Source organism: Castanea sativa, chromosome 5 (assembly GCF_040712315.1).
Source record: "Castanea sativa cultivar Marrone di Chiusa Pesio chromosome 5, ASM4071231v1".
Classification (NCBI taxonomy): domain Eukaryota; kingdom Viridiplantae; phylum Streptophyta; class Magnoliopsida; order Fagales; family Fagaceae; genus Castanea; species Castanea sativa.
Genome location: NC_134017.1, coordinates 51,744,141 through 51,805,088, shown reverse-complemented (window position 1 = coordinate 51,805,088; position 60,948 = coordinate 51,744,141). Strand labels below are relative to the sequence as shown.

Sequence of the window (60,948 nt, the reverse complement as noted above, 5' to 3'; positions counted from 1 at the left end):
ATTCCAATGGCGAAAAGAATATTTTTGCTTATGTATATAAAGAATATTCCAAAGAATAAGCCACCTTTCATTTGCAAATTGTCCTTAGACGCTTATTGTGAGGTACAAGAACTCCAATAAGGTAATTGTGCTACGTTTCATACCCATGGCCGAGAAGGGCCATCGTAAGGCCGAGGAGGCCACACACTCAGATAGTAAGGTTACGTCAGCAGCACGTCATAAAGGGAGAGTGTACTATAGAGAAAGAGTTTCGGGGAGGGGGCTAGCACTGACATGACTAAAGGGATGGTGGTTGCCACCACATTTAATGCAACCCACCAACCTCTAGGCTACATTTAAGTGGAGAAAACCCCTGAATAGTGTTGTCTTGGCTGCCACGACTCACAAGGAGTTTGGGAAGGTGCTGATGGGATAGGCACTCAAGTAGTGGCCTGGATGATCAACAAATGGAAGGCCAAGATCATCTAGGGGTAGATATGTAATGTAAGGGACCCTTCGGGGGCAAGGGGAAATCGGAGAAGAAAATACTATAGCAGCAAGACTATGATAGGATCTGAGTCTAAAAGAAATATAAGCCAGGATCAGTCTCCTTGGACGTTGCCGAGGAGAATTTCTTTCGTTTAGGAGCTTGTTCATCTTACTTTCCTGCTATTTTTTATTCATTGTGTGTATTCATGGATCTACTGAAGCCTAGTTTTTAAGTCCACTTTCTACAAATTCACTGTGTTGGGCTCTTTGGGCCTTAATCCACCCATCCTTTGGCTTGAGAACCAAAATGTGCCCTTACACTTATCCATCATATTTTGAGATTTTTTTTTACAGAAGAATTTTGAGATTTCTGTAACAAAAATTTCATTTAAGTGTAGTGAAAATTTAAACATTTCTATAGTGCCACCTAAGAGCATTCACATCCGCAAATCCTATCCTATTCTATTTTACCATCTCAAAAACCTACTTTATCAATTATACAATACCATTTTACAATACACCCAGCATCCCAACTTTTATTTTCCTATTCTACTCATTAAAATAATATATCTGTGGGGAGTAAAAGGACCCAAATGGGCATATGGGCCTGTGGACTGTAGCATGGAGGGCCGACCTGCTCCAGAATTAAACTCTACGAATTGGCCCATACGCCGAGGATCCAAGGGTACAGCCGAGGACGAGCTTCTCCTCAGACAGATCCAAGAGAACTCAAGACTTCATTATGAAGGTCAAGGCACAACTCTGGAAAGACTAATGGTTAAAAGGGGACACCCTGAACCTTCTAGATGCACCAGTATTAAAGAAAATATCAAGGGCAAAGGCTGCCACCTCCGCATTAAAGGCTCTGCACCTACCTCCCTAGCCACATTGATGGGAAAGTGACCCTTGAACAGTAGGGCTGAAACTTCTAGTCACTGTCCAAAAAGTATCGGGGGAGGAAGTATTTAAGGGGGGTGGAGGCCAGAGAGAAGGGGGATCGGCAACAAAGAAAGAAACTAAGAATTGTAACTTTTAAGTAAGAAATAGAAATAATACAGAAGTAGTCCACGGCTTACGTCCGAGGAGACCTATTTACAATTATCTTTTGTTATTTACATGTGTTTGTAACTCTTAACCCGTTATCAAGTTCTCTGCACTTCTAATCTAGATTTCAAGCCCACGCTTTACAAATTTTATTGTCTAAGGCTCATTGGGCCTGAGCCCGTAGTTGTCTTTGGGTCCAGGTGCAATTGTGCACTTACAATTGGCGCCGTCTGTGGGAATCTAGTCTAGAAGGAGTTGGGATACTATGGCGGGCACAGGTTCTCACCATGCGAGTCACGGGGATCACAACCGGAGGATCTTTTCGAGCGTCTTGAGCGTCGAAGGGATCGTGAGGGAAGTGTCCATACGCGAATACTCCTCGGGGCTAGCCATACTCATGGTGGGGGTAGCACCACCCATGAGGATGGTGCTAAAGCCATGCAGAAGGAGATTAATCGTTTGAAGAGAAAGTTACGCCGCGCCAGACGCAGGTCTTCACCGTCCTCATCTAATCCTTCCTCAGAGGAGGTATGGGGAGGTAGCTACAGCTCAAGGTCATGCTCACCCCCCAGTGCAATGTCCTCTGGTGAGGAGGACGACCAGCCAGCTCGCAGACGCAAGAAGCTTCCTTCTAGGGGCTTAAGGAACGATGTTATGAGTCGGGCGTTGCACCAACTCTCCAAATCTCCGTTTTCACGGAAAATTGAGAAGGAGAGGCTTCCCAGGAGGTTTACTCAACCCACCTTTACCATCTACAATGGCCAGACTGATCCGGTGGAGCATGTGAGTCACTTTAACCAGAGGATGGCGGTGCACTCTCACAACGAGACCCTGATGTGTAAAGTTTTCCCCTCTAGCTTGGGACCTGTTGCTATGAGGTGGTTCAACGGCCTTAAATCGGGGTCTATAGGTTTGTTTGGGGAGCTTACTAGAGCATTCGCTTCGCGATTCATTACGTGTAGCAGAGTACCTCGGCCATTGGACTCGCTGTTATCCATGACCATGAGGGAAGGGGAGACGTTGAAAGCATACTCCGATCGTTACTGGGAGATGTTTAATGAAATAGATGGCGACTTTGATGAGGTGGCGCTCAATACCTTTAAGGTAGGTCTTCCTACTGATCACGACTTGAGAAAGTCTTTGACTAAAAAGCCCGTCCGCAATGTACGTCACCTCATGGACCGTATTGACGAGTACAAGAGAGTGGAGGAAGACCAATAGCAAGGAAAGGATAAGGAGAAGGTTATCCCGCAGGAGAGAAGGGATTTTAGGTCGGACAGGTACCACAATAACAAGCCGAGGAGAGATTACGTTGGGCAGTCCGGCTCGGCAGCACCTCAGGCCGTGAACACTGTGTTCCGAGAAATAGTACATCAGTTGCTGGAGAAAGTTCGTAAGGAGCCCTTCTTCAGGTGGCCTAGCAAGATGGCAGGAGATCCCACAAAGAGGAATCAGAACCTCTTCTGCCAATACCATCAGGATGTGGGCCATACTACCGAGAATTGTCAGACCCTTTGGAACCACTTGGAGCAGCTTGTCAGTGAAGGAAAACTGAATCAGTACTTGTGCTAACCTAGCGGACAGGGCAGTCAATCTGGCTCAAACAATCAGAGGAATAATTCATCTCGGCCGGCGTTAGGAACAATTAATGTTATTTTTGCTGCACCTGGCAGGACCGGCTCAGGTCCCACCAGGGTGATGACAGTTTCACATCCTCAGGCCGAGGAGTCGGGCTGCAGGCCGAAGAGGTTGAAGCTAAATTTTCTCGTCTTGGGATTTTCCAAGGAGGATAAGGTAGGGACTATCCAACCCCATGACGATGCTCTTTTAGTTACGCTTAGGATAGGGAACTATGATGTGAGGAGGGTGATGATAGATCAGGGCAGCGGTGCAGATATCATGTACCCTGATCTATTTAAGGGGTTAAGATTGAAGCTGGAAGATCTTACTCCTTATGACTCACCATTTATAAGCTTCGAAGGGAGAGCCGTTGTGCCAAAGGGACAGATCCGTTTGCCCGTTCAATCCGGCTCAGAAACGGTTGAGGTGGATTTCATTGTGGTTGACGCGTACTCCCCATATACAACCATCCTTGCCAGGCCATGGCTGCACGCTCTTGGAGCTGTCTCCTCTACCTTGCATGTTAAGGTTAAGTTCCCCTCGGGGGAATGTGTTGAAGAGGTCCTCGGCAGCCAATCGGTGGCCAGGCAATGCATATCGGCTGCAGCCGCGCGCACCAAATGGAAGCCGAGTCTTTGGCTCGATCACCAAAGACTTATAGCAGCGTTAACGGCTCGATGCACTGGAATGGTGACAGGAGAGGAGGCTCATTGTGAGGAGTTAGAGAAGTTTCTGGTAGCCGATGATCCAAAGAGGTTCTTCTAAGTCGGCATACGTTTGCCACACCAGGAGAAGATGGAGTTGTTGGAATTTTTCAAGGACAATATTGATGTTTTTGCGTGAGACCCTTATGAGGCACCAGTCGTAGATCCGAACTTCATTTGTCATCGTTTGAATGTCAACCCTGCCATTGTGCCGAGAAGGCAGCCACCTCGGCGTTCTTCCAAAGAGCATGCCGAGGCTGTAAAGGAAGAGGTGCTCAAACTCAAGAGGGCTGGGGCTATTAAAGAAGTTTTCTACCCCGAATGGTTGGCGCATACGGTTGTGGTTAAAAAGAAGAATGGAACGTGGAGAGTATGTGTGGACTTCACAGATTTGAACAAGGCCTGCCCTAAGGATTCGTTCCCAATGTCGCGTATTGATCAACTGGTGGATGCCACTGTCGGACATCCTCGAATGAGTTTTTTGGACGCCTTCCAGAGTTACCATCAGATTCCACTGGCATTGGAGGATCAGGAGAAAACTTCTTTCATTACTCCAACAGGGAACTACCACTATAAGGTCATGCCATTCGGTTTGAAGAATACTGGGGCTATCTACCAAAGAATGATGACTAGAATGTTTGAACAGCAACTAGGGAAGACCATTAAGGTGTATGTAGATGATATGGTGGTGAAGAGAAAAACAATACCTTCACACGTCAAAGATCTAACCGACACCTTCCAGGTGCTAAGAAAGTACAAGCTGCGCCTTAACACCTCAAAGTGCTCTTTTGGCGTGGGGTCCGAAAAGTTTTTGGGATACATGATTACTCACAGAGGCATAGAGGTGAACCCAGTGCAGGTCAAGGCTATTCAGGATTTGCAGCCGCCTCGGAACCCAAAAGAGATCCAGAAATTGACCGGAATGATTGCAGCATTAAATATGTTTATCTCTCGGTCAGCTGACCGATGCCGTCCTTTCTTCCAATTGTTGAATAAATGGAAAGGGTTTCAATGGACCGAGGACTGCGTGTTAGCTTTCCAGCAGCTTAAGCAATATCTTTCTCGGCCACCCATCTTGTCTCGCCCCGAGGCGGACGAGGTCTTGTTTGCTTATCTGGCAATGGCCGTCCACGCAGTCAGCCTGGTCCTTATAAGGAATGAAAGCGGGGTGCAAAGACCGGTCTACTACGTTAGTAAGTCTTTGAATGAGGCCGAGGTGCGCTATCTGCTCTTGGAGAAAGCGGTTCTGGCCATAGTTCACGCCACGCGCAAGCTTCCTCATTATTTCCAGTCTCACCTTGTAGAGTGGTTCGACCCCGATTGCCTCTCAAGGCGGTGTTACGCAGCGCCGATTACTCTGGTAGGGTGGCAAAGTGGGGAACCATTTTAGAAGCTTTTGACGTTAAATACAAGCCTCGCACCTTGGTGAAGGGCCAGGTCCTTGCTGACTTGGTGGCAGAGTTTACTGAACCATTGCTAGAAGAAACTCTAAAAGAAGCCCACATGGATGGAAAATCAGTTGGTGTGATCACAGCCGCAGTGCCTTCGACTTGGAAAATGTATGTGGATGGGGCAGCTAATCATAGAGGGTCTGGTGTCGGACTTGTTCTGATATCCCCTGAGGGAATTATCTTCGAAAAGTCTCTAGGCTGTCATTCTCGGCTACTAATAATGAAGCCGAGTATGAAGCAGTCTTGGTGGGCATGAACATGTTACATAAGATGGGTGGAAAGGAAGTCCATGCGTTCTCGGACTCTCAGTTAGTGGTCGGCCAGGTCACGGGGACCATAGAGGCTAGGGACCCAAGAATGCAGGAATACTTGGCCCAGCGTCGGCGTCAAGCAGAATTTGACTCCTTCGTCTTAGCTCACATCTCTAGAAGTGGAAACACCCATGCCGATTTTTTGGCTACGTTAGCAACGTCCTCGGCTCAGGGTTTGCCCAGGATTATCCTTGTGGAGGATTTGCTGGAGCCAACTCTTACCCCCGCCAAGGCGGCCCGCATCCATCTAATAAGGCCTAGACCTAGTTGGATTGACCCGATCATATCTTTTCTTAGGAATGATATCCTTCCTGAAGACAAGTCTGAAGCAGATAAGATACGTCGAAAGGCGCCACGTTTTTGGTTGTTCGAGGACCAGAAACTGTACAAACGATCCTTCTCGGGGACCGTACTTGTTGTGTGTGCACCACGAATCAACGGAAGCACTTCTGGAGGAACCGCATGAAGGGATTTATGGAAGCCACACTCGGGGGAAGGTCCTTAGCCCATGTGGCCCCGACTCGGGGGTTATTGGTGGCCCAATATGCAGAGAAAGGCTCAGGACTATGCTAGAAAATGTGATCAATGCCAGAGGTTCGCCCCTAATATTCATCAACCTGGAGGGGTTCTCAACCCTCTCTCCAGTCCTTGGCCTTTTACGCAGTGGGGATTGGACATAGTGGGGCCATTTCCGAGAGCTGCAGGAAACAAAAGATGGCTTCTCGTAGGGACAGACTATTTCACTAAATGGGCTGAGGCCGAACCCTTAGCAAATATCAGAGACGTTGACTCCAAGAAGTTTGTCTGGAAAAATATCGTCACTAGATTCGGTATACCACACACACTCGTCTCAGAAAATGGCGTTCAGTTCGATAGTAAGGCTTTTAGGAAGTATTGTGGTGATATGGGCATCATAAATAGATACTCCACCCCAGCTTATCCTCAGGGAAATGGGCAAGCCGAGGCCGTTAACAAGGTCATAGTCAGTGGGCTCAAGAAAAGGTTGGACGATGCGAAAGGCAGATGGGTAGAAGAGCTCCCACATGTTCTGTGGACGTATCGGACCACACCGCGCAGGTCCACGGGAGAAACGCCATTCTCTATGACTTATGGAGCCGAGGCAGTGATACCTCTAGAATCTGGTTTTCCCACTCTCAAGACGAGTTCTTTTAGCCCGGAGAATAACGATGGACTCCTGGAGAAAGGTCTTGATTTAATTGAGGAACAACACGAGGCAGCTATGGTCCAAATGGCTTATTACCAACAGAAGCTAAAACGGGGATATGATGCTTACGTGAAGCTAAGGCCGCTTACGCCTGGTGATCTTGTACTAAGAAAAGTTGTGGGCACTTCTAAGAACCCAGCTTGGGGTAAGCTAGGACCAAACTGGGAAGGCCCCTATCGCATTGTTTCAGTAGCAGGCATAGGGTCGTATCAATTAGCAGACCTAGATGAAAGAATTGTACCACGCCCATGGAATGTAAATAACCTTAGAAGGTATTATTATTAATAAAACGTGCTTTTGTTGGTTAACATTTCAAAGTTATAAGTACCTCTGGTGTTTGCAGTTACCATCCTTAAGAATCAAACAGAAACTTGGTTAAGTGTAGTCCTCGGACCACAAACCTTGTGGAAATTGATATCTTATCATTTGTTAAACAGAACCTTAGTTATGCCGGGTCCTCGGACCTCCTACTTTGGGGAAATTAACATTTGAAGTTACTATTCTTAAGAATCAAACAGAAACTTGGTTAAGTGTAGTCCTCGGACCACAAACCTTGTGGAAATTGATATCTTATCATTTGTTAAACAGAACCTTAGTTATGCCGGGTCCTCGGACCTCCTACTTTGGAGAAATTAACATTTGAAGTTAATATTCTTAAGAATCAAACAGAAACTTGGTTAAGTGTAGTCCTCGGACCACAAACCTTGTGGAAATTGATATCTTATCATTTGTTAAACAGAACCTTAGTTATGCCGGGTCCTCGGACCTCCTACTTTGGGAAATTAACATTTGAAGTTACTATTCTTAAGAATCAAACGAAACTTGGTTAAGTGTAGTCCTCGGACCACAAACCTTGTGGAAATTGATATCTTATCATTTGTTAAACGAACCTTAGTTATGCGGGTCCCTCGGACCTCTACTTTGGGGAAATGAACATTTGACGTTACTATTCTTAAGAATCAAACAGAAACTTGGTTAAGTGTAGTCCTCGGACCACAAACCTTGTGGAAATTGATATCTTATCATTTGTTAAATAGAACCTTAGTCATGCTGGGTCCTCGGACCTCCTACTTTGGGGAAATTAACATTTGAAGTTACTATTCTTAAGAATCAAACAGAAACCTGGTTAAGTGTAGTCCTCGGACCACAAACCTTGTGAAAATTGATATCTTATCATTTGTTAAACAGAACCTTAGTTATGCCCGGTCCTCGGACCTCCTACTTTGGGAAAATTAACATTTGAAGTTACTATTCTTAAGAATCAAACAGAAACTTGGTTAAGTATAGTCCTCGGACCACAAACCTTGTCACTGTTCTTAATATCTTGTCACTGTTCCTATTCTTATCACACGTTTTATGGAAATCATTATCTCACCATTCATTAATTTGGATCTCAAGTTCCTCATTTTTAAATGTTAAACAAATTTTTGTAAGAAATGGTCTTCGGACCTTACATCCTACTAAAAGCAATATGTCAGATTACAAAGGTTTAACCATTATGTGAGTTGTCTAATTGTGACATTATTTAATATCTAAATTAAGTTATGTGGCTGTTTTGAAGTCATAGTGGTTTGCATGGTGGAGTTATACTTATTTATTCTGTTTTCCCTTTAACTATTTGTTATAGAAAACTTTCATGGCAAGCACAAAAAGAATAAAGTAAAACAAAGACAACATGAACGAAAGTTGAATAAAAATTTTCTTCATTAATTATATACAAAAAAGGGGGAGGAGTACAAAAGGTTCTATCCTAGGCCTTAAGCTTCTGTAGGGGGGTCTTGGAGGGAGCTGCTGCCAGCCTCAGTACTCTTCAACTCCAGTTCAATGGTGGACAAAACTTGCTTCCCTTTGTCTGTTGAAGGAACGAGGGGCTCCATGTCTTGAACTTGCTCCTTCTCGGCACCATCACACTTGTCCTTCTCTTTATAGGAACCTTCAGGTTCTGTAGGATCAGGTACAAGTTCTTGCACCACAGGAGGAAGGGCAGGAGAAGTAGCAACAGGAGGGTCCTCAATTTCCTGTATGTCTAGGGGAAGCCAAATGTTCTCGGGCTTCCTCAGCTCGGAAGCTTGAGGAACCCCAGCTGCATTCATGGCCTCTCCCCAAACCTGCTGACAGTACTCTCGGCATAAGGCCGCAAAAGCCTCTGTCAGCTGTTCTTGCGTTCTGGTCACCCCCTCCTGATAGCTGGCCTTCTTCGCGGCCTCCAGTGCGTGTTTGTGGGCGCGAGCCTCCTCCTTTGCCCGCGTAAGCTCCTTTTCCAAGTCAGAGCGTGCCTGGTGGACTTGGGCGAGTTCGTCATCCTTTTGACGCAGAAGCTTACGCTGCCCCTCCACTTGGGTTTCCATCATCTTCAAGCTGGCCTTGTCACCATCTCTTTCTCTTTTCAAGTCGACCAGCTGTGACGTGATTTTCCCATTCTCTGCTAAGGCCTAGCTTAAGGACCTTTCTGCCTCTTGCCTTAGCTCTTGCTCCATCCCAGCGCGCTTCTGAGAATCATCCACGAACTTCTCGGCCGTGAAAACTTCTTGGATGGACTGCAAAAATGTTAGGAGGTTAAATACGGTAAAGTGTTTACAAATTAAGTATAAAGTACAATTGCAAGGTGGAACTTACTAGAGCTAAACCCCTTTTTAACAAAAGGAACAGCTGCGGCTGGCCCATTTTCTCCAAGGATTCCATATCCTTGAGCAGCAGAAGAGGACGCTCCAACACCTCGACTAAGTGGTGGGCGTGGCCTTGTTGGACTGCCCTGATGCTGGAGTGGCAGGGAATTGGTGCGCCGTCTAATCGCAAGTCAAGGGACCAGGTAGCTGATGCTCGGCGCACCTCGGTGACGTCCCTGATCTCCCCGCTTTCAACTGAGCGGGCACACCCTTTACCCTTGTCTAGCTTCTGCTGCTGGGCTGGCGGTGGCTGCTGTTTCAGCTTTTTTGGCTTCTCGCCACCAGCCCCCTCGGCATCCACCTTTCTTTTCTTCTTAGAATCATCGGTGGGAGGTTTGGGCTCGGTTGGAGGAGGAGGTGGTGGCAAGGCAAGAGGAACTTGGGACCCCCTCGTCCCCTTTTTCGCCACTCTTGCGCCTCTCGCTGTCATAAGGCCCTTCAGCTCGTCCATCTCTTCTTCAAGGGAGCTGTTGTTTGGACGCGCTATCACAAGACCTTCGATCCCAGAGGCCTCAGCTGCTTCTTCTTCCTCGTCGGAAAGGATAACAAACGGGTTTCCGCGAGGTCGTGGGGAGTCCTCGAGCCGAAACTGGTCTATCTCCTCGTCCAACGTGTTCGAAGAAGACACTCGCTCCTCTGGGACAGCAATTGCCTGAGATGGCTACGATGGGCTGTGTGTACAATACAGTGTGAGGGGCGTCAGGGATGTCATGATCGGCCAAAAAGTGAGGTCTAGCTACATTGATTCTCCTACGCCTTCGGTCACCCGCGATTATTGCGTTCTCGATCTCCTGGAAGTCCGAGGAGACGGGATCGTACCCCAAAATCAAGTGGGCTGCCCTAAGTTGTAAGTCTCTGCTGACGAACACCTCGGAGCGTAGCACTCTATTCAAATCTGCAACGTTGCAATGGCTCAAGCATGGGCGTACGTTTTGCTTATCTACAAAGAAAAACATCCAGATAAACAAACACGGTCAGATGCGTAGAACATATAATGAATTAAAGGTAAACGCTCAAGTAAATGTGAATGCACATTCCTAGATGATTTAGGGAGTTATGGGATGGGAAGTTAAATCCTAAAGGTGTCGCACCTGGATCTCCCCACTCAACTAGGCAGTGGGGGCCGTCGTGCCAGTTGCCAGAGACGATGAGGTAGTCATCCTTCATGCCTTTATTGGATTTGGGCAAACAGGAGATCAACCTAACTACGCTGGAGCGGGATTTGATGTAGTAACCTACTCCAGTGAGTTTGTGGCATTTGTACATAAAGACGACATCATGCCAAGTGAGGTTCAGACCCATTTACTCGTTTAAAGCGTCGACGCTACCCAAAACTCTAAAAACGTTTGGGGCGCACTGATCAGGACACAACTGGTGGTTGCGGAGGTACTCCCTAGTTACAGGCTTCATTGGGAGGGTCATCCCACCTTCTACGAAGGCTACCATTGGGATGATAACCTCTCCAGTCTTCCTAGAACCGGCCACGGCTTCTGCCGGGCAGTATTCTAAACCTACGTCGCTGAAAATACGATACTTGGCTCTAAAGCCTTCCATCCCAGCGGCGGTATCAACTAGACATTTAAACTTTCCCATCAGAAAGGAACGAAAAACTAAGTTCTAAGAGGGAGAACTGTTATAAGGGGAGCCGAGGACAGGGTCCGAGGAGAAAGGGTTAAGAGAAAAGAAATAAGAACTTACAAATTTCAAGTTGTGCAAATTTCCACGGATTTCTGCAGACAAAAGGTGATTGCTGATGTTTTGATGGGATTAGCCTCTGGAGAAATAAATGAAGGCGCAGGTTCCCGAAGCGTCACGACGTGCGTGAAGCGGCCTTGAAATTGTATTTGTCCCGCCCAAATTTTCATGGAGTAACAAGGACCGTTGTATGCTCATCTCACCGTTGAACGTGGGGGACAAAGTATAACTTACAGTAATAAATGCGCGCGTTTTTGAAAATAAAACCTCCAAGTGGCATCCTCCGGAACGCGAAACGGTCTTCACACGTGTAGTTATTTACAGAACGTGTGGGGAAAGTTTTCGTGGGATCAAAACCCTATTTTTCTCCTCGGATGATGAAAAATAGAGTTTTGAGGGGCTATTGTGGGGAGTAAAAGGACCCAAATGGGCATATGGGCCTGTGGACTGTAGCATGGAGGGCCGACCTGCTCCAGAATTAAACTCTACGAATTGGCCCATACGCCGAGGATCCGAGGGTACAGCCGAGGACGAGCTTCTCCTCGGACAGATCCAAGAGAACTCAAGACTTCATTATGAAGGTCAAGGCACAACTCTGGAAAGACTAATGGTTAAAGGGGGACACCCTGAACCTTCTAGATGCACCAGTGTTAAAGAAAATATCAAGGGCAAAGGCTGCCACCTCCGCATTAAAGGCTCTGCACCTACCTCCCTGGCCGCATTGATGGGGAAGTGACCCTTGAACAGTAGGGCTGAAACTTCTAGTCACTGTCCAAAAAGTATCGGGGGAGGAAGTATTTAAAGGGGGTGGAGGCCAGAGAGAAGGGGGATCAGCAACAAAGAAAGAAACTAAGAATTGTAACTTTTAAGTAAGAAATAGAAATAATACAGAAGTAGTCCACGGCTTACGTCCGAGGAGGCCTATTTACAATTATCTTTTGTTATTTACATGTGTTTGTAACTCTTAGCCCGTTATCAAGTTCTCCGCACTTCTAATCTAGATTTCAAGCCCACGCTCTACAAATTTTATTGTCTAAGGCTCATTAGGCCTGAGCCCGTAGTTGTCTTTGGGTCCAGGTGCAATTGTGCACTTACAATATCTACACAATTAAATATATTTTTTCCTTTTTTGTTTTTTCCCAATTTTCTTCTCCATATGCGTATGTACCTTCCAGACTCCTTCATACCTTTACTTTTCACCTTCTTCCAGACTCCTCCATTCATTTATCTTCCATCTTAATTTTTTTTTCTTTCTTCTTGTTTTCCCTTTCCTTTATCTTAAATCTTCATTTGTTTCGTCTAACCATACCATTTTTCTTTCTTTCTTTGTGCATCTCTCTAGTTCTCACTCACTGTCAGATCAACCCATCATTTAACGTTTTGTCTAACATCTTCTTTCTTTCATCTAACGTTTCATCTTCATTTCTTTCTTATTTCGTCTAATGTTTCCTCCATCGTTGATCAGCCCAGATTAGCCCATCATCCATATCAACCCAGATCGGCGAGAATCATAGCGTCACAACAGAGGAAAAAAAAATCCAGAAGAACCAAAACTCCAAACCCACCATCCATATCAAACCCATACCCAATTTAGCCATACCCACCTTTTCCCTTAGGCATCAATCACAATAAAAAAAAAAAAAAAAGAGAGAACCCAGAACTCCAAAACCCAGAACACAAAACACGACCCAAATCGCAACCCACCAGAAAAAATGAACCACTGTGATGTGGTTTTGCCTTTGAATCAAGTTTTGCTATTTCAAAACTAGGTTGGGTTGCTATCTAGTATTTTGTCTCTAATGTGGTTTTGTTTAGGTTTGATCATTGATGTGTGATGTTGGATTTGGGAGGAGGATGGTGTTTGGGTCTAAAGAGAGGAGAGAGCAGATGAGAAAGAGAGAAGAGAAGAGAAATAATGAGAGAGGAGAGAGAAATTTCAGGGAATTAAAAAGGAGGAGAGAGAATGTATTAAAAAATTATTACCGTACATACCATTCAGCTACAATACCATCATACATTTATGATGGAACTGTAGCACTATGCCAAAAAGATTTACACTTTTCTATGTTTACACTTCCGGATGGTGAGAGTTATTGGGCCTGAATGCTAAATTTTGGTTACATTTGGCATATAGCTGGCCCAATGTGAATGCTTTATGAATATACAACAATGTCACTTGAGTATTGAAGAATATCAAGTCTTGGAGGTGTTGTTATTGAGATAGGAAGTCATCCTTACTCCAAAATATTTACGAAGAAAAAGTTTTCAAAAATTTTGAAAGAAAATAAGAAATAAAATGTTGGCGGAAACATTATTTTGGTCCCTACATTTTGGTGTCATAGTCAATTTGGTTCCTACATTTTGAGAGCGATCAATTTGGTTTATGCTATTTTCAAGTCATAATCAATTTAGTCCCTGTTGTTAGATAACTAACCAAATTTGCTTAGGTGGCAGACAGAATGGGAGTTAATGATCATCATGAATTAGGGATTTGGAATTTTAATTTGGGTATTTTGAATTCAATCGCGTTTGACAATGAGTGAGACTATGAGGGTGTTGATGATAAGTGAGTCATGTGAGAGTAACGTGGGATTGATAGTAGTAGAAGTTGATGTGTAAGGGCTAATGTAGAATAACTATTTATATTTTAATTTAATTTATGCCATGTGTGTATTTTGTCTTTCATTTAAGTAGATTCCGTTAATCATCTAACAACATAGACTAAATTGACTGTGACTAAAATAGCAAGGACCAAATTGACCGCTTCTAAAATGTAGGGATCCAATTGACTGTGACACTAAAATGTAAGAACCAAAATGATGTTTCCGCCTAAAATGTTTAGTGGGAATATGAATTTAAAATTTCAATGTTTGAACTAACTTTAGGGGCAATGCCTATGTGATGAAAGGAATTAAATTTAAAAATTTGTCTAGTATGGGAATTTCTTTTTTAATACTAAATTAAACACTTTTTATTTGTATGGGAATATATTTACTCCAATTTTAAAAGAAAATGGATCAAATTTAGAATAAGTTGATCAGTTCTGAATTTTTTTTTTATCAAACTAAAAACAATAAAGTGAGATTTACGGACCCTATTTTATGAAATCTGGAGTCTAAAAACATTCCAAAAATTGAAAGTTTACGTCCATTGACGAGTAAAATAATTTTCTCTTGGATTGGACCTATTTTACGTGCTTATTTATGCCTTATAGGCCCATGGAGCACCACAGTATCACTGCCACTGCCAATCTGTAACAAAATACTGTTTTGTGAGACTTTGTAACATGTGGAAATGGGCTCTTTTTCTAGGTGAGTGTGTGTTGGACCATATGGGCATATTTCCTCCAACATTTATCTATTAAACATATAATTGGCCAAATCGGCCCAATACCACCTTTTCACAAAATTTTTAGGCAAAAAATACTGTTTCGAAAATAATTGGAGATAAACCACTTTTTCCAGTACTCGAGCTCACGAAACTTGAGTACAAGATTTTATAGTTTCACCGTAGCATGCCAGCATGGAATCTCGGATTAAAAAAATGCCACTTAGTACTCAAGTTTGGTGGACTCGAGTACTGTATAATGTGGTACCCGAGTACACTAAACTCGAGTACCAATCTGGGTTGGCCGCCATGTAGTGAGGGCATAATGTCATTTGATACTCGAGTTTCACGGACTCGGGTACTGTGTTAACAGTACCCGAGTTCTTGAAACTCGTGTACCAATTTGGGTTGGCCACCATATCTTCGGTGTGTCATGCCCATTATACTTGAGTTTCCTGGACTCGGGTACTGTTAACACAGTACCCGAGTCCATGAAACTCGAGTATTGGTCACTAAAACCACAGAAAGTTCAAATTTTATCTCTCATTTCTCACTCACCACTCACATACCTGAACACACTCTCACTCTTCACACCCAAACGTACAAACCCCAAACCCTTACTCCACAGGACAAGCCCATTTCATCGGCGGTAGAAATCTCTCCTCTCGCCGGCGACCTCACAATCACTCCACCGGAGACAAGCGCATCTCATCAGCGGCGGAAAACAAGAACTCTCCTCTTGTCGGCGTTCTCGCACTCAAAGATTAACATTTTGGTAATTTTTTTTTTCTTTCCATGAGTTTTTAAATTACACTTCTGTTTAAGATTACAAAATTTCCCAAAAGGTTTAAGTTAGGAAATTGTGAATTTAATCATGTAATCTAACATCCTTGATGATGGCTGGTGTTTTACAAATGTAAATTTCACAAACCGTGATTTAAATTGAATATCTTGCAAATGACATGCATAGGTTTTTAGCTTTTGTGGTTGGACTTGCAATGACTAGAAGAATTTTTCAATATTTGATAGGAAAAGTTGTGTTTGAATAACTAAAAAAATCTTGATTAGTATTTGCTTTGCATTGCATATGATATTTTTTTGAGCCTTGCATTGCATCTGATATTATTTTAAAAAATTTCTTGTAATTTTGATGCGGGAGACCACTGGATTGATTTCTTTTTTAAATAAAAACAAATAAATAAAGAAAGAAAAGCTAAAAGAACCTGGTTGTGTAGGTAAGGTCTAGCTGTTTAATGTGAGAAGCTTTAATCCCTTTTCTAATTGATTACTTATCTTTTACATTTTTTTTGTGATATGTTTTAGGATTAGAAATTGCTTGGTTGGTTTATATTATAATAATATGTTTTAAAAAATTGCTTGATGTTTCTTTCTGGTTTACACTTCCATGAGTTTTTAAATTACACTTCTGTTTAAGATTACAAAATTTTAAGTTGCAGACTTTATGTGGGTTTTAAAAATTACGTTTTTATTAGGTGGGTTTTTATGTTTTTGAGTATAGTCTTAGATTTTTACGTTTTCTTAAGTTTGACCATGAAAGATGTGGCTGGATTACTTGGTAGGTCATAAGTGATTGTTGTGTGGTTGAAGAAAAATTGTAAGAGGTTGCTCTAACGCATCTCAGATTCTCTACTATTTTTTCCTATTTATGGTTTTGTAATGCTTTTGGCTTTGTAATGCTAGTTTGGCTTTGTAATGCTTTGTTTGGTTTGGTTGCTTTAGAGATTTGGGAAAACAAAATACTTTGAACAGTTTCCTTATTAGAGTTTTGGGATAAGTGTGGTTGATGGGATCCTTGTTGAACCAAACTGGTAGGGCTGATTTTAATGGTGGTGGTGGGATTTTGAAGGGGGTGTTGAATTATGTTTCTTTATTTGTTAAATTTGTAGTTGTGTGTAGACTTGTTGAACTTGAGAAAAGAAAATATATTTGTATTCGTTCATTTTAATATCTAATGCAAGTGGCTTAAGAATGAGGCCATAAAATGTATCTCCTTTCTTTGTGTGTGTATATATATGTGCGTATGTATTAAACTGAATGCTTATGGGTATTTGATGAATATGCTAATGGGCCATTAATCACCTTTAATTTATGCCAGATATGGACCCACATCGAGCAGGACCCTCTATAGGGACTGTCTTGACGAGGCAACCTATGCATTGTTCAAGTTTGCTTTGGGATGCTCCTTTGGCAGGCGAGGTATGCACTTGTGTCCAAAATCGTAGTCAATATATGTAGTAGAAAGATTTTGGGCATTTATGTTTGAAGTGTAATTATTATGTGGTTAGTGAATGCTATTATTAATACTAAGCTGCTTTGTTTGCAGGACATGCCAGGTGTACTAACTTGTCGTCACCGAGATAAATGTCTGTTTGATGGTGGGTTAGATCCACGAATTGCCACTTATATCACAGATGCGGGGTTAGATGGGCTACTTCGAGTCCCACATATGGACCTTGACCATGCACTGATCACGGCCTAAGTGGAGAGATGGCGGCCAGAGACGCACTCATTCCACTTGCCCCACGGTGAGATGACCATCACGCTACAAGACATAGAGGTCATAATGGGGGTACTTGTACATGGCTTGCCGGTGGTGGGATTTACCCATATGGACAACTGGCGTGACTTTTGCATCAAATTGCTAGGTACCCCCCTCCACCAAACAGACCAGTTGGTACGAAAAAGAACACTGCAGTGTTGGAAGGGTCGAGGATAAAAGCCAAATGGCTGGAGGAGTAGTTTTGCAACCCTCTTCCTGTTGATGCCACTGAGGTGCGTGTGCAGCAGTATGCTCAGTTTTATATACTCCAAATGTTGGGTAGTATACTGTTTATGGACAAGTCTGGCGAACAGCTCTCAATCATGTATCTACAATTTTTCAATCCAATCAGCAATGGAAAGAATTATAGTTGGGGTAGTGCAACACTAAGTTGGCTATATAGACACCTTTGTAAGGCATTAGAGAAGACAGCCAAGCAAATTGGCAGTGCACTGCTATTAGTGCAGTTGTGGGCGTGGACGAGGTTTCCACAAATATGTCCTGTGATGAGGCATCCACACCAGGCACTGCCCCCAAGTCCACTTGCTATCAGGTATGTAGGATCTTCATCTTAGTTATCATTTTACATTTCCACATTAATTCTTTTCGCATAGGAATTATGTAAGTAACTAATATGAAGGTTATGTTTGTGTTGTTTGGTAGATGGAAAGGGGCTAAGATAACAACTGACCGTCCAATGCACGTCCTACGCGCCTATCGTGTGTCGCTTGCTTCGCTCCGGCCAAATCAGGTATCGTGCCTTACAAGTGGGAACCACTTTGGCATGTATTGGTGACATTCGTTACACATTTTTTTCTAATTATATTGTTAATATGGTTGCTTGCATTTGTTGGATCATTGTAGATTGTCTAGGAGCCATATAGAGATTATTTGGGTTCTCAGCCCGCATATTGTACGGCAGGCCAACACATATGGAGGTCCATCGTGCCGCTCACACATTTTTGGGATGAAGCAAGGCGTACCGGACAATGTTAATACTTCAATTGAACTTCACAAGATAACACTCTAGGGCAAGCACGAAAAAAACTGGATTCAAGAACATGCCACTCATATTGCTAGATAGGCTGCGCACGCCACAATTGCCGAAGCACCGCCCTTTCATGGGGTAATGAGCTACAATGACGAGTATATGGTGTGGTATCGTCCCATCACTGTTCGGCATATTACAAAAGAGACCTCGTACTGGGACACTTTGGTAAGTTTACAAAGACCGTTCTGTTATAAATGTACCTCGCTTCGCATAGTTTAGTTCCAAATCCTAACACTACTCTTGTATACTTGTGACAGGTTGAATCACAGTTGAGGATTATGGCGAAGTTCAAACTAGGGTCTGAGATCTACACCGACTGTATTAATGCCTTGCAATCTGTTGAAGAGATCAGTCGATTGACCTTGGACGATGCACGCACTGTGGGCAACGCAAGTGAACCGGCTGTAAGGCGTGGTCGGCAAGCAGGTGGACGTTAAGGGCATGGAGGTCGTCAATCTAGTCAGCATCATACATCTAGTCGGCGTCCCACAATTGGTCGCCGTCACACATCGAGTGGGCGTCACACACCCGTGCATGACCACACCATGGAGGAGGCAAGTCAGACATCAGATGAGATGTGTTTGGACACTGGTTATGACATGGGCTCCATGGCACATGATGATGCGGGTCCATCCCATACGTTTGCCCAGACATGTCGGTCCCCATCCATGGTTCGCGATGATACTTGCCCACCCACATCCTCTCCCCCATCGACTACCGGCACTATCCCCGCAAATGTATGTGGTAAAGATGAGATGAGATTCATGCCCACCCTTGGTGCCATCCAGACAGAGATACCCACCCCCCCACCAGAGGCTTCACACAGTGAGGATCGGCCGCAAAGGCCGCAACGGACACGGACACATCCTCCTTACTGTGTGACTGGACATGGTACTCCCCCTCTTATACCGATTACATATGCATCTCTTTATGGTTAAATGATTTGAATATTAGTATTTGCTTGTGTTCTTTTCAGGCAAGGTGAGACCAGTCAAGAAATCGATGAGAAGAAGAAAATGGGAATGATTTTCGATGGTCAATTCGCATTGGTGGAACCAAAAGGTGAGACCAGTCAAAGGTCTTAGACTGGATGTAATTACTTAGGCACATGTGTATGTTGATAAGGACAGTATTATGCTAACTTAGTAGTGTAGAAGATATTAAAATTAGAGCATGTGCTCAATTGTTGGGGCATGTGCTCAATTGTTGGGGCATGTGACTAATTGATAGGTTGTTAGAGGTACTTATGGCTGATTATAAGTTTGAATTGTTGTTTGATGACAAATGACATATTTGGTTGAGTGATTTGAGCTAAACTAGCTCTGTGCATTTATTTTTAGGACTGAAGAGGGGAAATGGGGGTAATCTGGGAAATGAGGTTGCGGAGAAAACAGTTAATAAGAAGGGGGAGCTGTCTATTTCGAACATTGATTTTATCGGACTTGAATTTGCGGATAAGAAGAGGAGCAGGGGGATTCCCACCTGGGCTGGCTCCTGTTGTAGACCCTTTCCCAGAAGGGGACTTGCCTGAGGTGGAGATTATTGTTGGGGATACCAGAAATTTTGAAGACACAACCTCATTTAAGCCTGAGCTGACTCAGGAAGATGATTCTAATCTTTACAAGCCAAAGGTTTCTTCATGGGGAGTCTTTCCTAGACCCAACAATATCTCGAAAACGGTAGGGTAATTGCTATGAGAACTGATGATAGAGTAGTGATTTGATATGTTTTTGTCAATTGTTTTGGTTTACATGCTTTTCGTTGATGTTCTGAATTTACATGCTCGGAGGATGTTAGTCTCTTATGTTTAGTAATTTGTTAAAGTGATGATATTATGTTGGAAAACGTGTTATATACTCTGAAGGTTTGCTATAGACAGTAAATTATCTTAGTTTAGAATCTCTCATTCAAGTTTCTGACATGTATAATCAAGATGGAAATTATAGAAAGCAAGTGAAAAAAAGAAAGAAAGAAAATGACAACATCGAGAACCAGCTAGGGCTCTGAACTATTTTGAAGCTTCAAACTTGTCAATGTTGATCAAATATTTGATTTTTGAATCTAACACATGTTATAATTACTCATTAATCTCAATGTTGGCTTCTGAGTTCTGATACCAGCTAGGGCTCTGAAGTTATAAATTACATTCTTTATGTTAACTCCTTGTGCTACATAGATGATGTGCATTCATTCTTCAAGCATTGAAGAAATCAATTAACTGAGTCAGTGCCTGCACAAATCCTTGATTGATATAGATGAAAATATTTATCAGAATGCCTGTACAAATCCTTGTGTCTATATTCATGTCAAATTGTCCATGGACAGACTACACCCATAAAAAGCAATCAGATGGGTTGCTGTAAATGATTTTATAACTATTGAAATGCCCACAAAATATTTGACCTTGTTAAAGAACTTGTCTTCCCCTGATGCTGTGTATGTGTATGTGTGTCTATATACATATCAAGGAATCCAGGAACAAGGTAAACACACAAATGAGTGAAAGATGGATTCTCCTGCATGCATATATATCAATCAAATTCCTGGCATAAATTTGAAGGGGTTGGAGCTCTTTGTTTCCACCTTTTTTAATTAAAATATTGAAACAATTGAAGAAGTGCGAGCTTCAGTTCAACCTTTAAGCATCATTTTATGACACTAGTCATATGCTTATATCTTACAATGGAGGATAGAATGGTCTCTTGGTTATTTATAGAAAAGGTGTATCATATATATTTGTTGCTTCATGTTCTCTATTTTCTTTTAAAATTCCTTCCTAAGTAACTTTCAAAGTTTTACAAGCACATAAAATTGAAGACCCCATCTCTTATATCTTATTTGACCATGGCATTGAATAGCAGAGTACAGAAACATTCGGAAGATGTTTTTCTACATTGTCATCAAATGAGTCACTCCATCTTGTACCTATTTTGTTGGTTTGTTAGCACAATTATAAATATATTTGTTAAGTAATCATCAATTATCTTTTCCCCTAAAGTAATGTGTATTTTCATTGTAGAGGATTGTTATTTGTTTCATAGTGGATGCCGCTTTTTAGTGTAAGTCACAAAAGCACCAAAAGGTGTTTTTCTTAGAGATTTCTTTCTGTTCTTGGTCAGTTTGGTGGTGGAAGAGTTATACGCCCTGGGGAGGTGCTTGAAACAGCGGAAGAGAAAACTGCTAAAGAAACACGTACAAGACAGTTACTTGCTGCCTACAGGAGTGAAATGGGCTTAGACATTGATCCAAAGTTAAAATCTGAATGTGAAGAGGTATGTTTATATCAAAATATCATCTTCTTAACTTGTTTTTAATTTTTATGAGCTTGTACATATGTTCTTGAATAAATGCTATACGTGCATTTGTATCAAGCAATTCAAATTTGGTCTTAGACTTTATCATGTTTTTGTCATGATTTAAGATCTTAGTCCAAGAAAATCATTCCATTTATAGTTTTTCACAGTATTTGAATTGAATTTAAAATTATGTTTGTTGTTTAAACTAAAATTTTAGTGATGGCCTTGGTGGTTTGGATGGGGTGTTGAGACTTGAGAGCAATGACTTGTTAGTGTCAATGGTTTTTGTGGTTGTTACAACTTGCTAAAGCTGGTTAGTGGTGGTTTTCGTGAGATGAGTTAACAACTTGGTGTTGATATTTAACAGTGGCAATGCCGCTGCCAAGTAGTAAGTTCTGTAGTTTAGCTGGTGCAAAAACGTTATTGGCTATGAAGGGCTATCAAAGGGTATCCGTGGGTGGTGGTCTCAGTGGTAGTGGAGACAGCATTTATAGTAGTTTTGTAGTCTTAGTCTTGGTTCTTGAATTTGTAACCCAAATAATTCTTACCAAATGCTCTGTTCATTTCTTATTTGGGTGTAATTTCCAATGATCTGAATGGGCTCCAAAATCCTCCCCCCCCCCCCCCCTCTCTTTTTTTTCTTTGGGGGTAGGTTGAGGAGTTGAAGATTTAAAGTTTAAGCTTGAATTTCAGCCAAACAATCAAAAGTCAAGTCCTAATATTTTATATGGAAAAGGTTTAACTAATAAGGAGAGAATTTGGATAGGATAATCTACAATTTTCAATAAAGTTTGGCTTTATGATATGGTTGGAAAATAGCAACTTTCAGTTAGAGAGAAGTTGCTGTCACTGGGTCTGGAAACTAGTTTTTCAGTTTGACCCTTGTGCTTTTGTTATTATTTTTCTTTAACAGCCAGTAAATTCATATTCTATTGCATTTTTCATTTTTGAGAGTCATAATGCATTATCATGTTTATAGGCATTGAAGGATGGGGACTCATTAATGAATATTGGAAAGCTTAAGGAAGCATTGCCCTATTATGAAAAGGTTATGGATAACTTAACATTCAAGGTAATTTATTGTTTGAACTGTTTGAGCTGCTTGTGTACTTGAAAAGAGATCTCACTTTATATATCTTTGTCCATCTCTCTCTCTTTCCCCTCCCCATCCCAAATGGAAACTCATAAATATGAAGGGGCATTTTTATAGATTTTCTATTTGAGTGATATTGTGATTATGTGTTTATTTATTTATAAAAAGGATGTATTATCTGATATTAAGTTGTTAACTTTGATATTTACTGTGAAATTAGGATAGTTGAGGCATTTATGGGTAGGATGAGTTAGGATTTGTTGTGCATATGGTCGTTGAAGATTAATGAAAATTATACACTACCTGGCTTCATGATTTAGAGTGGAGAACAGGATTGGCGTATACATACCCAATTTTGCAATTTTGAAGATATTATAGATAGGGAAATGCTTTTTGTAAAAAAAAAATCATACTGAATTTTCGTGCTAAATAATTTGGGAGCTCTATCTTCAAGATATATGTATGTGTAACACATGATCCACCTCCTGCGCTTTTGGTGAGTGAAGCATGCTGTCACATCATTTTGCATGAACTTTTTGTATGATTGGTTAGTATATAAACCATCAATCTAGAAAAATATACTATCCATAATTGAACATGCTTAAAATATGAATTGAGATAGGATATCAGGAAATTGATTCTCATAATTAAATTTGAATCTATTTCATTTGTAAAATAGGTGATGTGATTGGCAGACATCCTTGTTGTGGGAAAATTAGAGGAAACTCAAAGTTAGGTGGTTTCACAGGATCTTTGTAAAAGGATTTTTGTAATGTGTTGTTTTAGGGAAGTTGAGCAGAAAGCCAATGGCTTCACATGAAAATAGTCTGACATTATTAGGGGACATGAATGATTTCTCTTGAGAAAGGATTATATGCTTCACTGATGAGTTTAATAGTGATAATGAAGAGGTGGACTTAGGAGTCGTGTTGGTGATAGAACGTTGAAAATGTCTGTGGCTAAGTTCTATATTTGTAGCTATTGCTTTTGTTTGCTCTTCCTTTTGTGTCTTTTTTCTTCGCTAGTTCCTAGCAAGGTAGTCAAAGGCGAAAGGCGACCTTGAGGGGCCAAGGCCTTGTATTGCCCGAGGCGTGAGGCGACAAAAAGGCGCTAGCCCGAGTAAAGCAACTTCTATTGACATGGAATATGGAATGAGTCTGTTGTTCCTTTGATGCATAATAAAGATATGTTTGTCATCATTTTGTCTTTAAGGCAACTTCTATTGAACTTATAAGCTTGTTTCCATCTTTGGGATAACTGTGGTGTCTTCATCCCACACTGTGATGTGCATTTAATGCCATCTTACACATGTCATGCACTGATTAAAATTTCTTTGTTATGTGTACATCACAAAATTTTGTAGGTTTATTTATAAATGATTTTTAAAAAATAATTAGGTTGATCTTTGACGGGGCAAACATCATCACATGTTAATTTTTGAATACATAAGTATTGTCATTTGTCACATATAAGTTGTGGTTCAGGTTTCAGCTAGTGTGTTATACTCCATTGTCATTGAATCATTTGCAAGCTTACAAACATTGTAATAAATTCTGAGTTATTGAGATATATAAAAATATTTAAACTATATTTGCTTGGTGTGAAGGTTGTAATGGTGCATCCAAAAATAAAAAATAAAAGTTGTAATGGACAAGGCTTTGCTCTAGTCGTTGTAAACCTTTTTTGTGAATAAGGTATTTGAAATTGCAATGTTGAATAGGATGGTTTGGTGCTTATTTTTGTATCTTTGTTAAAAAGGAATTGCTAGTTTTGAAAATCAGCTGCTGCACTTTTGGAGGTTCAGTTATGACAGTAGAAAAGGTAGCATCATATGGTGATTTATATTAATTAGTTCTGTGAATATTTTTTACTAAGATTGCATAGCGAAGAAAGAAAAAAAAAAAAAAGACAACAAAACTTTTAAAAGCAAATATAGACGAGAGAAGTGTAGTAGATGGGAGGACTTAATTTATATGGCCTAATATAAAAGGATAAGATGAATTGTTAAGAGTTCTAGTCAAACTTTGATCACTTTGGTCCTTCCCAAGTCAGGGTAGATGGGATTATACTTCTTGAGTTCATATGGAGTTAAATTACAATGACAGAAACAGTATTGAGAATTGTGGAAGTTAAATTTAATTTGCAAGCCTGACAACTATCACTACAACATAGTTTTTCCTGAAAGCTACATACCATTGATTGCAATACCTGAATGGATATATCAAAGTTTTCTGTGCATGAGTTGAAAAAATTTCAGGTAATGATGTATGTTAGATTGTATTTGTAGCCTCTTGACTAGCGAAGGAAAGTGCCATATTGTTAACAGTTGTAATAATTGTTGACAGGTCAAATGAGGCCTGATTAATGTATGAAAAGCTTCAGTCCCACCCAAATGCTCAAGTAAACAAGAAAGCAACACAATTCGTGTTCAGCTTTCAGGTAATCACCAATTCGTTGTGTGAATAATATAGTGTCTATGTTTATGGGTGAAAGCTAACAGGGAAGCCTCAATAACTATTTGCTAAGTGGGTATAATCTTTTCCTAATCATGACAAATTAATGGTTTTCAAAATTTATTTTCCCAGCACCAGTTCCTCGTGTTACGGGTTCTTTAGAATTGATCTTTCACATTACAAAACAAAATCACATTTTTTTCCTCCTTTTCTTGTGTACCTTTTTTTTTTTCAACTGAAAATTACAACTCTAACAGGCGATGTGGTGCGGACACGAGATATAGGCCCCCAATTATACACACATATGGGAGGAAGAACAAAAAGAAGACGGCCCAACCTGTGGCCTTATGGATGGAGCCTATTAGTTATTGGGCTTGAGATTAAGCAAGCCCGAACATTTAATAATTAGGGTTTTGTGTTGTTAGGGTTTTGTGTTGTAGCTATTTAAACACTTTTTTTTATTATTGTAAGGGAGCTTTTGAGAAATATAAAAAAACGTTTGCTTTCTTTTTACACTGGTGCCGACTCCAGTCCCTTAGGTGCTGACTCCTAGGGTTTGTTCTATCATTTTTCTGCCCTATTATTATATTGTGGTTGTCCTACGTCAGTTTTGGTATCAGAGCAGACTTCCGGTCCATTCAACACAACCGTAGACAACCACACACAGCCATCAAAAACAAAGGAGTAAGCCAACAATGACAGTACCTTTCAAGTTTTTGCCCCATGAGATTCTAAACAAGCCCAAGCCAGTCCCTGCAATCCGTGTATTCCCCCAAGCCCCACATGAGTTTCTCACCCCCAAACCAACAGAGAAGCCAGCGGCGCCTCCCAAGCCGGTGACCACCGTCCGTGCCCGCCTCTAATCTCAGAACCCACAGCCCATAAAAAAAAAAAAAAAAAAAAGGGAGAAAAGAAGAAGCAGAGACCCACGGACCCAGTCACCGCAGCCACCAACCGCCGCGAAGCCCAACCGTCACCAGCCGCCAGCCGCCGCGAAACCCAGCGCTTCACCAACCGCCGCGAAGCCCAACCGTCGCCGCTGCTGAGGACTTCGACCACCGCCGATGCCAAGGCCGCGACGAACAGCTCCCTGCTCCGCCGATGACTCTGGCGACTGCAGCTGCTGCCTCCGTCGACGCTCCAGCCGATGACTCCATCGTTTCTTTCTTCCTCTTTTAGTTTCTTTTGTTTCTACTAGCTTCGTTAGTTCAATGTTATGTTCTGGGAGTTGGGTTAGTAGATTTTGTTTTAAGCTGTAGTATTTTACTGTATTTCACCCATTAAAAAAAAAAAAAAAAAGGACATTGTTGCTGTGACAGCCCATTGCTTGTATTGGGCTTTAATTGTTTTCACAGGTTCCTCAGTCCAAGTCAATTCACTACTTGAAGAGCAGACCATGGCTGCCTAATGCAATATGTGGAGCCACTGACTAGGGTACAATTCTGACTCTATATTTTTGGTGGATTCAATTTTATCTCATTAAAAAAATATTATCTTTATGTTTTTTATGTGCATATCCCACCATACTCCATTATCCTATCCAATTTGTGCTCAGATTAATCGTTTTACTGTTTGTGCCCTCTTTTAGTACCCACTCTAAAATTCCAAAAAAAAAAAAAAAACCAATTTCTGTGAAATCCCTGATTCTTATTATTAATTGTGGAGCTTCTTGGAATTTGACGTTTATTTGGGCTATCTTTTAATATTGTGAACACTGTCACTATTTGTCTGCAATTCCTTCATTTGATTCATCGATCTAATCTCTAAATGCACTCTTGTTTGACCTTTAATTTTACATTGAGAATTGATTACTTGAATTTTTGGAAATCTCAACTGCATTCATAATTATTGTGTTGCATGCATCTACGTAGTGGTCGCGTCATGTCAAACCCTGAGCATCAATCCACTTCCGAATCTAGGCCCTCTTTAGAGCAAACCATAGGAGACCTAGCTAAGAGTGTCCGTGATTTGCTGGATAGGGTAGAGCGAATTGAAACATCTCAAAGAGAGACCACTAACCATGAAGGAGATAACATGCATGGGCAAAATAATAATGGTCACTTTAATAGAGCTCCACACTTTGAACATGATCACTATAATCACTATGGTCCTAGGGATTATGATGATAGGATGCCTAAGGAAAGGATAGAAGCACCCACCTTTGATGGCTGCCTAGACCCATGGGTTTTTACTGACTGGTTACGTCAAATGGAGAAATTCTTTGACTATTACCATTGGGCTGAGAATAGGAAGGTGAGGTATGCTAGAATGAAGTTAATTGGGAGAGCTGATCTTTTCTGGGAGGACCTTGAGGAATCCCTTAGGCGACGACGTGAGCCCCCCATTATTGATTGGATGGAGATGAAGGACGCCCTCTCGAGGAATTATCTTCCTCCAACTTATAGGAGCTCCCTCCTTGAGGAATGGGATCGCCTAAGACAAGGCACTGCTCCTGTGACCGAATACATAGAGAAATTCAAGGAATTCCAGAGGCGAATTCGAATCGTTGAGGAAGAGGTTGTCACACTCAATAGGTTCAAGAAAGGTTTAAATGCTAACCTACTAGGCGAGATTATCACCCGAGGAGTCACCACCTTAAGAGAAGCCTATGACCTTGCTAGGAATTGTGAGTTAGCATCCAAATCTATCTTTTGGCGACGTTCTGAGCTTCGAAGCATTCCTCCCAGCCCTCAACTTTTTGGTAGCAAACCTAAACTTACCTTACCCCCTAAGGTCAACCCCAATAGCACCCCGATACAAAAGGAGGACAAGGGAAAATGTGTGATCAATGAGCCCTCAAGATTAGGCTCTCGCCTCCAATGCTTCAAATGCAATGGGATTGGGCATGTTGCAGCTAGATGTCCCTCTAGAACCCTTGTCATTCAAGAGGATGATGAAAAGGTAGAAGATGTTGAAGAACTAGTGTATGACCCAAATGCTGAAGAAGGCCAAGATGTTGAGGCCGAATGGGAAGATGATCCCAGTTACCTCACGTGCATTAGAGCCATCTCTCCTCAGGTTGATGATCCCAAGGCTGTTTTTGGTGTCCCTAGAGTGAATGTGGTGAGGTGTGCTTTGACAGAACAAAGGGAAACTGATGATTGGCGAAGAAGTGCCATCTTCCAGACTTACACCAAGTGTGGAGATAAAACGTGCAAGGTTATTATAGATAGTGGGAGTTGTATTAATGCGGTGTCCTCTAACGTTGTTTCCCACCTAGGCTTGAAATTGATCCCACACCCTAACCCATATAAAGTTTCTTGGGTGGATACTTCCTCCATAGCCATAAAAGAAAGATGTGTTGTCCCACTTCAATTCCTCACCTACAAGGCGGAAATATGGTGTGACGTAATTCCCATGGATGTAGGGCACATTATCTTAGGTAGACCTTGGCTTTATGATTTGGATGTCACCCTTCATGGGCGATCCAATTCTTGCTCGTTTATGTTTGGAGGTAAGAAGATTGTGCTTAATCCTTTGAAACCCAAGCCAATCGACATGAGCAAGAAGCCAGAAGTACCGAAGGCGAAAGGTCTGAACATCATAAGCCCAAAGGCATTTGAGAGGGTAGCAGTTCAAGAATCCATTGTGTTTGTCTTGGTTGCTAGGGAACTTCATGGAGAGACTTGTGAGGAGCAACCTGGAGAAGTAAGGTCCGTGCTCCAAGAATTTAAGGATGTTTTCCCTAAGGAACTCCCCGATCAATTACCGCCCATGCGTGATATCCAACACGCCATAGATTTTGTGCCCGGAGCGACCCTGCCTAACTTGCCCTATTATAGGATGAGCCCTGCAGAACATGCCGAGTTGCAAAGACAAGTAGAAGAACTACTTAGGAAGGGTTTTGTTCGTGAGAGCATGAGCCCTTGTGCAGTCCCTGCACTCTTAACTCCAAAGAAAGATGGGACTTGGAGGATGTGTGTTGATAGTCGTGCCATCAACAAGATCACTGTGAAGTATCGTTTTCCTATCCCTCGGTTGGATGACATGTTGGATATGATGGCTGGAGCAACGATCTTCTCCAAGATAGACTTGAAAAGTGGCTATCATCAAATTAGGGTTCGTCCTGGTGATGAGTGAAAAACTGCCTTCAAGACAAAAGATGGTTTATATGAGTGGATGGTTATGCCTTTTGGATTGTCCAATGCTCCTAGTACCTTTATGAGAGTGATGACTCAAGTGCTCAAGCCTTTTATGGGAAAATTCCTGGTTGTGTACTTTGATGATATCCTCATTTATAGTAAGTCTAGGGAGCAACACTTAGACCACCTAACTCAAGTTTGCACAACCCTTAGGAAGGAGAGTTTATATGGTAACCTCAAGAAGTGCTCTTTCTTTACGGATAAAGTTGTCTTCCTAGGTTTCATAGTGTCATCTGAGGGAGTTTCTGCCGACCCCCAGAAAGTTCAAGCAATTATGGATTGGCCCGAGCCCAAACCTATACATGAGGTTCGAAGCTTTCATGGGCTTGCTTCCTTTTATCGCCGATTCATCAAAGGATTTAGCACCATTATGTCTCCCATCACTGACTGCTTGAAACATGGGGAGTTTACTTGGACAAAGGCTGCTACTAAGGCCTTCAAGGAGGTGAAACAGAAGATGACTGAGGCACCTGTCATGCGTCTCCCTGATTTCACCAAACCTTTTGAAGTGGAATGTGATGCCTCAGGTATTGGCATAGGGGGAGTACTTAGTCAAGAGCATCACCCAATTGCCTATTTTAGTGAGAAGTTGAATGATGCTAAGCAGAAGTACTCCACGTATGACAATGAATTTTATGCCATTGTACGAGCTCTTTGGCATTGGCGTCATTACTTGTTGTCTCGAGAGTTTATTATCTACTCTGATCATAAGGCTTTGCGTTATCTCAATTCCCAAAAGAAGCTAAATTTTAGGCACGGTAGTTGGGTTGAATTTCTGCAACGCTACTACTTTGTGGTGAAACATAGAGCGGGAGTTGAGAATAAGGCTGCTGATGCACTGAGTCGAAGAGTGTCTTTGCTATCAGTCATGAGTGTTAAGGTCACTGGGTTTGAACGACTTAAGGATGACTATCAATCATGCCAAGATTTTGGGGAGCTCTACACTAGCCTAAGTAATGCTTCACATCCCGTCTTGGATGATTATACCCTTCAAGATGGTTACTTGTTCAAAGCCAACAAGTTGTGTATCCCTCGGTCGTTAGTGAGAGATTTTCTAGTTTGGGAGATACACGCAAGGGGCCTTGCAGGTCATTTTGGCCGAGATAAGACAATTGAGGAAGTGGAACGTCAATTCTATTGGCCTGGTCTTAAGAGGGGCGTTGCTAAGATAGTTGGTCAGTGTCGTACATGTCAACTAGCCAAACATCGCAAGCAAAACACTGGTCTGTACACGCCTTTACCTGTGCCAGATCGCCCGTGGCAGGATGTGAGTATGGACTTTGTGCTAGGTTTGCCCCGCACCTTTAGGAAGCATGATTCTATCCTAGTAGTTGTTGATCGCTTCTCTAAGATGGCTCATTTCCTACCATGTTCTAAGACTTCTGACGCTTCTAAAATTGCAAAGTGATGAGATTGTCAAGCTTTATGGTCTCCCCAAAACCATAGTGTCAGATAGGGATGTTCGCTTCATGAGTTATTTTTGGAAGACCTTGTGGCATTTAGTAGGCACCAAATTGAAATTTTCCACGGCATTTCATCCTCAAACTGATGGTCAAACTGAGGTGGTTAATCGTAGCCTAGGGAACCTCCTTCGGTGTCTAGTGGGTGAAGCCAATCGGAATTGGGATTCAATTCTTCCTATAGCCCAACTTGCATATAATAGCTCTGTCAACAGGTCCATAGGCGTTAGTCCTTTTGAGGTTGTGCATGGATATACACCTAGGAAGCCCTTAGATCTTTTGCCCATGTCCCCACATGTTAGGATTTCTGAATCTGCTGAGGCATTCGCACGACATGTTCATGATTTGCATACTGAGATTCACAAAAAAATTCAGGTAAGTAATTCTCAATATAAAATTCATGCTGATACTCATCGGCGTCATGTAGAGTTTCAGGTAGGAGATTATGTCATGATTCGGATTCGACCTGAACGGTTTCCCTCTGGGACTGTTAAGAAATTGCAGGCTCGTAGTGGCGGTCCGTTCAAGGTATTGAAACGAATGGGCCCAAATGCATATGTCATTGACCTCCCTCATGATTATGGTATTAGCTCCTCCTTTAATATTGAGGATCTAGTTGCTTATAAAAGTCCTACAGCTATTCCTGATACTCCTTTTGATGAGCCTTTACTTAATCCTATTGATGCCCCTATGCCTACCCTTTTACCCTTAAATTTGCCTTATGCACATAAAGAATCTATTGATGCTATTTTAGATGAGCAAATTGTTTCTACCAGGGATGGAGGAGTTCACCGTTTCCTAGTTCGGTGGCGCGGACGACCGGATTCCGATTGCACATGGATTACTAGAGATGAGCTACAGCGACTGGATCCTGACTTACTGGAGTACTATCAGAGCTCTTCAGCTTTCCACTCGACGGGGTCGAGTTCCTCTCACTCGGGGAGAGTTGGTGCGGACACGAGATATAGGCCCCCAATTATACACACATATGGGAGGAAGAACAAAAAGAAGACGACCCAACCTGTGGCCTTATGGATGGAGCCTATTAGTTATTGGGCTTGAGATTAAGCAAGCCCGAACATTTAATAATTAGGGTTTTGTGTTGTTAGGGTTTTGTGTTGTAGCTATTTAAACACTTTTTTTGATTATTGTAAGGGAGCTTTTGAGAAATATAAAAAAACGTTTGCTTTTTTTTACACTGGTGCCGACTCCAGTCCCTTAGGTGCTGACTCCTAGGGTTTGTTCTATCATTTTTCTGCCCTATTATTATATTGTGGTTGTCCTACGTCACGATGGAGATGATGAAGGTCACAACGAGCAGTCCTTTTTATCTAAAGAACACAGGTTACCAGAATTTTTTTGAAGCGTTTGTTGAAAATAAATCCAACTACCCACTTAAAGAAGCTGAGATTGAAGAGGGTTCTCTGAATCAAGTTCTCCCATATATTATTTTTCTGCTTTCTCCCATTATTGCCATATTGCTCATTGCCATACAAAAGAGGATATAAATTCAAAGATAGAGTTTACAACTACAACTAAGAAATGATTAAAAATCATTGTTCTGGGAACTGTATATATCTTAACCACCCCCTACCTTACCCGAAAAAAAGAAGGAAAAAGAATGGTATATATGTCTAGCTATTCTGTTAGTTCATACTATTACTAGTCATGTGGTTGGTTCAGTAAAAAGAAGCTTTTCCAAGAATGCTTGTGTACATGTAAGCAAGAGGCACGTATAGTTAGATCATACAAGGATGAGAAATTTGTGTGCGCGTGGTGTTATGTAAATTAATATGCAAGCTGAATAAAAGGGTCAAGAATCATTAACATGACATTCACCATTTGAAGCAGTATGTATTTCTTCTTTAAAATAAACTGGCTTTTTTTGGTACTAAATATATATATATATATATGTATGTATGTGTATGTATACGCTTCAGTTTAGCTGCCTGCTATGTTGGATAATGACATCTTTGAACAACTTCTGCAGATTAAGAGTCTTCTAGGGACAAAGGTTGAGTGGCTCTACTATATCCTTCAGGCATTCAACTCTGGAGATTTGGTTTGCATTGCATGGAACTATGCCATGTGCACAATGTTGCTCTGAGGGTTCAACCAGCATTAGTTGAGAATGAGAAAAAGGTGGTACACATTCATTGGTTCTGTCAACACACACTGGTGAAGGTACTACTCTCAAAGATGCAGAGACCTGAAAATGCCAAAGGGTCAAGTGTGTGCGCTGTGTGACCACCATGGGCCTTCATGACAGGCTAAGAAGTTTGTCAAAAGTATAGTCTTCTTCACCACAACTGTACACAAGCATAGAGCTTATGGATTTTTCAAGTGCTTTGCCCCTGCAGCAATGGAGGTTGTTTAGAAAATAATAATATTTTCAAGTCCCACCAAAAACAATGATGTTGTATTTCCTAAACCCGGCCCAGCATAATAGATATTTGTATAGGGCATGTTTGTATGCTTTTGCTCCGATGGCATTTGAGACATCTTCTTGTAATAATAACGTTGTATAACCAATCACATTACATAAAGTGCAGTGCATACGAGGTTGAGCGCGTTTTTGGGGTTTTTTTTTTTTTTTTTTTGGTACAGTGCGTACAAGCTTGGTAAAACTCTGTAGACTGCTAAAAAGTTTGTAACATACAATTTAAAGTGGTACCAATTGAGTAGCCTTGAAAGAGTTACCAATTCGTTTAATAAGTGATTTCTGTGATACATATATTTTTTCAAAATGACATTCATTTATATTATAAACTTCAGAGTACTAAAAAACAAAAACAAAAAAACCCGAGCCATACTCGAGTTAAGTGGACTCGAGTACTGTAACAAAGTACTCGAGTCCAAAAAACTCGAGTATTAAGCTGTATGATTTGTACCCATTTAATGAGCCATACCCGAGCCATACTCGAGTTTTGTGGCCTCGGGTACTATAACAAAGTACTCGAGTCCAACAAACTCAAGTACTTAGATGTATGATTTGTACCCATTTAATGAGCCATACCCGAGCCATACTTGATTTTAGTGGACCCCGGTACTGTAACACAGTACTCGAGTTCAGTAAAATTGAGTACTACGTTGTGTGTTGTACACGCATTTAATGAGCCATACCTGAGATATACTCGAGTTTGGCGAACTCGGGTACTATAACACAGTACTCGAGTCCTGTAAACTCGAGTATTAAGTGTCATACTTATTACGTATACCGACTTTCCTGGCGGCAATCACTACAACCAACACAATGAATGCATAATGAATGGTACTCGAGTTTGAGGAACTCGAGTACCTCTTCACAACGCCTTCCCCGTCAGCTTTCAGCTATTTTTAGTAAGCATCTTTCCAACTATACTCACCTATCTTTCCAATTTCTGCAAGAAGCTGACCAACTATGACCATCTTTCCAACTCTACTCACCTATCTTTCCAACTCAAGTCAGAACGCAATTACTGTGTAAGAAGCTTAAGCTACTGGTAGTTGGGTCACCATCTGCAAGTCTTTGAGTCTCAATGTCAGTTCTCCATCCAAGACCAACGTGCTGTCCATTTAACCTTTGGGTCAACACTGCTGTGACCAGTAAGTAGAGGTAATGGTTAAGTGCTTTGTTTTAGATTGTGTGACCAACGTGCTTTGTTTGTATGATATTTTTATGCATGAGGTGTTTTTGTGCCCCCTAGTGAGACAATTTTAACTATGTACAACTGCTGGTATTTACACATCTGAATTTAAGTTTCAGAGCTTGTCTTCACAGACATAAAATTCAAAAGTAATCTAAAATTTCAACAAAATGCTCTTGTAAGTGATATTTTCTGACATACCAAATAAGACTATAATGTCACTTAGTTAATCTGCCATATGGAGTGAGCAAGTCCAGATTTTTATATTCACAATTTTTATATGTTAGATAGAAATAGTTGCAATTGGTGTTTTAATTAACTCAACTAATATTGTATTTTATACTCAAATAAGAAATTTTTTATGTTTGGATTTTATCTACACCAAAATATAAAAACTTAGTGAAAGGCATGCAATTATTGTGTAAGATACCATAAATTTTGAACCCTATCATAATAGAGACAAAAACATACATTAATTCCAAATTTTTCTACTCAATTATAGATGTACGACATATTAAATAGAATCGTTCGCATGTATTCTTTTCATCTAGGTTTCTACTTTTAATAAACTTACATTCTATATACTTTATTTTAATCTTACTTAACCATGTCTATTATAAAAGTCTTGGCCTAATAGGACTATAATAAACTTATGGAATAAGGCATATAGATTTTAAACCATAACGTATCTATAATAATAATAATAATAATAATAAGATTGCAATTGTACTCATCTTTAATAAAATCATGAACACATTCATCTTTTGTACATAATATTCGACGTATAAAATCCACAAGTCTTTAATGTCTTTGAATAGTAATATTTCAAAGTTCAAACCTCCATTATTCGAATAAAGAAAAAAGTATCATCAAACTATCCTAGCTTTGTGTCAATGTCCTTATGTTCACCAAAAGAGTTTAATAAAGTAAAGAAACAAATGGGTTTAGTACTCCTTATCAAGACGCTAATACTTTTTGGTGTCTAATGAAACTCATATGTCACATATATTCGTCAACAGAACAAGTCACCGCCTACCTATAAAGACAAAATGAACACACCACTTGGTTCACACAAAGAAATAATGCACCCTTATTGGACATTTACAGGTCAGTGATGCCCCCAAACTGATATAAAAAAACAAAAAAAAAGTTCCCAAAATCTTTGTCAAAACAAATGGAGCACAAGTATAAAAAAATCAAGGTTGACCATATGATAGCAAATAGAGAGCATGCATAGTAAGATTTTTTATTCAGAACCACCGTGTGAATTGCAGATGAAAAAGTAATTGGTTGTGCTACTCTCCACAAATAACTAATTTATTGTAATAAAAAATTTAACTTGCTAAGAATCTTGTAACTTAATTTATTTTTGCATTTTTTTTATTTCCAATAAAAATATATGAGATTCAAATACATAAATCATCAACTATATATGTATCAAAAAAAAAACTTAACCATAGCCAATGCACACCAACACTAGTAAACCGGATCCTTTTAAGAGTAATACATAGTCTATTTTGCTACAGTCATATTGCAGTACCTCCAAGGGTTGTTGGACATGAACATGATGTCAGTTTGTGTGGTAGTCCATCGCCTTAGTTATATGGTAATAATAACTCATAACACAATGTTGTTTTAACTTGACTTTATTATTAATTTTTTATTATTATTTAAAACGTAAATATCATTGTATTTGAATTGTCAGTTTGATTATGGTTCTTAATTATGTCAAAACACTAATAATTTTTTTAGGCGTGATTTGATTTTAAAAACCATTATTTGACAATAAGAGATTTTATAATTTTTTTATGAGAGAAATTTTATAAATTGAGTTAACTAGAATGCAAAAATCGATATACTATTAATTGTTTTTATAAATTCAATTATTCAATTATTTATATGTCTATGATTGAGTTTGAATATAAATTGTTTTTATCATACGCAAGATCTGTTGCAAGTGGTTATACATTATGACAACTTTTATATTGTTAATAACAAGTCGGTGATGGATTTTCACTTTTTCTATGTATACTACGATGGAGAGATGTATTATCATGACTTGCATGGGTTGTCATACCAAGGCTCAAACCAAAAGAAAAATTGTGTTAGGGTGAAGCATGGGATAGGCCTTATGAAATTGCAACGAAGAATATTGAAGGTGATGAGGTTAGACCACTCTAGGCATAACATTTCCATCGTGTATCGAGCACCTCAACGGGTTCTAGACACCCATGTTTTCTACAATTCACTACAGTTATCGAGTGGCGCCCAAGTGAAGATGATGTGGGAAATTGTTGAGCAAATGGTGGTGAAAGGATTTTTTGCTTCGGATCTCTATGTCACTGTTGAGCCCACCATAGTAAAGGCTGGGGAGGGTTCACAACATACTGTTTTGGATGGAACTGTAGATGAGCACATTGACTTAATACCATTACAGTCTTATCAAGGGTGTGCAGAAAACACAGGAGATGGGTATGGTACTGAACCGTGGCAAACATTTCCCTATGCTTCACACATTGAGGAGGAGCAAGGGCCCCAGGAAGTGCATGCAGGAGAGCATTTATCTCATGATGAGCTGCATGGGGGCACATCTGAAAATGAAGATGATCACGGACTTGGTGACGATGCAACTCATATTGATATTACTAGGGATGAGTTTGAGGAGCTTCTAGATACCATGGGTGAACATGAGGATGTTCATCATATCGAGGATGTGGTTGTAGAAGAGAATAGAGACACATGCCCTAGTCCTTATCCTATGCCGGAATGGTTCACCAAAAACACTTGGGATAATATGTTTGATCCATTACCGGTTATGCAAGCGGAAGTATCAAGTTGGACGCTTGGGGAGCAGCCAATGAAAGGAATGGTATTCGTGACTAAATTCGCGGTGCGACATGCGTTGACTTGGTACGCACTGCGAGAGAATTTTAGGTTTAAAACTGAGCATTCAGACTCAGAAAGGCTTATGGTGAGTTGTGAGGATGATTCTTGTCCATGGGTAGTCTGTGCGATCTGTTGCAAGGGAGACAATGTTTGGAAGATCGCAAAATGCAAAGGCCCCCACACGTGCGACAAAATTTAGAATGTTCATGATGGACGGATGATTGATTCGGTGTTCCAAGCATACGTACTTGAGCGCTATATACGAGAAGACCCCACATATAAGATAAAGAACTTACGCCACATTGCTTTGGCAGACTTAAAACACGAAGTATCTCACTACAAGGTATTCTTTAACTCGCATTCTTTTTTCAATACATGGAAGTATAAGCATGATTGTAATTCCCAAAACCCATGAATACCTGATGTTATGAAAAATGAAATTGAATTGAAAAAAAAAAAGAATAAAGAGAAAGAAATATTATCTTCATCTTATAGCCTTACAAGTCTTGATTTGTTTTCTTCAACTATAATTATTTAACTTGTATTCATTTCTAACATAATCATTATGGTTCACATACAAGGTTTGGGATGCCACACAAAAGGCCATTGCAGCTATATACGAGAATTTTAAGGAGTCTTATGCAGAGTTGCCACATTTTTTGGCAGGACTTAAGGATGCAAGTCCGGGTACAAAGTATAAGTTAAACGTGGACGATAATTATGAACCGGGAACCTGTACATTCAAGTCCGTATTTTGGGCGTTTCGTCCATGTATTATTGGGTTCAAGAACTGTAGGCTTGTGATTAGCATTGATGCAACCCACCTCTATGGAAAATATAAAGGGAAATTGATGATTGCAATGGCGATAGATGCTAATAATAAGATTTATCCACTAGCCTTCGCCGTTGTCGAGAGCGAGAGCACAGAGACTTGGGGTTGGTTCTTGGCTTGTATAAGAAGGTATGTTACTGACCGGAGACACCTGTGTGTCATATCTGACAGACACCTTGGGATACAAGCTATCTTCAGAGACACTAATCGAGACTTTTTGCAACCTCCCATGACAGAACATCGTTACTGCCTTCGTCATCTATGTAGTAATGTCAACACTAGATGGAACAATAAAATTTTAAAGAATCTAGTATGGAGGGCAGCAAGTGCAACCTAGGAGCGAAAGTTCAATGCCACCTTCGATTTAATTGAGAATGTGAACTGGGATGTGCACCAATATCTGAAGGATGTGCCCAAAGAGAAATGGGCTCTAACTTTTGACGAGGGTTACCGTTATGGGGCAATGACTACAAACGTCTTCGAGTGCTTCAATGGTGTTCTAAAGGGTGCTCGTAGCCTGCCCATTACAGCAATGGTGAAATACACATGGTTCAAACTGAATGCTTATTTCGATGATCGTCGCAATAAGAGCATAGAGCAGTTAAATTCAAGAAAAAAATGGTGTAAATATGCCTTGGATATCTTCATGAGAAATAAGGAGAAGGCGGAGCATCACAGGGTGACGAGATTGAGTGCGCAACAACAATCATATCAAGTAGATACACCGCATAATCCAGGGACTGCTGGACATGGGGATCACACACATGGAGTTAATCTGTTGCAAAGAACTTGCACATGTCAGAAATGGAAATTGTATAAGATACCATGTTCATATGTCATTGCAGTTTGCATTAGGTATCGACATGATGCAGAGTAGTACATTGACCAATGCTATAGCGTGGACGCACTGTTTCAGAGCTATGCTCCCGTTTTCCTTGTGTTGAAAGATAGATTATCATGGCTGGATTCTAAAGAAACTCGAAGGGTTCTCCCTAACCCCCAACTGATTCGAGAGAAAGGTCGCCCTGTCTCAACACGAATCAAGAATGAGATGGATGAGGGTGGGAAACGGCCTAGAACCACACCATGGAAGGAGAGGGGGAGGAAGGTGCAATGCGGGTTGTGTGACCAAGAGGGGCATAACCAAAGAACATGCCCTAAGCGGAACGAGGCCTCGACGAGTGGTGGTCTCACAGACTAGGTACGCTAAGTTTGAACTGTGGCATCCTTCTAATTCTTGAACGTGCATAGTGCAAACATTTTTTGACTACTCGATATGTACATGCATCTTTTATCTAAAATGACATACTTCTGGGAAATTTTGGTTTGAATTTTAATTCATTATTGTCTTATCAAAAGGTGACCAAAGTTCCTGATTTTTCAAAAAAATTTCCCAAACTTTTGAGCTTCTTGTTCCAAATGTTTTACTTAGGAATTTGTGTGAAGTACTTATTTTTCAAATTTGTCCTCAAACTTTTTACTTTGTTATGTAAAATATGCCTGAGTAGGAGCTGAAGAAGCTAATAATATTTTTTTTCCTTGAAACTTATAAGTTATACCATAGTCTTTATAGACCATGATTACTTCCTTTTTTTAAAGCACAACAATTGGGAGCTACAATATTGATCTCAAAGTTTGCAGAAAACACCAGAAGAGGGATTCAACAAAAAGCTGATGCCAGAAGGTGTATTTGGTTAGAAGACGTGGACCAGTCCAAGCAGCTTGTACTGCTAAAGAGCTACGCGAAGTTCTTGGTAATTCTTGAATTTACTTGTTTTGGCACAATGTTAACCTATATTCATTTCCCTTTTCTATATTACATTGCATTTATTTTTTGGTGTAACACTAAGATAAATTATCTCATGGAGAGTTTTCTATACTACTAGTTTTTTTTATCATTCATGGATAGTGACCTGATCAATTTAAATCAAGTTCCACTGTTCAGTTTTTATCCACTTTTTTTTATCATTGTCCTCTAAGTAAGGACTAGAGTTCCAACGGATTGATTAAAATCTATCTTTTCCTCTCTCTCTCTCTCTCTTAACCTTACCATGCTCATAATCATCTACAAATCATGTACTGTAAGTATTTGCATTGGAAGAGAAAATTAGAGATAATTTTTAAAAATCAAATTTTAAAAGAAAACAAAAGGGTCTTCTTTCTTTTTTCTTTTTTTCTTTTTTAATTTGATTGTTAAGTTACACTAGATAATGGGTTTTGAACCCAAGAACACGGGAAGTTCCATTTGAGCCAGAGTTTTTTTTTTTTTTTAATGAATTTGTGGTTTTTGTGAAGCTGTCAGATGGTGGGACTGTTAATTTGTTGAGTAGATCGTATGGAGTGTACAATATTAATGAGCTTGGGTTGCAAAAGTGCACGGCTTCGCCGGTGGATGGGTGGATGAGACGGATGGTAGTGAAAAGACATACCAATGTGCTTCACATGAGATGAGGATATTTGGTGCAATCGGTAGTGGAGCAAGCAGTGTAGTTCAGAGAGCTATACATATTCCCAATCATAGAATTTTGGCCTTGAAGAAGATCAATCTCTTTGAGAAGGTTTTTTTTTTTCTTTTCTTTTGGGGATGAATTAAGAAAGTATTGCTTGCTAACTATGTCTTGTTGCTTTGTACTGATACAATGATGTGAGAGTTTGTTTGTCATGAATTAAGATAAAGAAATTGGACAGTTGATTTACCTATTGAATCACAATCGGGGGCAATCTAGAGGTGTGTTTCTTAAACAATTTTGTCATTTGATGTGATGGTTTCTTCATTGGAAAAGGAAATTATAGTGAATTGTGGGCTTAAATTGATCATATTTGGCTCATTAGTCAGTTATTTGAATATTTCCATGAAGAAAGAGAGCATATTTTTCTTCTTCATTTTTTTTTTAATAGTGAAGACATTGTGCTTCCATCTATATTACAGACACATTTTGCATTCTTATGCATTTTATTGCCTATGTGTTGTTTCTTTGTTCAGCAACTGAAATTTCTTGGTCTGGCAGATCTTGGATGACCCATCGCCATTACCATCAAAACAATATTTTTCAACAAAGTTCTGCTCATTTATCGATGCTTGCTTGCAGAAGGATGGCAAAAATTTGTGACATGGTACATGCCAATGCTAGTGAATCATAAATCGGTGGTTTTAATTGTTACTATTTTGTAATTTCAAAAGAAAGAAAAAATCTAAGTTTTGGTAAATTTTAGTTTAATTGTTAACTTTATATAAAAATAAATAAAAAATTAACCTTTGTTGATTATTATCAAGAGATGGTTTTGATTCTCCTTTCACTTAGAACATGTATCTGCCATTGTAGATATAAAGTTCTTAGTTCTTTTTATTGACTTGGACTTCTCCTTGTTCAATTACAATGCCACATCTTATCATTGCCTAATGTTTTTGCAAACATGATTCTGAAAATCATTGTGCCACTTTTCATTCCTTTTTAATGTTTTTTTTAACATCTTGAGGTACTTGTTAAGTAAAGACATGCTCAATTCAACACTGATTTGAGTCTTACTTTTTCAGGAGACGGTCGGGGAACGGTTGTGATTAGTAGTCGGAACATAAACGGAAGTGATCATTCGTGTCGTGTATTGCCATTAAGCTTGAAAGGGGAAAATAGTTGGGATGCTGAGAATTAGAGTTGAATGGTTAAAGTGGAGCTCTGCATTTTGAGTGTTGTGTAATTATGTTATTATATCGATAAAGCCATACGAAATACAAAATTCCCATTTTTCAATTTAAGAAGCTTGTTTAAAGTTTATTTATTTACTTTTATGAGGATGCTGAGATGTCAGCCGCTAAGGAACAAAGTCATAGTTATATCACATTCTGTGGCTTTATCTAGGTAATTTGGCAGGAATATTGCATATCTTTTACTAGTTTGTTATGTTGATTGGCAGCAATGAATGGGCTCATTCCTTTTGTAATGTAATTGCCGTGAAATTTCTCTTTTTTGTTTGGACATGGCATTCAAATGCCTGCACTTGTTGAGAAATTTAAAATCTAGTTTTTTCATTTGTGATAGATATAAAATCAGTTGTTCATAGTTGCATTCCTCACTGGTGCCAAAAGCAGAAAATGTCAGGTGCAAATAATGAGGATATAAAGGAGCAGGAGCTTACTGATAATACTGTAAAAAATCAAGTTGATGGTGACAGTTCCGTGAAACTCGAGTATTAATCGGCATGATGACTCAACAAATTCGGGCCAACCCAAATTGGTACTCGAGTTTCAAGAACTCGAGTATTGTTAACACAGTACCCGAGTCCATAAAACTTGAGTATCAAATGGCATTATGCCCTCACTACATGGCGGCCAACCCAGATTGGTACCCAAGTTTAGTGTACTCGGGTACCACATTATACAGTACTCGAGTCCACCAAACTCGAGTACTAAGTAGCATTTTTTTAATCCGAGATTCCATGCTAGCATGCCACAGTGGAACTATAAAATCTAGTACTCGAGTTTCGTGAGCTCAAGTACTGGAAAAAGTGGTATATCCCCAATTATTTCCGAAACAATGTTTTTTGCCTAAAAATTTTGTGAAAAGGTGATATTGGGCTGATTTGGCCCATATAATTAGTAGCGGAACAGTGTGATGTGCAGAAAAAATTTGACTTTTTTTTTTTTTTAAATTTTGTTAAATAAAAAATGAAAATCGTAAGACTTATAAGTATTATTTTCAGACCATTCGTAATATAATATAATTATTTTCTAACAAAATATAGTTGATATAATATATTAGTTTTTTTTTAAAATTAAACTATTTATATTTGTTTAAATTTTGTACGTTTTTTAATTTTTTTTTAAAGAAAACATAATGCACTTTATATTCAATTATATATAAAACACTATATTTTGTAAACATTATAATGTGTGGTTGATTTTGTTTCTGCTATCTAGTACTCCTTAGTCATTACAAACGATTCATTCTCTATACATCTTGAATGGTTTAAAGAGAAAGCAAATATTAGTAAATTCATCACTTTTATATATATATATATATATATATATATATATATATATATATATATATATATATTTTAAAAAAATATAAGGCTTTAATATCATGAAAAAAATTTAATTTTATTAAAAACCTGCCAACATTACACTAAGAATGTGATGTCATTGTCAATGAATGAACCGAAGTGGATAGAATCGGACCAAAATGGACTGAACTAGACCAAAATGAATCTAATTGGACTGAATGGACCAAACTAGATTGTAGTGGATTGAAATGAGTAGAATGGATTGAAATCATATGCTAAGGTGGTTTAACAAGAGCGTAACAACAATAAATACTACAATTTAATTTTTAAATATTATATAGATATATAATATAGAAACCAAAACAATTTATAATACAGATTCATATAAGTCACTTGAATAACAATTCAAACAAATTAGTAGTTGGGATGTGAATGTGGCAATTTCAACAAGACATTGTAAGTAAGCCCCCTTCAGAATTAGGTATATAATATTCACCTAAGTTGATGGCATATTACATCTTTTATACTCAACAAAATGTAGCCAGAAATAACAAATTTGAATTGTAATCAAACAAAAAAAAAAAGTTAATTGACACCAATAATCTTCAAATGAATATTACACCAAAATATATCTTACAAATTCATACAGATTATTTCGTTCTTAAAGGAACCTAGAGTGCCGGCACTCCTTAGGCCGACCCTCGGGAAATCGCTTAAAATCGGTACAATAGTTGTAAATCATGTAGTACTTTTGCACCCATCTGAGTCTTCTTCTCCCATTTGCATCGAGTCCTAGAGTTTGCCAATTAGCTCTATTAGTCATAGTATTGGTCGACAATGAAGAACAAGAAGATGAGTCCCTGAACCACACACAGGCATTGGCATTGAAATTTCTGTAGTAGGCAGTGAAAGGAGCCTTGGACCAATCTGTTTTCACGAGCCCACCTCTCGTTGCCCACTGGTCTGCGTTCCAAAGGCTAGAGTAAAGCTTCATGGGCTGGCTCTTTGGAAAGGGAATCCCAATGGATTCTTGGTTTTCAAACACTCTTATGGGGATGTTATCCACTAATAATCTGCAAAGGGAAATATGTTAACAAGTTATAATTGATAAATGTCACAAAAAATTTTACTAAAAATTCCAAATTGTGGGTGTAATATTCAAATATTGCGTAAAATTTTTAGGATAAAATAATCTCTTTTTTGTCCCTAAAATATAGTTCATTTTCAATTTTAATCTCTGAAGCATAGTCCCCCCACCCTCCCCCCGCCGAAACTTGGAAATTAAAAGAATAAAGATAAGAGAACAACATTGACATAACAAGATTACCAAAGGAAAAAAAAAAAAAACTTCGATGTAACAAAACTTAGGTGACAAGCTATTAATGGTAGGTAAAAAAATAATGCAATAGTGGACTCAAATAAGAGTAGGGATGGACCCAAGGGGGCTCAGGCCCCCCAAGGCCGAAGAATTTTTTTTTTTTATTGGTTATATTTTTCATTTTTGTAGTTGGGCCCTCCTCTTGCAAAACCTTAGCTCCTCCCTCTTCTCCAATCAGCTGAGTCAGCCTAGCAACAATCCAACTCAAAAACTTAACAAAAAAATAACTTCAACAAAAAAATAAATAAATAAAATTCCTAGGCAGCCTAGTATTAAAAAACAATATTAGTTTGTTTTTTTTTTTCTTCGTTAGTAGATGATTGCATCTTAATGTATTTAAAATCATTATTAAGAACCAATGATTTTGTGTGTTTATAGTTTGTTAATATTATATGGATGCTTATTTGGAGTTTTTTTTTTAATATACTCCGACCCCCTATCTCGAAATCCTAGTTCCATCCTTGAGTAAGGCCTAGTAATAACTTGATACCTAAATTTCGTTTTTAAACTATTGTGCCCATAGCATTACTTAAAATTTAAAAGTATTACATTTGTTCTTTCATATACTTCAATTAACTTTCAAGAACAAATATAAAAACTAATTAAATTACATTTCAAGAGCAAAAATAGGACCTAAATTATTCCGATGTCCCTAACATTTAGTATAGTTTCTAGTTTTTGTTCACAAAACATATAAAAATAATATAAAAAATTAATAAAGTGGATAAAAAGACCAAGTGGATGACATTTTATATTTTAAAGAATGGAAATAAAAAATTTTAAAATTGAGGGATATGTACTAAATTTCAAGGAAATATATATATTTTTTTGGTCAAATTCCTTTTCGTTAGCTAAAACGTGTAGAACTCTTTGTGACTATGATAATATTCATAGACACAAATTTGAAATTTAAACGTTGTCTTATTATTGGAATATTGTTACAACATTTGGTGGGGGGGGGGGGGGGGGGGGGGGGGGGGGTTGGTTTGGGATTCGAAGTAGGCTATGCCACTAGTCAAGTTAAAAGGCTACTTGATACTACCCCCGCCCCCCCCCCCCCCCCCCCCCAAAAAAAAGGTCATATTTTGAGGTGTCAAAAAAATCATGAAACTGAGAAGCTATACGTTATCTTACATGATGCATCGTAGATTCCAAACAATGGAATAGGTGTGGAAATCTTTTGTTGGGTCGAACCAGAGGTAGAATTGTTGCTCTCTATCTCCTTTCCCTTGCGTGAACACGTTTGTATGGACAATATAAGGATCTCCACTCAGGTTTCCCAAGAACTCAAAATCGATCTCGTCGTGGTTTGGTCCTTCTGAGGATAACTGCAACAAACAAAGAATATAATCATTAAATAATAAACTACAGTAATAGTACTATTAGGCTAGTGCAAAATTTTCTATGTTTCTCTTATAATATGCTGAGGGAAAAGCCTTAATAGGTATATTTATAAAGTTTTGCTAACACTTTTTTTTTACTGTATTGGAAGCATGTTATATATGTCAAAATAGTACTAGAATTTACATAGTAAGCCGTGACAGTGCCGGCTGAGTTGCCGGAGACGAGCTTTAGCTGCATGTCGATCCATCCAAATAGATATGATCTTTTGGATTGGAAGCCGGAGCCACAAATCTGGTCAAGATTAAGAGTGAGGAGCTTCCCGTTATCGAGTATCATAGCACGATGTTCACCCCATGTTATGTTGAAATCTTCATAGAAGGTACCAGCATTAGCAACCATGATGGAACTCAAAATGAACAAGAGCAAGAACATCACTGAAATTCTATGATAAGTGTATGTTGCCATCTTGAGAGAGAGAGAGAGAGAAGGGAGGGTGAAGAATTACGCGATTATGTAGGTAATTGTACTCTTAAGAGAGAGCTACAAATTATAAAGAGAGAGTTTCAATTTGATAGTTGGATAATATTGATAAGAGGACTTTATATAGGTAATGGTCCAAGGATGAACTAGCTAGGAATGAGAAAGAGTTGTGGGATGCTTGAGTTGTACATATATCAACTGCGTACAGAGGAATTATAGAGCTGGCAATTTGGTGACTTTAGCTAATGCATGGGGTTGGGGTATCAAGGAGAGAACATTTTAGTGACTTTTGAGGCCGCATTGGATGGTTTTGTTTCATAAGGCGAGGACCAGCTAACCTTTAGTTATGGTTTTCTTTTACTTGAATTATATACTAAGCCATGCAATGCATAGGCAAATGTGCCTGTATATGTTATAGTCTTCTTCAATTGGATGCTTCTGGATAAAGGTGTTTTGATACGTGATAATTAAACTAGTGACTTGCATACACTTTAATCAAAATATATGGCAAGGTTTCGTGGTGGAAATGTCATACAGATGTGTGACTCTTACTCAAGTTGACCATGTTAATTCTTCATCTCAAATGTGGTAATAGTTCAATGTTCTTTCATAAACAATTGAGTGATCACAATATTGAGTGTTCAACGAAGAGGGAAGTGACCATTTAAAATTTTAAACCACTTTGGTAGTGTTGGTCACTCGGAAGCATGTACATTCTAGTCCACTTTAAAAATTTGCCACATTTGAATATAAGGTTTGACAAATACTTCCCAATTACTTGGCAAAAAATTAAAAAAATTAAAAAAAATTAAAAAGCAAATATTTCCCATGTTAAAACGTAATGAATAATCAATAGGCCACCAGAGATTTCGTCAATTTTATCCACCACTTTTTATGACCGTCATGCACGTAGCAGCATACGCAACGTTGTGCAAATTTAAAAGCTATATTTAGTACAATTTTGAAAGGCATAGAATATCACTGGCTCCATTTATCTCTCCGTCTGAAATGTTGATTTTAATAATACCTCATATTATATAGCAATTATAGCTACCAAGTTATAGGCTTTGTCATGGAAACTTACTGATAATGTATGTTGCAGAACAACAATGAAAAGAAAATCATCCTCTAGTAGAAGAGGAAGAACCGAAAAGGACTAGACAAACCAATCATGGCATGTTGCTAAAGCCAGCATGAGCTGTATCTCGTTTCGTATGAAGGGTTCTCTACAGCATAATTGCTATGTTTAGGCTGTGTTTTCTTAGAGGAGAAACTTTGATTTAAGATGTAGAACGAAGGAATTAAGATGACTTGAGAGTTAGGAAAAGGGGGTAGAAATACGAGAATACACGTGAGGGGCGGTGCTTTGCTTTGTAAGTTGCCAACTGTGTCATCCTTAAATAGTTTTAGACTTTGAAACCCAGTTATTTTAGAGTTACAGAGCTTTTTTCACAATTATTCTATGCAACAAATTATGATTAATTGTCTATCATTTTCATAAAAAATCACAAATTTTTTTCTACCATTCACAATCTGTCACATTAAAGTTGTGACATAAAAAGTTGTGGTTCTAAATTTATCCTTGACACAAAAGGACTAAGCTAAATTTAGGCGTATTGACTAATCTTGAAGTAATGCTTTAGACCATAGTTGGTTCCCCTAAAAAATTTCCGCATATGTATAAAATATTAATATTCTTAGAAAATGTGGATTTTTAGTGTCAACATTTTACATAAAATATAGTGTGTATGGTGTGTTTACATTATTAATGTGAAGTAATACTTTTCCACTGTATTTTCCTTTTAGTTAATTGATCTGTGCTAAACAAGGATGGAACCAGAATTTGAAACTAGGGGGGCCAAAGCTTAAAATATTTTTTTTTTATGAAAATAAAAATTAACATCTATTTCATATTCAACAAAATACTACATATAAAATAAGTGTTTCTTAAATATTTGATATTATAAAAATGTCAACAAAGTATAACATAAAAAAAAAAAAAAAAAGTTTCATTATTTCCATATTTCGTAGTTCTATACACCAACTAAAAAAAAGAGGCTTCTCAACAAAAAAAAAAAAAAAAAAATCTAAAACCAAAATAATCACAAACAGACAAGTACTAGTTTATATATATTACTAATATTAGCCACATCACACAAAGTGACAAAAGCAAATTTCACAAGTTCATATATATTATTAATATTAACCACATCACACAAAGTGAGAAAAACAAAATTTTTAATAAAACCAAAACATGAAAGCAATGATCAAAGACTTTGGCCAATTGATCTCACAAAAAAGTCTCTTATGACTCATCAAATACTAGTCTCACAAATTCAAATTCACTCTCACAATTCTGTATTCAGCGCCCATGTCCTACTCCTAGTGGTCCCAGTTTACTTCTATATGGATAAAGCCAAAACAAACAAAAAGTTATAAACAGTGGAAACTCTCAAGTAGTGACCGGTCCACACAATGACACAAAAAGCCTCAATTACACATTACTCAATACAAAGCCACAACCACAAACTACTCTACGGTCCACACATGACACAACACACCAGTGACCAGTCCATAAAAACTAAAAGCCACAATTACAAACACTAAAACACAACAATTCATAAAAATAAAAAAATTAAAAAAAATTAAAATTAAAAAAAAAACGTAGAGGGCAGACTGCAGATGGCTAACCGGCTTAAGGCAAAGCAAGATAAAATAATAATAATAATAAAAAAAAAAAAAAAAAAGAACTTGAGAGAGGAGAGAAATTTTTTAGATTTATCAGACTCGTGTGTGAGAAGGAGCAGGCTGAGCAGCAGCAACAACACCGGATCTGATCTGAGGAAAAGAGCAGCAGCAGCAGTACCCAAATCTAATATGAAGAAAAGAACAGTAGCAGCAGACCAGCAGTGATGGAGGCATTAGGGTAAAAATTGAGTGGAGGAAGAGTGAGGTTAGGGTAAAAATTTGAGAATTGTAATTTAGGTTCAGTTCATATTTATTTTTATTTTGTAGTTGTAATTTGTCGGTTATTATTATTATTATTATTATTTGGATGAGTTAGTCGGTTATTTTTTCAGATTGCATTCCTATGTTAGTTTTTTTTTCCTTAAATTGGGGGGCTATTAGGACGAAAATAAAAAAAATTTCAACACACACACACACATATAGCTTTTATTGGGTGGGGGGGGGGGGGGGGGAGCAATGGCCCCCCTTGCCCTATTGTAGGTTCGTCCTTGGTGCTAAAGGTTGACCATTAGGATTAAATCCTTGGTTAAATAGGGAAATTAATTACTAGCCAGTGTGACCAGAAGACTTTGGATTGACAGTTGAAAATTGAAATTACCATCCAAATCTATGCATTGGGGGAGTTCCATTTTAAATAATGGCATCAATATTTTTAGGCCCAACCAATAATAACTAAAAATCACTCAAATTTCATAGTTTTCTCTCCTCTAGGTAGGAGCCTTTTCTCTCACTATGGGTGAGCTTTTCTTCCCACTACTAAACGTAGTGGTGTCACTCTACTACTCTTTTCATACAGCAGTAACACCTTCAAGTTTCAAATGGATTATGAATTTATTGAAAGGATGTGGAAAATTAAACTCACAAATGAAGAGGGTGAAATCATCCAAGTTTTCCCAAGCCAAAGGGATAAAATTTTGGAGGAATGTTCACTCAGCCTATTTGGAAAATTCTTAACGAATAGACCGTGCAAGCGTGGGGCTTGCCTTTTGAACTCTTTAGTGGAGATGTAGTGAGCGACATTGGGAGAGGAATTGGTCCGGTGGTGGAAGTGGACTGCAAGGGAGCTGCATCAAACCAAGCTAAATTCCTTAGAATTAGAGTGGAGGTTCCATTGGAGAAATCGCTTCGGCGAGGCAACAAAATCAGAGGACCAAAGGGTGAAGTCGTATGGGTAGATTTTAAATATGAATGGTTGATCAGTTTTTGCTTTCGATGCGGTGTACTAGGCCATGAAGTAAAATTTTATACAGCACCAGGGGAGGCAGATACGCTGGAAAACTAGTATGGGGACTAAATGAGGGCGGGGCACCGGAGGGTGGAAGGCCAAGGAAGGAACACCACTCATGGACAGCCACTGAGGAGGGAGACGATGCCGGAAAGTCAACCACCACCGGCAACAAATGACAATGTACACATTAGCACCAAAAATCACGGAAAGGATTTGGCTTTAATTCCATACCATGATACGCCGCTAAATGCTCTAATAGTTACGGATGAGGCAGTATTTTCTCCAAAAACAAATACCACACGGATGAATCTGGACACAATAGGGGAGAAGGGAGAGCAGCAACGGAAAGGACTTGAAGGGCAAGCCAAAAATTCAAGGGAGAAATTATTCAGCGTGCCAATTGATTTCATTGAAGGTAATCTAAATTTTTTTGAGCGGGAAATGGTTAGGATTTCGAATTCTCAAAGAGATGAGGCAAATTTGAGATCTGGTTTAGTCTCTAAGTCAGATTTTGATTTGAATTTGAAAGGGAGAGATAAGGGTGAATCTAGAAAAATGGAAATTGGAGATAAAACCGAAATTCATAGGGGGTCTAGATAGAATCCTCTTCAAACTCAAAGTCTAGCCAACTTAGGCCTTCTGGCATGAACCTAACTAAAGAGAATTTCAAAATGCCTGGAGAGATTCACTCTAAAGTTGGGGAAAATATTGAGATGAGCACAACGTCATTTGAATGTCCTGAGAACTTAGACTTGACAAAACACTCTTTACACAATTGGAAGCGTATTATTTGGGGAGATATGGTTTTGAATTCAAATCAGTCTTCTAGTCTGAAGGTGTTGAGCTCCAAGTGGCATGTTGAAAGTCATGATCCCAATCACTTTGTAGAACTACATCCACATCAGAAAAAACAAGCCATCGATCCATTTGATACCCATTCTTTCTTTCCTCTAACTTGGGTTGGTACTCAATCTCCCCCTTCTCTTCCATGAAAATTCTCAGCTTTTCAAATCCAAAAAAAATAAATAAATATAGTGGGTTTTGGTCTCTGTTGGGGACATATTTTTATGTAATTGACATATCCTTTGACAAAACACACTTTACTTGTATTTGGGTATATCTAAGTAAGTTCAAGATGATCATTACAAGTGGTTAAATTGAAGACATAAAGATTACTCAAGAACTACTCAAGAGAAGTGCAAACTGTAGGTCTCAATACCTCCTCGACAGAAACTCGATCTGTCGAGATTCATTAAAGCTCGACAGATGTCTCGATCGATCGAGCTTATGGGATTCAGTCTATAGCCAGCAAAGTTTTTATTCTAAAAGGCTATTTGTTTATGAGTTTGTATAATTCTTATTGGACTAGGAAAGTCCAAGATTTGTGTAAACCTATTTGGAATAGGAGAGCCCATTAAGCTCCTATTTAAAGGAGGTGGAAAAAGAAAAAAAACTAACCCTAAAAAAGCTTCATAAGGTTTTCTTTTTGAAACCCTAGCCTCCTCCTACAGAAGAAAGAGTTCTTGCTACGTTTCTTGTACGCCTTTGGGTTCTATAACCAAGCAAAGTCTCTTGCACCAACATTGAAGATCTTATTGGTGTTTCTATGTGAAGCTACTGCAAATCAACTACAACAATCAAAGGGTTGCTGTAGAGTTAGTCACGTACTGGGATTCGTGCAAAGGAGTAAGCCGCGTACTAGGATCCGTGCATCAGATTGGTTAGTCACGTACTGGGAGCTGTGCATCAAAAGGAGAGATTGTCACTATAGAAAAAGTCCAATTGGGTATTGGGGTAAGGGTTCAACTGTAGGTTGGTATAAGGTACTGGGATTCCTTTACTTGTAACCGCTTGTTGTGATAATAGTGGATTCTCGGGAGTGGTGACCTTAAAATCGCCCGGTGGGGTTTTTGCCTTGGAGGTTTTCCTCATTCGTAAACAAATCACCGTGTTAAATTTATTTTCCACTGCACTTAGTTTATTGGTGATTTTTTTGTACTACTACGCGTTTGCTTGTTAAATTGGTTAATTAATTGAACTTGGCTAATTAATCAATTAATCTATCACGAGGGGTCAATATGTATTTGGCTTATTAAGTGGTATCAGAGCAGGCACACTCTGATTAGGGTTTAATCTTTGTGTGTGATCCATTGACCCCTGTTGTCATGGAAACTCTTGATTGTTTTAATTTGCATGATCTTGTGTTGAATGATGACGATGATATTCAAGATGCCTATTGTAAGCTTTATAATTTTTGTATGAAATCTCTTGAATATTCTACAAAATTAAAAGCTAAATTTAAAAAGGTCAAGCTTGAAAAAGATGATTTGATTTCAAAGTTGGATGAAACCAATAATTTGAATGAGAATTTTAAAAATCAAATTTCATCTCAGGTGGACAAAATTAAGAGTTTGAAAGAGCAACTTGTTGAATTTAGAACTGAAGTTGAAAATTTAACTAGTGCCAAATTTGTTGTTGAGCCTAACTCAAAAGAAAAATATTTAATATTCGTCCATTTAAAAGGAATAATGAAGAGTTGAAGGCTAATATTGATAGGATAGACAAAGGTAAACAATTTGATGTTAACGCTAAAGTTCCTAAACCTATGTCTAAAACTCCTCCGTTGAATTAAAATTTTGAATTTGTCCCCACTTGTCATCATTGTCATATTGTTGGTCATATTAGGCCAAATTGTCCTAAGTTGAAGTCTTTCTCAACCTCTAAGGTTAGACCTCCTTCTAGGAAGCAAAATAGCTCTAAAACTGCTCATGTTTGTCACCATTGTAGTGTTTTTGGACACACTCGCCCTAATTGTTTCAAATTGTTTCCTCATAAGCGAGTATCAAATAGGTCTCATCCTTCGTCTAAAGGCTATGTACCTATTCTTGGTGAGTTATTAAAAGCTATGAGCTTTTTAACACAATTTCAGGAGAATCTTAATTCTTCTATGTCCTTTAGTAGACATACTAGGACACGTGTCTTTTCATCTTCACAGTCAAAGACTCATGCTGTGTGGGTGAGAAAGGAGCCCAAGACTTAATTGTCTTTTTTGTTTGTCCCCTGCTTTAATTCTTTCTATCTAAAGTAGGACTCTCTTTGCTTGATTTCTTATCTGCTTTTGAAATCATGCTTTCATGCATCTGCATTTTTCTATCGTGCTTTCATGCATATGCATCATTCTTTCATACTTTCATGTTGTTTGTCTGTTTTTGTTTGGTTGTTTAGTTTTTATTTTGTTTTGTTTTCAAAATTTAAAAAAAAAAAGGAAAAATTAGAAAAATAGAAAAGCAGTGTGTATGTGTACATCGGTTCTTGTGAACCTTAAAATGGCCATTGAAACAGAGTTTTCTAAACTTTGTATCGCTTGTGGCTTAGATGAGCATCTTTATGCACAACTAAGCAAGTGAGCTTTGTGCCTATTTGTTTGTGATGAGTAAGGTTAAGTGATCTCTTATACTTAACACTCGTATCACTCTTTTTTACGGGAAGGACTAGAAAATCCTAAGAGAAAGGCATAAATAATTATCTCACCACTATTATCCGCCAATCATGACATGACATCTGTATACTTTGGCATAGCAAAAGTGCAATGTAAATAACATCTGTATGCTTCGGCATAGCAAAAGTGCAATGTCAAAAAGCTTAACATAATTGGGTATTTCTTTTCTCTCCTTATATACTCATGCATGATTTGCTTAATAATATATATATACGCAAAGAAAATAAAAGCAAAAAGAACAAAATGCTTTAAAACATGATTGCAAGCGTGTTTTCTAGGAGATGTGAGAGTTATAGGATGTACCTTGAAGGTGATAGTCCCCATCAAACAGTTATGATTGTGTGTGAGTTAAAGTGATTTTCTCATATCTCAAATCGTCATAACATTGAGACACTTATGCAATCTTGCAATGTTTTTCACACACAACACGCAATATTCTTTGCTACTTTTGATACATGTGCAGGTACAATGTGATTTGGCCATCACAAGGTTTACATGTGTTGATGTATGCTCACTAAACTGTCTTAACTTGTTTTTGAAATATAAAATTGGTTAGACTTGTTTAGTGTGTGTGTGTATGTGAGTTTTTGGGAGCTAAATTTTTAACTCTTTGTTGATTGAGAGGTTAAAATGTTGTTTGGATCTCTAGCTGAGTTGCATGTGTGATTACATTCATATCTATGTTTTTCATTTCTTGAAAAGCTGTTTTTAAGCAATCTCGACACCTCCTCGACACCTCTCGACACCTGGCTATCTATCGAGCTCTTCAACTTTTTCTTATGACAATCTCGATAGCTTCTTGATCCATCAAGAAAGTTCTGTCTCCTCGATAGATGCTCGATAGCTTCTTGATCCATCAAGGTTGGCTTCTTCTCAATAGATTCTTGACACCTCTCGATCGATTAAGATACCCTTGCATGCATTTCATTTTTCTTTGTTTTGCATTTTTTTCCCTTTGTATCCATAGCATCTTGTTTTTCTTTTTCTTGTAGGTCTATGGTTCCTTGTTCTCCTCGTTCCTTCTATATCAGTTTTCTGTCTATCTCCGGTCAAGTCTTTTGGCTTTTTATGCCCTTTGACAATCATTTCAAAAAGGGGGAGAAATTTTGAGAATTGAACGTCATTCTTCAGGGGGAGTAATAAACTTAGGGGGAGAACTTCATGTTAAATGGAAAAAAGTTTTTGTTGTAACTAACTTAGGGGGAGAGTTAGTTTGATACACATTGATATTGATATTTTTTTTGTGTTGTGTATCATATGGTTTTGTAACCATTTACATACATCATAAGTTGTTTCTATATTTGATGATGATGTATGTATTTCACTCTTTATCTCACATGTGTTGTTTCTTTTCTCTATTTATATGCATGTTTCTTGTTTATTCAACTTGTCATTGTTTTCCACGTGGTACCTTGATCTGTTTTGTTTAGTGCCTTTCAGGAAAGACAAGTTAAAGCCAAGTCAAGATTCCGAACCTTCTTCTTGCAGCAACTTCCAAGGTTCAGATATTTTAGACTAGGCTTATTTATTCTGTAATCTTGAGTAGAATGTATTCTAGGACACTCAATGTACTCTTGTGGTTTTGTCACGGATTGCCAAAGAGGGAGATTGTTGGGGACATATTTTTATGTAATTGGCATATCCTTTGATAAAACGCACTTTACTTGTATTTGGATATATTTAAGTAAGTTCAAGATGATCATTACAAGTGGTTAAATTGAAGACATGAAGATTACTCAAGAACTACTCAAGAAAAGTGCAAACTGCATGTCTTGATACCTCCTCGACAGAAGCTCGATCTGTCGAGATTCATTAAAGCTCAACAGATGTCTCGATCGATCGAGCTTACAAGATTCAGTCTATAGCCAGCAACGTTTTTATTCTAAAAGGCTATTTGTTTATGAGTTTGTATAATTCTTATTGGATTAGGAAAGCCCAAGGTTTGTGTAAACCTATTTGGAATAGGAGAGCCCATTAAGCTCCTATTTAAAGGAGGTGGAAAAAGAAAACCCTAACCCTAAAAAAGTTTTATAAGGTTTTCTTTTTGAAATCTTAGCCTCCTCCTATAGAAGAAAGAGTTCTTGCTGCATTTCTTGTACGCCTTTGAGTTCTGTAACCAAGCAAAATCTCTTGCACCAACATTGAAGATCTTATTGCTGTTTCTATGTGAAGCTGTTGCAAATCAACTACAACAATCAAAGGGTTGTTGTGGAGTTAGTCACGTACAGGAATTCGTGCAAAGGAGTAAGCCGCGTAGTGGGATCCACGCATCAGATTGGTTAGTCACGTACTGGGAGTCGTGCATCAAAAGGAAAGATTGTCACTACAGAACAAGTCTAATTGGGTATTGGGATAAGGGTTCAACTATAGGTTGGTATAAGGTACTGAGATTCCTTTACTTGTAACTGCTTGTTGTGATAATAGTGGATTCTCAGGAATGGTGACCTTAAAATCACCCGGTGGGGTTTTTGACTTGGAGGTTTTCCCCATTCATAAACAAATCACCGTGTTAAAATTATTTTGCGCTGCACTTTAGTTTATTGGTGATTTGTTTGTGCTACCACGCGTTTGCATGTTAAATTGGCTAATTAATTGAACTTGGCTAATTAATCAATTAATCCATCATAAGGGGTCAATACATATTTGGCCTATCAGTCTCCTTATGCGAAACAATAGAGGTGAAGTGTTTGCTGCATCATATGTTCGTGTGGAGAAGACTTTGAGCTAAATTGGTACAACGACTTCTTTAGTGAGAACAGATTTACAATTCAATCTCAGCATCAAATTTTTAAAGTTGAAAAAGAGTGTAACTTTGCTGAACTTGTTGATCTTTTAAACTCTAATAGAATTTGCTCACTAGAGGTTGCTTGGATCCTTGAAGACATTAATTGGATTAGAGATTTTTTTTTTTTTTTAATTTTTTCTTATGATGTAATGGTGCAACTCTAGCTTTGGTTAGTGCTGCAAAAGAAAAAGAGAAGGTTATTCTTTAATTAGAAGAATGCCCTTCTTTTCTCTTTCCCATTGTACAACGTGATTCTATATAAATAAAGTCTATTATCGTTTCTACTCAAAAAAAAAAAAAAGAGTAAAAATCTCTTCTATTTTCAAAATGAGAAAGAATTCAAATCTCACACCCTCAACTATCGAATCATCAAAAATGAAAATAAATTTGATGTGCCCTAACAAGTCCTTAGGAAAATTTTTCAAAAACATGGACAAGGTGAAATGACAAAACCAAACTAATGTTCCCATTTAACATGATCGCGTGGTGATTATGAGCCAAATGATTCATATTGTTTTGAAATTTATTGTGTAGATACATAGTGGTATGGTTGTTTTTCTGTTTCTGTTTTTGTTTGTTTGTTTTTTTTTTTTATTATTATTTTTTTATTTTATCAAGACAAATGAATAGTCTAGTTAAACCAAAAATGACTTTATGGAGCACCTCCATGCAGTTGTTCAAAGCGTATAAGATACTCTTTCAAAAGATTCTAGTCTTTGCAACTTTACATACCTTCATGTGTGTATCAAATATAGTCGTAGGTTCGAATTTTAGTTTAGAGGATAAGATTAAAAATTTAGTGTTACGAGAAAAATTAATTTAAAGATATTTCACTAAAATAAATAATAAAAAGTAATAATTAAAAAATAAATATAATTATTATACAAAATGTAAACTGTAATTGATATGTTAATAAGAACAATTTTATTCTGAAGCAATAATGTATAAGAACATTCAAAAAATCTACCTTTACACAAGTTCATTTAGGATTCAATTAAGGTCCATATAATCTTTTTGTTCATGATTCTTTATAATCTCAAATAACTATATATATATATATAAAATCAAAATATAATTATAAATAATTCATAGAAAAATGTTTTAAAATATCAACTGAATACTTAACAGTAAATTGAGAATACAAATTGATGTTAAAAGTGAAATATAAATTATTTGAATCAAAATGCAACTCAAAAAGAGGGTCGTGTTTAAATAAAGAAGATTTTTTATTAAAAGAAAAATTAAAAAGAAGGCATAATCATTTTTGTTTTTTATTTTATATTTTAGAGGTATGACTCTAGTAGTCTAGCTAAGAGCCTTGTTGCTTAGTGGCCTAAGGTTTTTTTTTTTTTTTTTTTTTTTTTCAAGTGGATTAGATCCTTTGAACTTGGGAAGGAGTGGCTTTTCCTTTCCTTGAGCTTTCTCCAAACTAGTTTGTAGAGAAAGTCTTCAATCTCTTCATATATCTTTTTATTTGACAACTACAAGGAGTATTTTTTAATTTCATTATTATTATTATTTCTATAATCTTGGTAGAACTTATAGGTCAACAAATTATAGTTCGCTACTTTTTTTGATTCTTACTTTGAAATTTCTATAACATTATAAAACATACTCCTTATCAACTCAAAATATACGGATAAGCTTGTCCGTCTACAAGAAGTGATTGTAATCAGAGCATCTTTAACCTGTTTATACAAAACCATAATATCATATGGACAAAATCATCCTAATCTAGTGGAATGGTATTTATACATATACATCACTTCTACTATCTATCTATCTATCTATCTATCTATCTATATATATATATACACACTAAATAGCAAGGAGACTATAAAAAACTAGCTATATGTACAAATTAAAACACTGCTTCTCTATGCTGAGGCTCTTAGGGCTGCAGTAAAGAACTTCCTGCAAAACTGAGCAATCAATTTTTTCAGGACCTCAGGTAAGGGAGGTATGACATGAAGATTTAATAGTATGCATGCATGCATGATAAACAAAATATTTCCATGTTGATATGACTTGCTTATAAACAGTTAATGCCAAAATGATTTCATGAGCTTTTTGAATAAATAAATATTATGCTGGTGAACATAGCATCTGATAAACAACAAGGCACAATTTATTGCTTAAATCTGAACATATGGCATGGCATGATTCCGTTATATATAAATATAAAATGTTCCCCAATCTGTTTTGAAGAAAAGCATACCCATTCTATTGCATAATATAGCAAAACTATATGGAACATGTGACTATACTTTATCTTTAAAATTTGACCTCTCATGACCTAATGGGTTGCTAGTCTTTAAAGATCCGAAGATCCTCTTGTGGCATGTACTGCTTGCCAGTCTTTAGAGATCGGTCGATTTCCTCATGAACTAGGTTGCCATGTCTTCAGGGAATACAGCCCCTAGTGGCCTAAAATGTTGCTGGTCTTCAGGAAATAGAACCCCTCAAGGCCTAAGGTTGCCAATCTTCAAGGATCGATCACTGTCCCCTTGTGGCCCTTTGGTGTCAGTCTTCAAGGCCATTACACTCAAAACATTTATCTTTGAATCTAAAATAAATCATGTCTTTATCTTTGTTAAGGACATATTTTATGTAATTGACTGATCTTTTGGCAAAATGCAATTTACTTATAATTTGGTAGATTTAGGATAGGTTTAGTATTTCAAAAAATATGTTGTTCAAACCAACCAAGTAAGTATTAAAGCTATGAAAATTGGATCAAGAAACAAGTGAAGAAAAGCTGTTCATTAAAGCTTAACAGATACCTCAACAGAAACAGTATCTATCAAGACTTAATGAAGAAAGCTCGACAGAATCTGAATTTGTCGAGATCTACGAAATCAAAATTTCTAAATCTAATATTCTGCCCATGCTGAAATATTTGTGTAAGATTTCTTTTCTCACAACCTTAGACATATATAAGGCTTATTTTAAAGGCCGTCACAATGGGTATACACATAGAGAACATATGAAAAAGTGACCAAGTATCTTATTCTCTCTGTAAGAAGTTACTGCATCTTTTGCATTTTAGGGTTTTGTAACTAAGTACTTCTTGATCTTCATTGTTGATGAAGTGAAGAATTTTGCAGTTAAAATCTTCTTCAAGTTACTGAAGTTAGTCACGTATTGGGATCCGTGCATCATTGGTTAGTCACGTACTGAGATTCATGCAAAAGGGTGGCATTCATATATTGAAGAGTTCAGAGGTTTTGAAATGGTAGAAGGTTTCTGCTGTAAGTTCATTTACGGAGATTGTAGAGTCTAGGGACAAATGTTTTGTACTAGATCTAAAACTTCTATTTATTATAGTAGATTGCTTTTCGGGAAGGTTTCCCCTTAGGTTTTTTACTGTAAAACTAGTTTGTTTCATTAGTTTTCTTGGGTTATCATATCTTGTCTTATTTACTATCCCGTTGTGCATGATATTGATGTTAGTTTGTTTTAGCAAGGTTTATTCATAATAAATCTAATTAACAACTTAAATTTAAAACTTGTTCCTTCTGTCAACCGAGGTCTAAATTTTCCAACAATCTTTAAATCTCTCTCTTGCCTTACTAGGCTTAAAGTTCATAGCATATCCACAATAGGTTTCTAAACACTTTCATAACTAAAATCTTCAAAAGTCTATTTCTAAGCATAATATTCTTCTATAAAAGAGTATCAATTCTGAGTTTAGTAAAATCATTGATAAAACATACATATACATACTATATCCTGAAAACATGGACTATTAATTTTCATGGCATATCCCTTACCTCGATTAGCAGCTGAGTACCAAGAGTCTCAAGCAGTGTATAGACCTTCCCTATGCTCTCCTTCTCCTAGAAATAAATAATAAGAGCTAATTAACACTTAACTTAAAAGCCTTAGTTTTTGATTTAACTCCAAGTTAACTACCTCTTCTAAGCCCTTATATAACCCCACACAATATGTTCTAAGCATCCCAATTGCATATAGAATATCCAAAGTGCACTACAATCAATTATACATCTACTTCCATAACAATTACATTTGCACAAAACTATTATGAAAACCAGAATTTCAGAACTTTACCAACTTAATTTAGAAACTTTAAGCATACTCATATATTCACTCATGTATACAAAGCTCATTGTCAACTTTCATGTTCAACATAGGAAATTAAACTATCAATTTCATATATCCTAAAGGAGAACTCTCTCAAATTAAAAGGTGAATACCAGTGAATTCGGTAACTAAGGGCATATAGCCATAATGGTTCCTATTCTCATGTACAAATGCAATATAAATTATTCATATACCATGCCACGGCCTTATGTACAATCCTAACATTCAACTCAAGCAATATGTGTCGTGCAATACCAAGGAAAGAAACCAATTATTGTTATGATCAGTATGAAATCCACACAAGGTCCATCCTTACAAATCAAATTAATCTTTGCAGATATTACTTAAACAAAGCCCATCAACTCCAGCCCTAATTAAAGAAAATACATAACTGAAAATCTATTGTGAACCCTAAGAATTTTAAGGTTAGAAGCAAATAATCCTACTATTTTCTTTCCGAAACTTAAATTC

The 60,948-nt window shown here is 38.4% G+C and overlaps 1 protein-coding gene and 1 pseudogene across 2 annotated transcripts; one reads left to right on the top strand and one right to left on the bottom strand.

The window, feature by feature from the left end:
* Window positions 1–18,667: 18,667 nt before the first annotated feature.
* LOC142635389 (uncharacterized) lies at window positions 18,668–33,136 on the top strand (annotated as a pseudogene).
* A 10,436-nt stretch (window positions 33,137–43,572) lies between these two features.
* On the bottom strand, window positions 43,573–54,071 carry LOC142636916 (xyloglucan endotransglucosylase protein 1-like). Of its 2 annotated transcripts, XM_075811211.1 has the most exons (4): window positions 54,035–54,071; window positions 45,817–46,067; window positions 45,424–45,617; window positions 43,573–43,984 (listed from the first exon to the last, which is right to left on the bottom strand). In XM_075811211.1, the coding sequence occupies exons 1-4, from the start codon at window positions 54,069–54,071 to the stop codon at window positions 43,573–43,575; spliced, it is 894 nt and encodes a 297-aa protein (XP_075667326.1). The 2 variants fall into 2 exon arrangements, with proteins under 2 accessions (XP_075667326.1, XP_075667327.1); XM_075811212.1 differs by lacking the exon at window positions 54,035–54,071 and having other exon boundaries at window positions 45,817–46,113.
* Between the last annotated feature and the right edge of the window lie 6,877 nt (window positions 54,072–60,948).

Excerpts from the sequence above, each read along its gene's own strand:
- LOC142636916 (XM_075811211.1), bottom strand. The coding sequence starts at position 54,071 with ATGGCCAAATCACATTGTACCTGCACATGTATCAAAA. Across the intron at positions 46,068-54,034 it reads TACCTGCACATGTATCAAAA|TGATGTTCTTGCTCTTGTTC; the intron begins GTAGCAAAGAAT and ends ATAGAATTTCAG. Across the intron at positions 43,985-45,423 it reads TGGAATCTACGATGCATCAT|ATTATTAGTGGATAACATCC; the intron begins GTAAGATAACGT and ends TTCCCTTTGCAG.